This window comes from Pogona vitticeps, chromosome 1 (genome assembly GCF_051106095.1).
Source record: "Pogona vitticeps strain Pit_001003342236 chromosome 1, PviZW2.1, whole genome shotgun sequence".
NCBI classification, from domain to species: Eukaryota; Metazoa; Chordata; class Lepidosauria; order Squamata; family Agamidae; genus Pogona; species Pogona vitticeps.
This window is the reverse complement of record NC_135783.1, coordinates 147376292-147434174: the sequence shown is the minus strand read 5'-3', so window position 1 is coordinate 147434174 and position 57883 is coordinate 147376292. Positions and strand designations below refer to the sequence as shown.

Here is a 57883-nt window from a genome sequence, read left to right as displayed (position 1 = left end):
AGGGGACGCGCGCGCCCTTTTTTGGGAAACGTGCGGAGCCGGGAGTCGAAAGGGTTCGGCGGGGGCGGGGGTGGCGGCCGACAAACGGGAAAGGGCGTCGTCGGTCGGGCGGGCGCCTTGGCGCTGGGTGCGCCTTCCTAGGGACGTAGGGAGTTGGCTTTAACCTTTCGGGTAACTCCATGCGGAGGAATTTGGGGGCGTTCCAGAGTTCCTCTTACCAGGAACGACTACCGGCCGTTCCCGCTGCTGGTCATATATAGTTGGCCGGCCGCGTTCTAGCTCAGAGAGTCGCCCTCCGTTATCATAGCAACACGGGGCACGGGGGGGGGGAACGCGTGGCCTCCCGCTGCTGCTGAGGTGTAGATCCCGACCAGCATCCTTCTTAGCACTGACAGTCCCATGGCAGCTGGGCGCCCTCCTGTTTGCCACGATTAGCATTGTATTCTCACTGTGATTAGCATAAATAGTGTCTTAATGGTTATAAGCAGCCTTGGGTCCTTTCACAGGAGAAAGGCAGGTTAAAAATAGTTTGTTTATTTATTTATTGAATTTATATGCCACCCACTCTACCCAGAGGTCTAAGTAACATGAATAAATAAATAATAAATGAATAAATAATGAATGAATAAATGAATGAATAGTTTAAATAACATGAATCCCGGAAAGAAAGAAAAAAACAAGACACGGGGCCTTCTCAGCTGTGGCTCCCAGTCTCTGGAATGAACTCCGCCCCCCCCCCGAGATTTGTCTGGCCCCCTCCCTGGGCATTTTCAAAAACCAACTCGAGACCTGGTTATATAGACAGGTCTTCCCTCCGGACACTACGTAATGCTCTCTTTATTCAGTTTTGTGTTAATGTTGGAAATTGTTATTTTATATTATTACATGTTTTGTGAGCCACCCAGAGTAGACTATGTCTAAATGGGCGGCATATCAGCTTAATAAATAAATTTTAAATGCTAAAGCTTATAGAGTCCTTTGAAATGAAAGGGAGCCGTGAGGTCATTCCAAAATACACATGCAAGCGTAGGCCATACCTTTGTAGGCCACTTAAAAAAAAATCATACCATCTGCTAGCTTTCCTGGATCAGAATCACTTTGTCAGACATATACCAGTGGTCCTGCTCCATGAAAGCTAGCAGACTGATGATATTTTTAGTGATCTATAAAGGTATTGCCTTCATTGACTACACAAAAGCCTTTGATTGTGTGGACCACAGCAAACTATGGGAAGTTCTTAAAGAATTGGGAGGGCCTGACCACTTTATCAACTGAGAAACCTATATGTGGGACACGAAGCAACAGTTAGAACTGGATATGGAACAACTGATTGGTTCAAAATTGGGAAAGGAGTATGACAAGGCTGTATACTGTCCCCCTGCTTATTTAACTTATATGCAGAATACATCATGTGAAAGGCTGGAATGGATGAATCCCAAGATTAAGATTGCCGGAAGAAATATCACTAACCTCAGATATGCAGACGATACCACTCTGATGGCAGAAAGTGAGGAGACAGCATCTTAAAAAGCAGAGACATCACCTTGCCGACAAAAGTCTGCATAGTCAACGCTATGGTTTTTCCAGTAGCGATGTATGGAAGTGAGAGCTGGACCATAAAGAAGGCTGACAGCCAAAGAATTGATGCCTTTGAATTGTGGTGCTGGAGGAGACTCATAAGAGTCCCCCGGACTGCAAGGAGAATGAACCTATCAATTCTGAAGGAAATCAACCCTGAGTGCCCACTGGAAGGACAGATCCTGAAGCTGAGGCGCCAATACTTTGGCCATCTCATGGGAAGACTCCCTGGAAAATACCCTGATGTTGGGAAAGTGTGAGAGCAAGAGGAGAAGGGGATGACAGAGGATGAGATGTTTGGACAGTGTCATCGAAGCTTCCAACATGAATTTGACCAAACTCTGGGAGGCAGTGGAAGACAGGAGGGCCTGGCATGCTCTGGTCCATGGGGTCATAAAGAGTCGGACACGACTTAACTAAACAACAAAAGGCATGGCCTATGCTTGCGTTAGTATCTTATAGGATCCCGTTTCCCACCTGGCTGCTCCCATGAAGCCTGTATCCAAAAGAAACATCTGTGGTTTGCCAGCATCTTCTGGTACTATTCACAGAGGCTCCCTTCATACTTAGTAAAGGAATTATGGCATTTTGACGAAGTGTCTTTGTAGTCCAAGATCCTGCTCCTTGCTGCATCTATCCAGTTGCATCTGGGAGCTCCACAAGTAAAATCACAGGGAGATAATCTTTTTGAAAGCCTGTTTTGTGTCTTCTGAACATTTTTTCTTCTGCCCGAGGGGCTTCGAGCCAGAATAATTACAATGGACTTTTCCCTATGTGGTTAGTTCTGTTCTCCAAAAGGATGGAGGGGGCAGGGCTGTGAATGGTATTCTGGTGAAGTAATAAACTGGGTGTGATGTTTTAACATTCTCCCCAGCAATCATTCTCCCTACTCCCCTCAAAGTATTTTTTTTTTTAAACAAACTGCTGAGTTTAGCACTGGATTGCCTTATCTCTGCAGTGATAAATCCAAAGCTAGATCATCTCTGCACTGACAAAAAAAAAGGAGAGAAATATCAATATGAAATAAAACAACTCTGATAAAATTACAGCAGACTGTTTCCATGATATGTATGTGTTTGTATGTTATGAAGAACTTTGAAAAAAATGTCCCTTGTCCCCAAAACACATTAAACAGCTCACAGACTTCGTAATGGCCTATAAATGGAGAGTGGAATCAAAGGAAGGGGAAATGTGGCATGTATCAAACCACACCAGATTGATGAGCCACCATGAACAGTGGCACCAAAACGATCCAGTCTCTGTGTAATCTCCTAATCCAAGCAGAAGCAAAACTGAATTGCTCCAATTTAGCTTGCCGATGTAGTTGCAGCCTAAGATGACATTAAAGTTTTCAAAGTCATCCAGGTAACGAACAGTTTCAAAAGGAAGGTGGCCATCTCAAGGCACATGAAAAGTGCACACACTTCTAAACAATTTCATCCAAGTTTGATGCAAAGATGACATGAGGGAAGAAACCCGAGCCTTGCCTCCTTCAGCTGGACCAAAGCTTCCCTGTGCCACCCTGGCCTTCTGCTCATCAGATGACACTGAGCATCCCACCCGTTTCTACTTTGAATACAATGATTTCTGTGTAATTTCAGAAGCTAAGGTAAGCAGGGTCAGGCCTGGATAATACTTGGTTGGGAAACCACTAGGAAATACCAAGGTGCTCCAGGCAGAGCTGGAAAAAGAATCCTGGTGGAAAACTAATGTCTCTTGGGCTAGTTGGCCTTGGTGTAAGACAACTTCTTATGTTCCTGTTGTTAATAAGCAGTCCAGAAATTTGGCGCGACAGCTGATACTAAAAGCTGCTCAATGCTCTGAGAGAAGCAACAGGATTGCTTTTGCACTATGTTTTGTCTCCTGCAGGTCATCACAACAAGCAGCAGTATTTCCGTTTTAAAGTCAGCCAGAAGCCAGACTGAAATCGATCCAGATTAAAACATGCCCACCAGGAAACATCTGGAGCTTGATTCGGCATCATCCTATATTCCATGCCCATTTAGCGATCAGCATTGTTCATAGATGTGTACACCCTGAATTTATAAACTTGTTTTAAGAAAATCAGGAGAGCACTGTTGGATGACTTGCCAAAGGTCATACTTGACTACCATTTTGTTTCCAGAGCATGCATCAGCCAGATACTTTCAGCAAGTATACGGAGCATGAAGACAAATTTCCCCCTATTACATGGAACCCCAATTCACTCAAAATTCAGAGGTATTATTCACACTCTCTTTGAACATGGAGACTCACTTGGCACCCAAGTAGGGACTGAGTTATCCCTGAATTTGTTTAATCTCTTTGGTTTTGAATAACCAAACTATCCAACTGTGATCTTGAGCACTGCAGGTTCCTCTCACAAGGGCACACTTCTGTGAGTTCATCTCCCAGGGCTTCTGTGATAATTTAAAAAGCCAACTAATATACAAATGAGACTGACTCCATGGTTCTTTCTCAGAGACTTGGCGTTCGGTGCCGATGATTTCATGGGAAAGACCACATTTGGCATTGCCTTTTCTCTTACCATCTCCTTAAACTGATACAGGGTAAAATCTGGTAACATGTTGCAACTAGAGTAGGCGCATTGAATCAGTGGGCATTTGGTGAATCAATGCCTATGTACGTTTAGCCAAATCCAATGTACATGTTCTAGTTGCAACTTGCTATTGCATTTCAGCAACTAGGCAAGATATAGGTAAAACACTTCCTCATGTAAATAAGCCATGTAACCCACCCCCACCCCATTCTGTTTGAGTCTTGTGTTCATGTACAGAATTCTTAAAGTGTCCTAGAAGACAACCCTACAGATTGGCTGGATGGTGTTGGGGAAGGCATGGGGGGGGGGAAACGCTCCTTCTCAGCAGATGTGCAAGCTATATTCACTCTTATGCTCTCCCCTTCTCTTATTTTGATGGCTAGAAAAACAAGACAGCAAGGCTTCCATTTTCCATCACCTAATTTTTCCTTAGAACATCTTTTGACCAGCAAGGGGCATAGAATATTGTGGAAAAGCAATGATACTAACAGTTAACTGTTCAACATCATGGCAGGGAAGGGCGTTTGAAAGAAATTTTAAACATTGGGAAGTTGCATACCTAGGCCACAGGGTATGTGAAGGATATAGTGGTGCCTCTATATGCAGCATTACCCACACATAAATTATTGCATCCAGCTAGATGTCACATCTGGACATTGTCTGGGTCTTAAATGATGCAGGGGGACAATGGAAAAACAACTGCCAAGAGTGCCTTAATTAGGCTGATTTTTCAGTGTTGGATCTCTACTTCCTGAAGCAAGTGTTGAAAACTTGCTTAACAGACTTAAATCCAGTGTTGACTTCACATAAAAACAAGTTCAGAGAAAGCAGCACTTTGAACTAATATGGTAAACGTGATTGGGTTGGGTTTCAGGAAACTCAGGTTGGACTTCCTGTTCTGCAACAACGTATTACTTATTGGCTTCAGGCAAATCTCTGGTTGTACCTTCTTTGCAGTAACTCCACGGGAGATACCCATTGTTTGCACTGTGATGAGTATGGTTGGGGGGGGGGGGGGCAGATGGAAAGATTAGGATGCAGGTCCTGGATTCTAATTCATGAAATTCTCTAGAGGTTGGCACTGACAAAAGTGCTCCTTAAATATCTCACAAACCTTGAAAACCCTATTTGGGACATTGCATTGGATATGACTTGACAGCTCATTATTATATGCTTCCTGATATTCTGGGTCATGCAACTGCTTTCCTTGGCAACTAAAAACAGGATGAGTGAGTCCCCATCCCAATTATGTATGTTCCTAGGTAGCTAGACAGTAAAATGCTTCTGAAAAGTTTAAATAGTCATGGCATGTATAGTCTGTTCCTCTGAGCATTTTTAGCATTACAGGGTAGGCAAAACAGCAATGCATTATCTATAGCACAGAGAGGTATAATTAAATGGGGGTATACACATCAATTAACTTGGAATACATTCCACTGACTTTAGCAAGTATTCGTAACAGCAGGTCACCCGGTAGCAACAGAAACTTGTATTGTATCAGGACTACAGCATGTAAGCCACCAACCTCCTTGGCAAATAGCTTCTTTTTCCTCCATGCTGTTACTTTCACGCCAGGTGCAAAAATTGTTTGACATCCAATACAATGTTTGTATTTTTTTTAAAAGTGTATGCCCAGGAGCACCAGCTAAAAACCCTGGGTAAATTATTTTTATGCAGGATAAGTAATCATCTGCATCTAACATTTTTTTATTCTAATCTTAGCCCATCATTTATGCATTTCTTAGTGGATCAAAACTTTGTGAAATACTTCAACTATAAACACTTTTAAAAGCCATGGTGACACAGCAGCACTTTTAAAAAGATCACAATGTCACAACTATGACCTGGCTAGAATTTATTCAATTGTGTATATCCTTTATTAGAAATAGGATAGAGAAGGCACCAGTATGTTTTAAGTGTGCTGAGTTACTTCCAACTGTGTATGATCTTTTTTTAAATACCACATTTATTGTTAAGAGAGCCATATCTATCATTTATTTATTACCAGGAACAGGAAGGCTGCAATAGAGACTAGAGATGGAGTACTCGTATACAATTATCCACCCACAGGTGGCAATAACAAGGGTCCAGCCCCATGACTGTCCACTCACCATTCCACTGCTGACAGCGGCTCGATGCAGCCTTCCTATCACACCATTGTCCGCAATGGATTAGCCACTCTGCAACCTGACAGAGAGGCTTGTCATCCTGCCTCCTGCCAGGAGTGGCTAATCCATTGCAGACAATGGGACAATAGGAAGGCTCTGTCGAGCGCACATCAGCGGTGGAATGGTGAGTGGACAGTCCGGCCCCATGGGGCTGGACCCTCTTTATTTTCACCTGTGGGGGGATATTCATATTTCTATACAAATACTCCCAGCTCTAGTAGAGACCTCAAAGCAAGCAGCACCAAAATCCTTATGATAAACCATTTGTCAAGTACACAGGAGAAAGCCCTTATACAGTACACTTGAATGTCTAAATTCATGGAGGGTATCTGCCTGAAGGGAAACAAACTCTGCTTTTAAGTGATGCATAGTGTATGAGAAAGGGACATGTCTGAGCTATACTACCGTGACAGGATCTTCCCAATACATGACCTCAGCCTGAGCTCCATACAGAATACCTCCCATCATCAACAGCAAATAACACAACTCGGTGGTGATGGGGGAAAGAATATGACTATGTTTTATTTTTAAATGATATAGACTATATTGAGTAAGAACAATTTTGTTAACAGGGCAGCAGTTTTTTTCTGCAAAGAGAAGAGACACTGGGCAGAGCAGAGAAGCTAGACAAGCAGTGCATGGCATTTCAGAGTAGCCCTATTTATAATTATAGCTATATTTAAAAAAATCCACCTCCTTTGAGATAAGGGAACTAAACTAAGGTGCAGAATGATATATTCTCCTGCATGTCCAGAAGCATTGCCTCTGCAGAACCCAGGCCCCATTACAATGAAAGAGAAATCTGTTCCTGAAATGAGAATCCATTATTAGGGTGGAACTTCAAATGCAGGCATCAGGAATCCAAGCCCAATCCTGAAGTTGTAAAGTTCATGCATACTCCTTCTACTCAAAAATTAAAGAGCTCCACGGTTCCTCAGGTTCCACTTGAAAATGTTACTGACCTTAGGGACTGTTCTTATCAGGTGACAATTTCACAGACAGACACCATCACTACATTTATACATTCAGGAAATTATGTATAGAATACTGCAAAAACACAGTAAGACTTAAATCTGCCCACAGATGCTCAGGAAGTCCCTTTGGCTCCCAAGCTTCAGAATATTGTCCTCTTCTTGCTCTGGATTATACAAGATTATCAATTATTGTTTTTCTTCCTTCTGATCCCCAGAACTTCCTGAACTTCCTGAACTGTCTCGTTCTGACGCCATCTGTCAGGAAAGAGGGGAGGAAAATACACCGTTACTTCAGCAAATCACAGCCCCCCCAAAATCTCTTTTAGTTAGCTGGTCATTTGGATATCAAGATTTTACTTTTCAATCTTATCAATCCCTTACCCTCCTGATGGCTCTCTTCTGAAAATGTCTTCATTTATTTCAATTGCAATCATTCGAAACAACTACTGAAGACCAGTATCCTGTTGGACTGTCCATATGTATAACAGAAGTCAAAGAAGGATCCACAACTGTTTGGTCAGGTGCCAGTCATGTGGCATTTAATACAAACCCGGCTCATGACCAGCACCTTGCCAAGCGGCTGCAACTACTTCCATACTGACAATCCAACAGGATTATTGGCCAAAGAAAGATCTTACTGATGTAATCATAAAAAGAGTACGACATTCTTTGGAAAGAAACTCGGGCCTTCCAAGATGATATACTAGGCAGGAACACTTCTTAAAAAGAAAGCCTAGGCTACCGATTTGAAACTTAGTTCTCGTTAAGAGCAAAGAAAAACTCCTGTTCTTTTAAAAGCCACCAGCCATGCTGGGACATCTTTTTCAGAATCAATTAATCTATAAATCTACTGGTTAATTTTTTTATATATGAATATAATCTGAAAGTTAACTTTTAAAATAACTCAAATTTTCTACACAGATTTAATTTTTTTAATAATGGACACTGGAACAGCCTAATTTAAGTGAAGAAAAACCTATTTGTGCAAGAATATTTCAGAAGCCAACTAGAAGCAATTCCCCACACCCTCGGTCTCTAGTGATGATACAGAAATTGGCTGGAATTGAGCAGATGAAAACGAGTCTGAAAACAATCCCATTTCTTCATCCTGTCTTATTTCTGGCTGGCAAGCAGAGCCACAAAAAAAACAAGCACAGACACAACCTACCCCCAATCCCAAAAAAAGCCAAGGGCATGTGTGTCAGAGAAAGCGGGAGTATATGGATAAAAGGGACAGTCAGAGACTGGATTCTGATCAGCTTTCATAAATCAAATAAATTAATAAGCTAAAAAAAAACCCCGCAGCCTCCATCACTTTGATGCAGGGGCAAAATGGGTGCTTTTCAATATTAATGGGAAGGAACTCTTCCAGAGAGAAGCATTAATCCTACCTATCCATAGGAGCAGTTGCCTAATTCTGAATTGTTTTAAAAGCAGCACTTGACCTAGAACAAGTTTGTATAATTTAATGCACAAGAGCATCTAGCTACGGCTCTCTGTAATCCTCTGTGCGCCAGAGGCAATAGCCTGTAGAAGCCTAACTTTACCACTGGGTGGCATGAAGCACAATCACACTGTATGTACTGTAGAATAGAGCTCTCTTTTGCTCATCTTTGCAACGGCACCTACATTCTCCAACGCCCTGCATTTAAAATCTACGATAGCTTATGCAAGAGAAGGCAAATGAGGTTGAAGTTTAAACACACTAATGATTTCTCCAGCTGTGTGAAAATCAGTAAAAGCAAATGAACATTCAGAAAAGCATTTTGAACGAGGACACATCCTCCCGGAACTTCAAGGCCCCTTCCTTCGTCCCTGCCCATCCAGGCCTCCCCTACACCGACACCTTACCTTTTTGTAGGCCATTTCAAAGAGCTTCAGAGATGCCTGCTGCAGTGTGGTTGCTGCTTGTCTAATATTCTCACCCGTTTCGCTATCTTTACGAGCCAGCAGCTCTCGCATTTTTGCAATTTCTTCTCTCAGTTTATTGCACTAGAGAGTAAAGAAGAAAAAACGCATCTATCACCATTCTGGTTTTCTGAAGAGCATCTCAACCTCAATAAAGCCATGCAACCTAAATCCTGCTGGCTGACACGTGTATTAGCCGGCTGCAGTGCTGGCTTTATTTAGGTCTTACCAGCATCTCCTGGTAGGATGGGGATAACTATCAAATCCAGCAAGCACAGGACATAGGCCTCTTTTACACTAAGGTAATCTAACTGTCTGTTTTAACACTTCAAATAGGCTGGGCTTACTGGATTAAATGCCCCCCTCCAACAGTCTCTGCACAGAGGAAACTAACATCTAGGGAGAAGGCTAGGTTAAGCATGCAAGTGAAATGGTATGGAGAGCCCTTGATGAAATGAGTCCCACCCCAGCCCGAAGTAACACAGCATAGTCGATCTTAGTGCTAGATGAGAAATGGTCATACCTGCTGAACACAAGCGGGAAAACACTTGACCTTTGTAGGCTAAAATAAGTGACTGGAAATCATGTGATCCCATTTTAAATTTTTTTTAAAAGGAACATGAAGTTTGGGGAGCAGTGATACAAAATTATAATTTGGGAGCTGAAACAGGATGTTGTAGAAAGCAGCCATGTTTCAGACCAACAGTGGCTTAAAATTTCCAAATGGAAATTTGCAGATTTTAATACGAACATTTTCCAGATTTTTCTGGACTACAAATACCATAATCCTCCCTTCTGGGAATCTTACATGCATTGTAGTCTATTTTCAAGCATCCCAATGTGATGCACCTGGAAGAAAGGCCCATATTAGATGGCTTTGAGGCTCAGTTAAGCCAAAGCTCCACTAAAGCTTCCTTGTTGCAAAGAACTCTCCCAGCTAAGAACTGGGCGGGACTGGGAAGACAAGAGTGAAGTTCAGGCTAATTGCATCTCAAAGTCTTCTAATTTAGGCCTTTCTCTCAGGACCATCATCTTGAAGTGTTCGAAAGGTGCCTACAAAGCAGGTAGAACTCCAGGAAGAGAGAACTACCGTATTTTTCTGTGTATACGACCCCCCCAATGTATAAAACCCCCTAATTTTGACCCTTGATGGAGGTGGAGGAGAAGTTAATGGGCAACTATTCCTCCATCTCCGTCTCTCCTGCTGCTGCTGCCTGCCTGATCACCTCTTTCAGCGCGACTGCCGGGGCTCATCTGCAGCTTACGCCTTGGCCCCTGCGATTGCTGGAGGTGATCCGGCGGCGGCGGCAGGAGGAAGAGGTGCCCGAGCGCATAAGAGTGCCTCTGCCTCCTGCTGAGCCCCGTCAGTCCCACTGGAGGAGGTGATCCGGCAGGAGGGGAAGGCAGCAGCAGGAGGCGCCCAAGCATGTGTGACTGTTCCTTCGCCTCCACTTCCTGCTGCCTTGGCCACTGGAAGGAACAAGCCATGAGCTCTGGAAGAGGCAAATGGACAGCGGCAGCAGCAGCAAGAGGCGCCCGAGCACACACATGCAACTGCCTCCTCCCATGTATAAAAGAACCCTCAATTTTTCCTATAATTATTTTAGAAAAAAGTGTCATTTTGTCCACTGAAAAATATGGTATATTTGTAGATCAGAAAATCTGAAAGTCCCCTTCCTCGATTTTCATACTAAGTCTATGAAGTAATCAGAACGCAGTGAAGACATTTACATTATGAGAAATGGTCAAACTCCACACTGACATTTTCCAGAGTGTCTGCCAAGATGTGAAAGCTGCATCAACAATTGTGGATTGTGCGTGTGTACTACTCCTCCCCTCCAGAGACAAGATACAAAGCGCTTTCCAGGTAGGGGAATGGAGGGGCTGTCAATGTTTGCTTTATTTCACTGTACAAGGTTTATCATTTCAAGTCAGAAGTTGTAGAATTAAGTGAAATTAGGAAATACTGACAGAACAGCATCAGCTGCTCTGAAACTCCCACTGCCCATTTCCATCTCATCCATGCCTTTTCCAGCACCTGTTCTGCACATGGAGCATACTGGGCCCATGCTTTTGCTTAGGGGAGTGTCACATAAAAATGGTTATAAAGAGGAATTGTTTAAAATCTCATTATGATAGGCTATTTGATCTCTTTATTGATAAATAAGTTCAAATAAGAATCTACTAGGAAGGACGATCTAGTTGAGAAGAAATTAACTTTAGGTATTTTCTTAAGACGCCAAAGAAAGTAGTGAGAAATTTTAATACACATCCGGAATGTGTACCAAACCTATATGCATTGATTTTAGATGAAGAAAAAAGCCATTCCTTTATCGCAAAGTAGCAAAGGATACCTCATCAGCTGGCAGCTGATCTTTAAACTCTTCCATCTTGGATTCTGTGTCATGGACAATTCCTTCTGCCATGTTTACAGCTTCGACACGCTCCTGAATTAGGGTAGAAAAATTATATGGGAATATGTGAGATCCATTTGGTTTTCATAGAACCTCCAGGCAAATAGGGATCACAAAACTCCACACCTAGAGAAAGAAATTCCACACAGCCAGCTTCTGCCAAATGTCACTCACACAGCAGTTTGGATACAAAGAAAACACTCCAATACCATGAACTCATACATCTAAACTCTACGCTACCACTAATCAGGCAGCCAACATTGTGCTCAAAGGTCCAGTGCAGGGACTGTTGAAACAGAGACGTATACTTGGCTCAACAGAGTGGCATGCCCCCAAGAAAAAGTAAAGTTTATTTAGAAGCAGTACATCTAAACTTTATTGCACAGAAGTGGATACAATGTCCCCCCTCAAGGGCCCAAATACAATACTCCACCCCTCGCCCACAATCACTGTTAGAATCTTTTTTTTTCCCCAGAGGGACAGGAGTCCCCTTGTTCTATCCATCGGTAATGGATGGCAAAGAGGCCTATCCCCAATCCAAAGGTTTTTTTAAATATTATTATTATTTTAGCCACTAGAATGCGTAAGAGATCTTTCCCGGGGGGGGGGGGAGAAGGATGGTCTGGGTCACAAGTGCAGGCACAGCCTTCCACAGGTCCAGGGATGCCCCCCCCCCCAGACTTCTGAAGATAATCCAATGAAGATACACCTCAGAACCTAAAGCGGGGGGGGGGGGGGGAAGTGATTTCAAATTAATGTAAGTTACATATTTCTATTGCAGTCTGGGTTACACTGCCACAAAGTAACAGAACAGGATTTTGCCCATTATATGCATTAATTTAAAAAAAATTCTATATAACTAACAGTTCTTGGTAGAGACTTAACGAGGGTCCACTCACTCCCGGAGTGCTGCTTGGCCAGGGACTTAGTAGCCTTGCAGAGAGACACATCCTCATTCCTGTGGCCAGGAGAGGCTAGCCGAAGCGGGGCTCTGGGAGTGATTGGAAGGAAGAACGAGGCTGCCACCGGACACGTGAGTGGACAGTCCGGCCCCTCATTAAATTCAGACGTGTGGAGGTATTTGTATACGAATACCACCATGTCTAGTTCTTGGACTTGGGCCTCAATTTTACAAGATTTGTTAAGTCTTCTGTACAGATTAGCCTGGTTGATCTTTTCTCTCTTCTATTATTTAGTTCGGTAGAAGTAGTTATTATGTGCTGTTAAGTTGCCGTGGACTTATTGGCTACCCTATGAATGAGAGATCTCCAAATTCTCCTGTCATTAACAGTCCTGCTCAGCTCTTGCAAACTCAAGGGTGTGATTTACTTCATGGAGTCAATCAAACTCATATTTGCTTGTGCCTTAACTTTTCCTGGCTAACATTCTGAGATTCAGCCTTCTTTTAATTTTTTAGCTGTGATCTCCATTCAATGACTGAATCAATGTATACAAAATGTTCAATAATTTCATTTTTTTTCATTGTCAGTGCTAAAGTTATAATTCATCTCTAGTCATGACTTTTGTCTGAATGGTCAATTGCAGCCCTCCTTTTGCACTTTCATCAGGAATCACTTCAAGTCATTGCTGCTTTCTGCCTGGAAGACAGTGTCATCTGCGTATCTTAGATCACTGGGTGCTTTCTGCCAATTTTCACTACACGTTCATCTGCATCTAATCATGGATGTTCTGCATACATATTAGACAGGGAGATAAAATACACCCTTGCCTGAAATCTTTGCTTATGAGAAACCATTTGATTTCTCCACAGCCTGTCCTAACAGTAGATTCTTGTTCAGTTTGCAGGTTAGACACTATGACAAGTAAATGCCGCAGCACACCCATTTCTCTTAGAACAATCCACAGATTCATGTGGTCAAAGGCTTTGCTGCAATCTATGAAGCACAAATGGATACTCTGAAATTATTAGCAACGCTCCAATAGTCAACATATAATTTGTGAAAAAACTCAAGAGCCTCTTCCTTTTTGGAATCCAGCCTGAATATCAAGAACCTCTCACTCCATATAGGGTAAAAGTCTTTGATGCAATACATTCAGCATCACTTCCCCTGCATAGGAAATTAATGCAATGGTCCTACAGATATTGCACTCCTTGGCATTTCTTTCCTTAGGGATTGGAATGTATATTGAAAGTTTCCACTTTGAGGGCCATTGTTTTGTTTTTCATATCTTTGGTGTGTTATTTCGTTAGAATTCTGACAGATTAAATCTCTGTAGCTTGAAACAGTTCTACCACTATCCCATCTACTTACTTCTAATTTATTTCTTCCAAGTACTTTGAAAGCATATTTCACTTCACTTTCTAAAATGCAAGGTAAGGTAAAAAAGGTAAGGTAAGGTTAAAAAAAAATCAATTGAGTTTATCATCCTTGTAACTACAGTGGGCCCTCGACTTACGAACGGCCCTAGTTACGAACATTTCGGGTTACGAACCTGATCTCATCGCAAGTAGTACACCCTACTTGTGAACGCAGACTGGGTTACGAACCCAAAAGGCTTCCTCTGACATCGGAGGAAGCCTTCTGAAACCTCAAAAGCCAAAAATGCAGGGAGAAAGGCTCTTCCCGCTCTTTCTCCCAGCCTTTTTTGCTTCAGAAGCAAGCCGGGTGGCCGGGGAGAAATTGGCTCCCTCTTTTCACCTGATGCCGAGTCCCCTTCGCACCGGGCTGTGCTCAGCCAGCAAAAAGGGGACTCAGCATCGGGTGAAAGGAGGGAGCTGATTTCTCCCAGGCAGTCTGGCTTGCTTCTGAAGCAAAAAAGGCTGGGAGAAAGAGCGGAGGTTCGAACGTCCCACTCTTTCTCCCAGCCTTTTTAAAGCAAAGCAAAGCAAAGTGTGCTGCTTATATACTGCCCCATAGCGCTACAAGCACTCTCCGGGCGGTTTACAATTTAATTATGCAGGCTATACATTGCCCCCCCCCCCCCCCCCAGCAAGCTGGGTACTCATTTTACCCACCTCGGAAGGATAGAAGGCTGAGTCAACCTTGAGCCGGCTACCTGGGATTTGAACCCCAGGTCCTGAGCACAGTTTTAGCTGCAGTACAGCGATTTAACCACTGCGCCACGAGGCTCCTTCTATCTTCAGAGAGCCCCAAAGCTGCCCATTGCGGCAGCGGGGACCCCCAGGGAGGTCTCTCAGGGCTTACACGCCACCATGGGAGACCTCCCTGGGGGTCCCCGCCGCCGCGATGGCCGGGCGCCTGGCCGCTCGCCCCCAACCACGTGGAGGCAACGGAGCGCCAGGAGGCTAGAACTGGCCGGGCGCCTGGCCACTCACCCCCAGCCATGCGGAGGCAGCAGAGCACTGGCAGGTAAGTCCTTTAAAAAAAAAAAAAAAAAAACTTTTCTGTGTGGGTTTTGGAGGGTGGGTTTGGACTGGGGGGTTATGTTTCTGTGGGGTTTTGTGTGTTTTTTTTAACAGTCCCAACGTGGGACTTGCTCTTTTTATTTTTGTATTTTTTTTTTTTTGAAATGCTGGAACGGATTAATTCCGTTCCCATGCATTTCAATGGGAAATGGTAGGTCAACTTACGAACTTTCCGAGGTACGAACGTCCTTCCAGAATGGATTAAGTTCGTAAGTCGAGGGCCCACTGTACTCTACAGATTCTTTCAGGATACTGTTCCCACTTTATTTTATCCAGGTCAAATAGTATATACCCCTGATGGCCTTTCAGCACTCCTTGTGTATGTTTAAATTTCTCTTCATGTTCTTGGATCTTAGGGAGACGATGTGTTTTTCCACTTCTGCTGTCCTCTTCTATTTCTCTGCACTGATCAATGTAATAATTCTATTTTTATGTCAAAGTCACTGAAAAGCATTCAGGATTCTGACCCTATTTCTGTCAACTTTCACTTTTTCTTGCTGGTTTTTAATATTTTTAAAGTGTTTTTTTCCAAGTACTCATCTAAGCATTTATCTTCTTCTGACTACATGAATAGTCTTTCGGCATTCTTCCCTGGAAATCTCTTTGGTTTCAATTTGCAGTGCTTCTGATTCATAGTCAATCGAGTTTAGTAATGTAAGAGGCCTTTCTTGGCAACCCTGCCTAACATGTTTTTCCTGTTGGCTTTCTTCTGTTTGTATGCCTTGCATGCTACATTTTATCTTTAAACGTATGCCTCTTAGATTTTTTTTGTGTTTTGTTTATCTGCTTTATTTAATGTGTGTTATTTTGTTTTTAACTTTTTTGTTATTGTGTATTACACTAGTGGGACAGGGCATATAAATCTTAATTAATCTAAATTAAATTAATTAATAAATTAATGTGTACTTCAAGTTCATCAGAAGTGTTATGTAAATTATGTTTTGGCAGTATGGTTCTAGTGCTCTTTTTCAGCTTTACACTAATTTTTCAGTATTAACAAACAACTCTCGGACAATACCACAATTTGCTCCTAGTCTAGTTTAGGAACACAAAATACCGCTTCTCCGTTTAGTACCCCCACGTAAAGTATTTGTGCTTTATAGATTATAACATAAATACAAGTATGTATATTTTTATCATGATATAAAACAGAAATAAAGATACTAGAATAAGCAGAACACATGAAACACATTTCATTTTTACTTCCAAGTTGCAAAAATTTTTCCATTTACAAAGCTACAGATTTTTGCACAGTACATACGTTTGGACATTGTTTTCAAAGACTACTGCAACATGCAACTGTACTTGTCAGCACAACCCCACCCACCTCCAAATGTGATCAGAGACATAGGTTACTGACTTTCACAGACATTGTCACCACAGTTCTAAGAGATTTCTGTACCAGAAAGATTTCATATGGGCGAGCTAGAAGCCAGTGCTACAATCTTACCTTTCTTCGCCTATCTTCTTCTGCATATTTCTCTGCATTTTTCACCATGTTCTCAATATCATCTTTGCTAAGGCCACCAGAAGACTGGATCACAACTACAGAAACATGGGGAAATGATTTAGTTAGAGAATATCTGAAACAAACCTAGACAAGCACAGACACATCACACATCCAAATCCAAACTGTAGCAAGAGCATGTCTGTGCAAAACTGTATAACTCTTAATGACATACAAAGGCTCTTCTTCCAAGATTTACTCTAAGATATTTGGAAGGCATCAGGGTAGAGAAGGCTATGTTGGATTGCATCTTGTGGCAGCAGCTGATGGAGCTAATAATGGCATAAAGACCTCTTCCCCAAGCTAGCAAGTCAGCATTGGTTAGCTACAGTTTCTGCTCTAATTCAAGACCAGCTAACCAGATGACGTTCATTCTTCCATACACTTCCATCAGGATGTTCTACTAGCTGGTAGGACCAGCTCCCCATAATTCCTCTTCCTCATTCAATGTGCTTAAAGATAACCATATATTGGCAAGAGAGCAGCCATGATCCCTTCAAGGCCAGTTTAACGTAATTTAACTAATTTTCTTTAGTAAAAAGGTAACTTTGGGTCTTCATTTCTAAAGTGTGTTTGTGTTTTATGAGCTAGATTCCTCTAGTGCAGCTTAGCTTTTCAATAACTCTGATGTTTTGTTCTCATATTTGAGTATTCCTAACAAACCCCAAAGTTCAGCAAGGCCAGCTTTCCAGCTATGTTGTGCTCAGTCAAAAAATCTTCCACACAAGTTTTCAGAATGATGTGTTGATAATTGCATCACAGCACACACTGCCTAGATTTCTGGCCAGCAGCCAAAACTCAGATCATAGAAAACTCTTCCAGAAATGTTTAAACCTCAAGTAGTAAACAGAATCCTAAATGACCACCTATAGCCTTAATGTTAAAAGAAGTGTTCCTTTCCTTCTACATTGGCTCTGCTGCCTAGGCTTTTATGAAGGTATATTCTCCCTTTACTACCTCTGGATGCTAGACCAAAACAACATCTTTTCCCTCCCCTGAAAGAAAGAACTGTTCGTGTACTCACTTTGTTGTTCCCGTCCTGTGCCTTTATCTTTTGCAGACACGTGAACAATTCCGTTGGCATCAATGTCAAACGTTACCTCGATCTGAGGGACTCCCCGCGGAGCTGGTGGAATTCCCACCTGAAATCACAAAGTGCTTTGCTAGTAAAAAAATCAGCATTACTAGAGCAGCCAGAAACAAAAAGTTTATTTAGAAAGCTTATACAAGGGCCTCCCCAAGATAGTGATTCAGGCTTGATCTTCATGATTTTGGTTCTCAAATCCCTTATTAACCCTACTGGCTAGTAAGTAGCCAAATTCAGAAATTCCCATTTTTAGTACTACCCACTAATTTTAATCCAGTCCCTACAAATTCAATATGGTAGATGCTGCCCAAACACTATGTTTAAAATCTAAAAATTTACATTACCTGAATTCTTTAGCAGCTGTAGCACTCCAAACACTACTAAGCATGCTAAGATTTTTAAAAGACTACTATCTAAACTTTTTTCTGCTCCTGAAATGTTTGTGTTCCTGCATTATTAACCGAGACGACTTCCCATAGCTTTTGTCACTATAAGAAAGAAAAATGTGCTTTTATATCACACCCAACATACCAAAGTAAACTGGCCAAGTAGTTTATTATCACCAGCCATTTCTCTCTCTCCCTGGTGAACTTTGATCTCCACCTGAGTCTGTCCATCAGCAGCTGTAGAAAATACCTGTAGAAGAGAAGCGTATTTTATATCAGCGGTATTACATGATATAGGACAAAGAAAGAAATGTAAGAAGAAAAAAGTACTCGTTGAAATGAATCACATGCAACTCATCATCTGTCATGCACTCCAGAAGTCTGTTTTTTGGCTGGAGAACAAACTAAATGTATAGTATTTTAAATTCAAAAGCAGCAGTTAAAGCTATAGCTGAAGATGAACAGAGTTATGAGAATAAATGTTGGGGAATCAACCCAGAAATGACTGTGGAAGGGCACAAAAATGGCAAAGGAGCATTTCAAATAAAACAACTTCCAGGTGGCGCGCATGTTCTCTACCTCACCTGGCTCTTTTTGGTTGGAATAGTTGTATTCCTGTTGATGAGTTTAGTGAACACCCCCCCTAGTGTCTCAATTCCCAGGGAAAGAGGAGTCACATCCAAGAGCAGCACATCAGTAACGTCACCCGCCAACACGCCTCCTTGGATAGCAGCTCCAATAGCAACAGCCTCATCGGGGTTCACTGCTTTACTAGGAGCGCGGCCAAACAAATCCTGCACAGTCTGTTGCACCTGAATAGGGAAACGTGTTTGTCAGTAAAGAGGAGAAAAGGGAGGGTCTCATTACATTCCATACTGCAGCTGCAATTCATGCTACAGTTGATGTATCAGCAGAGCATTCTGATTCTATTAACTCTAGAAATAACACTGCTGTCCAGGACCAATTATGAGCATATATATTATGGTGAAAGTTTCAAGGACCATCACGTTATAGGAAACAAATACAACCACCCCTAAGAATCAGAAAAAGAAATATTACAGAGTGTATGTCCCTTTCTCTTACAGTACTATTTAAATTATTGCTCCTTGAACACTGGAGTCTTCCCCATCATATCAATGTTTTTTTCCCAACCCCACTAGTACTGCAGCAGACCTGACCCTTTAAGCTGAAGAACCCTCCCAGTGCCTCAGTGATGAAGGAAGTTATGTTATTTCCTTCGGCAATTACGTACACAGTAGCTTCTAGGGCCCCCTCCCACTCAGCATAGCGAGGGGTACCTGGGAGCAGCTGACATGAAGATTCACCAAAATTTAACAGGCACATGAGCCACTAGGTCAGCAGATGATTAACTGCTCCAAGGCTAATGTTTAGTTACCAACACCAACCTTCTCCACTTACTACCTTACTCAAGTCACTTGTGCAGCTTTAAAACAAAGGGCTGATCAAGGTCCAAAGAGCACTTCACAGGCTCCAAGATAAGCAGATCCAAGTACATCAAGTCATCCTACCTTTGGCATTCTGGTCATGCCGCCAACCAAAATGACTTCTCCAATGTCCCTCTTGCTGACTTCAGCATCCTGCATGGCCTTCTGGCAAGGTGCTATTGTCCTCTTGATGAGATCAGCCACTATTCCCTCAAACTGAGAGCGAGTCAGCTTCATGTTCAAATGCTTTGGTCCTGAAGCATCCATTGTCAGGTATGGCAAATTAATGTCTGTCTGCAATGGAACGAAATAATATCAAACATTACAAACAAGGGGGGGAAGGGATTATCTGAATAGCCTTGAACTCTTTCCCAAATTTTTGGCACCAACTCATCTGCCATTTGTATCTATTTTGTACAGATAACCTTAAAGGTGGATTGAGTATCAATACTGCATGTATTTTAAATGGTTTAATGGTTTAAAAATGCTAAAGTCGCTGTTCCTCAGAAGAGGCTGCCATTTTGGGTGGGAGCTAAATCTGTTTTTCTTGGCCCGGTAAGCTGAACAATCCACTGACAAGTAAGCATCTTCAAAACAAAACATGTGATCATTTCTTAATCAACAGCAGCACTTGTTACAATCATTATAAGTTCAATATAACAGCTCCAGGTTATGGTTGTTACCAGAAAGAAATTAAACTGAGTTGGAAAGCTCTAGTAAAGTTGGGCCCCAGTTTTTTTTTTTTTTACACACACACAGGCAAAATCAGACTACAACTGGGACATCCATTTCCCCCCCCACCACTTTAAAAACAAGAAACTTAGCAATACCCTGATACATTAAACTTGAAGCAAAGAAAATGCCTGCTTTAAATAGAGGAAGTGGATGGGGGCCAATTCCAAGCTTCTTCCAAAATATAGCAATATATACACAGGCAATGAGAACTGCCTGCGGTCTACAACCCACATGGCCCTAATCCTGATCTGAACCATCAAGACTCTTGCCAAAGGAACGGCCCTCTCAGGAGATTCACTCGGCATACCTGAGTTTTCTCAGATTGGGCAACAGCTCTGCATTAGCATTCTCCAACTCCAATTAACTGACAATACCTGCAACCACCAAAATGACACACAAAATGATTTCCAATTCCTTACCTGGACAGAAGAAGAGAGTTCACATTTTGCTTTCTCTGAGGCTTCCCTCACTCTCTGTAAGGCCATGTTATCTTTAGTTAAATCAACTCCCGTCTGAAAGAAACAGGCAAGTGTTAAGTATTCACACTACAACTGGGATAAAGACTTAACACAAACATTTCACAACAGGTACATTCAGTATTAAAACTGGCTCTTCAGAAGTGAATTTATGCTTACTGCAGCAGTTTACTATATCAGAGAACACAGCTATATCAGCTCTCAGCACCGCAGTAGCTCCAAATGAAGAGGCAGCACGGCCAATTTAACACACAAGCTGCCTTGGGTCGTTTTTAAGGAGAACAGCAGGGGAAAATATTTTGAATGAATGAATGAATAGTACATTTGAGAGAGCTTTCTGATTTGCAGAAAATGTCACAAGACCTTTGATGAAGCTCAAACACAATCCCACTTCAGGTACAGGACATGCACCATTCCTGACCTCTTTCCATTTTTTGTTTTAGTTGCAAAGAAATCAGATAGAGCTCCAAATCCTGTTGCGTAGTTAGGCCTGCAGAAGGCAAACAAGCTTAATATCTAGGGGCTTCTTGCCGGAAATTAACAAAAAAAAACCAAACCCACATCCATACCCACTGGGGTTTGGTAATACCTGAAAATCCAAATGAGGACTCTTGAGCTGCCAGCATGAATCTGCTGGAAGTTAACACTGTTTACCTTTCACGGGTATAACTAAGCAACAGGAATTGGGCCAAAGAGAGCAAAAATTACTGCTGCTGCCACAAACATCAAAAAGAATATATTGGACACTAAGTAATTCTAGTGCTTATCTGCACTGACTAAGCTGCAGGCAGCCATATGCAATGTTTCATTATGCATCCAATTAACTTCCACCTTTTATATTTATAGCCCCATTAAATTACTTCTTTAAACCTCACACAACTGGACAAAGCTGAAAAGCCTGTTTAACACCATCCAGTCTCAAAAGCCATGGCTCTGAGTGTGTATAGCTGAAACACCATGACTAGCAAAGACAATTTTTCAATCACATGCTTATAATGCATCTCCCTGTATTTAGAGGCTGGTAATATGAATCCCTCCCCTTCAGTGAAGGAAATGCAACAGAACACATTCTGTCCTTCCAAGAACTGACCTTTACAGGACAATCAGTGTAGTCTTTGTATAAATGATATTTCTATCTCTGTGCTATATTCATGAGATGGAAGATGTCATTTCCAGAAGATTTATAACAATCTCAGTAATGACAGTGGCAAAAGTATAGGGAGAGTATGCCTTTATTATCCTGAAAACCAGCAATGAGTTTTGCTGCTTAATTTAACTGTAATTCTAACGGACTGATGCAGAAGTGTTACTCCCTTCATATTAAATGAAACCTAAACTTTAAAAGACTTCATTGGAGATTTATTTTTTGAGTACAGATTATGAAAAACAACATACTTACCTCTCTTTTGAATTCTTTTACAATATATTGTAACAAAGCCTGATCAAAATCTTCACCACCCAAGAATGTGTCGCCATTAGTGGACTTGACTTCAAAGACTCCCTTCTGGATCTCCAAAATGGAAATATCAAAGGTGCCACCTCCTAAGTCATAGACTGCGATACTGGAACCAAAGAAACACAAGCATCAGTCCATGCCCAAATCTCAGGAACTTTAGTTTCCTCAAATTAATCGTACAATACCAATGAAAAGGAGTAAGGTTTTAATTAACTTGAAATTTTTGCAATATACCCATCTTTGCTGCATTACTTGTTTAATCTAACAACAAGCATTTCATTAGAACTGCCAAAGTCTCTTCTAAGGAAGGAACAGAAAATCACAGGTACATTACAAAGACATGTCATTGAGACGCCTGCATTTTAAGCATTTGCATGGAAAAATGCATGATACTAAAGGGTTTCTCTTTACAGCTATGAATAACAAATATATCTTTGCTATGTTAATCGCCAAGGACATAAGGTTTATCTGAAATCCTCCTATTTTTGCTGCCTGCCTCAAAACTGCACGTCATTTTCTGTCCTTTTCAACCTCAGTATGAAAAAACGCTCAGAAGCTGTCAGCTAGAGGAAAATTTATATGATCTATTAGGAAATGCAATAAAGTAGCTTAAATTTTCTAAAGGTATGAAGTACTACTATCACATTATACAAGACTGCCTTATGCTTACACTTTGTCTTCAGCCTTGTCTAAGCCATAGGCCAGTGCTGCAGCTGTGGGCTCATTTATCACTCTCAAAACATTTAAGCCAGCAATCTGCCCAGCATCTTTAGTAGCCTTGAAAGAAGAAAGCAGCATAGTAAATCTCATTTGTTCATGCAAAGGGAGAGATTTAAAACATTTCTCCTCAACAGAACTTCTTCTGGGATTATTTTACAAAGTACCATTAAACTGCAATACATTCCACTGAAGACCACATGAGGAATTTCCCCCCAAACTTTCTCCCTACTCAAGAACACAAAGCAATGGAGTTACAAAGGAAATATGGATTCTGGCCACCTCACCTGTCTTTGAGAATCATTGAAGTAAGCTGGGACTGTGATGACAGCATTTTTTGCTGGATGTCCCAGGTAGTTTTCTATGAGGGAAAGAAATACATCTATTAAAACAGATCACACAAGACATGAACTGACGTGTGGATCCAGACCTGCATTGGTTTCTGCTATGGACATATGAAAAGGAGTACAAGGCTAGTCAATTTGCTTTTTGGTTTATTTTTATTTTAATAGTATTTACTCAATGCATTCTTAGCTATTTTTTCATGTTACACCCCAACATAGCAAAGTAAAAAAAAAAGAAGAAAGAAAAGCAAGTTTCAAAAACAACTGCTTCAGTATACCTACAAGTTACTTTGAAAAACAATGCTGAAACACGAATTATTTGCAACCCCAGTTAATGGCACCTCTGCTGTCTTCAAGGCTCACCTGAGCTCACTTGAAGCAACGAGATGAAATTTAACAGGACGGGGTTCCTGTTTAGAGGTCCACTACCAAAGATTCCCTATTTCTTAGGCATGACAGTCTAACCAATCTTGATAATAAGCACCCAAAGGATCCAAGGTAGATGTTAATTCACATGTAGGACTGCCTAACTGATGGCAACCCTTCATTTTTTTTCCTGCTGCAGGTTCTGAACTATTTTCAAAGCCCCGGGTGATGTGTAGTGCAGACGTACACTCGGGAGATAATCATGGCATGAACAGGTGAGGCAGCTATTCACCACTACAAATAAAAGTCACAGTTGACACTCGGTCTACTGCCTATAACCGGCACTCCTGGTGACTGCCACTACTTGGAGCTCGCCAGACAAGCCCAGGGTACCTAGAAACTGCACAGAGGCTCTTTCAAGGGGAGGACAGCTCCATTCGGGACCAGTTTCACTACCCAATCTGACTCAACTGCCCACAGAAACATCAGTCGCCAAATGAAGCTTCAGCTTGTTTTCCTCCAGCCACTTCTTTCAGAACATCCACTGTCTACTTTTATAGTCTAAGCTGACAAAAAAAGAAACAAAGCTGTGTCAACTGGACACCAGCTGTGATACCACCGAATCTCTACATAATTTCACTATGGCTTCAAGTAGAGATAAAACAGCATGTTAACTAAAACCTTCGGGCACCCCAAAAGCCAAAGAGCAGAACAAAACCAACTCAGCATTGGCCTCTAGTTCCAGGCCTCAACAACTTAATCCCTGCAATAGTGTGTCTCCTAATCCCAGACCAGATAGTTGGACAGAGAAACAGTATGACCGACTGCATTAAATATCAATAAAATACGTTTAAAAAACCCCTTCACTATACGATTACTGGCACAATTAATCCAGAGAGCAAGCTCTGTCCCAAACCAGTACAGAAATCTAAAAAACAATCCGATGTGTTTTGCCCCTTCTCCAGGAAGATCTGGGTGGCCTACAGAGAATGGTATTATTTTTCCCATCTCATTTACCCTGTGCTAGTTTAGCCTGATTAAGGACATTTGGTTGGAGTTTTGACAGTTTACACATCACCATGTCGCTCCACAATACTGTATTTTCACCACTGTTATCCCCCCAAAATCTGCTGCAGGCAGCATTATTTCTTGTAATGCATTGCTTCCGGCATGGCCCACAGTCACTCACACATTTTACTGTACAAACCTGCAGTTTCTTTCATCTTCATTAATATAAAGGCACCAATCTGGCTTGGGGAATACAGTTTTCCATGAGCTTCTAGCCAGGCATCACCATTAGAAGAACGGACAATTTTAAAGGGAACATTTTTGCTGAAAGCACAAGGATTTTCAAAATGTTAAAAAAACAAACAAACACAGCAAGACATTAATCATAAGCATCCAACCAAGTACTCCACTTCTAAACTTCTGCATAACTTAAAAATGCAAACATTCTTCCTCTAAAAAGTCATTACCAGAACCTTGCATTAAAATTTTATAACGAGCAGCTGACATTATAGCACTGCACAGTTTCTGTGTGGCAAAGTATTATTAGCACTTATTCTATCCTCTACTTTCAGTCTTTCAAGATCTTAGTTCTGAAGCTACAAAACAGAGATCATTCATGCAAGACTAGAAATGCAAGACCTATTTCGTGTGCAATTTCTGAAGCAGAAAGGTCTGCTCCAAAGACTGCACACAATGCTTTACTCAGAAAAGAGAACTTGAGAACCTTCACAGCTACTGAGCCTCTAAAATTATGGAGGTGACACAACACAATTGCACTTGACCTCTTATTGTACAAACCATTTAATCAAATAATAACCATTTACACCCACCCAGAAAAACAACTACAAGCAAAAATTACATATAAAATCAGTACACAAAGAACACTTCATATATTTCCATGAACGTTTAGGCCAGAGGAGTGGAATCCCTGCCTCTTTTGTGTCCCACAGAGGTTCCCAATCCAGACCCTCCCTAGGCGCTGACCACATCCAACTCCAGTCAGAAGGACAACAGTCCCAACTAATTACCTGAAATTCTTCCCCAGCTCTGCTCTGCCCCCACTTCCCAGTGGGAAAGATAGCGCAAAAGCAAAGTGGGCTTCTGACTGAACCAGGAAGATTAAGGAACCTTCTCTCTGAGCTTCATCTATACCAGTGGTTCTTAACCTTTGTTACTCAGGTGTTTTTGAACTGCAACTCCCAGAAACCCCAGCCAGCAGAGCTGATGCTGAAGGCGTCTGGGAGCTGCAGTCCAAAAACATCTGAGTAACAAAGGTTAAGAACCAGTGATCTATACCACGCTGGCCAAAACAGACACAAAGTTACCTGGCCAAGTTTAACATGGAGCTAATTATGGCAAGAATGATGCCCCCTCAAACTCTTCTCCATCTCCACAGATCTCCATCTCCACTGTAGGCCACATCTCTAGTTACAAATGAACTTGGAGGTAACAATGCACGTATGTTTACTTTTGCAACTTCCTTAAAACAAAAAAAGATTCCTTACATATCTTTCTGCACTTCTGGATCATCATATCGCCGTCCAATGAGACGCTTGGTGGCATAGAAGGTGTTGTGAGGATTAGTTACAGCCTGTCGTTTGGCTGGCATGCCAACCAATCGCTCGCCATCATTTGTAAATGCTACAACAGAAGGGGTGGTTCTGGCACCTTCTGCGTTTTCCAATACCTGAAGCATAAAAAAAAATGTAATGGTAAGAGCAGAAGCAGTTGGGACAGTATGTGCTCAAATTGGAAATAACGGTTACTTCTCACTCACTTTTGCCTGTTTTCCTTCCATGACTGCCACACAAGAGTTGGTTGTGCCAAGATCAATACCAATGACAGCCCCTTTGATTGCTTCTGAACTAGAATGTAAATTTAAGATGTATGGCTAAGCTTGAAAAACATAAATGTAGAGAATAGAAGACATAAACAGGCAATGGCAAAAAATTTAACACTCCCAATAAAGAACAAACAATATACAGTTGTCAAATATGATCTTCCAATTCGGTACGACAATGCAGTGAGACTGTCTATGTAATTATATTTAATCCCAATGTCAGTTAGAAAACACACTAGCAACAGACTCAATTCACTTTGCTTATTCAATGTGGCACCATTTAACCACACAAAAAAAAGAATTTTATTAGAGCTACGGAACCCTAAAGTGGACAGAAATATAAAAAACTTTAGGAAAATGTTTTTTAAATTAGCCCAGAATGGAGTGAGCCTGCTCCATGAACACAAAATGCAGACTTTGACAGTGGAGGGATGAGAAACAGTGAACCAACGATGAGCCTGAGACAGTTCAAGATTGACCTATTCTTCAGAGGTCAGTAAAATGAGTACTCATCTCATTGGGGGGGGAGACACACAAAGTATTCCCTGCCTAATTATATTGGAAGCCCCCCCAGAGTGTATTCTAGCACCATGGGGTGGTACACAAGTCAAAACAATAGAGTATCCTGAAAAAGATGTGGTTGGCTGACACTCGGAAAGGGGCGCTCCACACTGCAAGCCTCCAAATCTAAATCTTCATAAGGACATTCCTGGATTTTAGAAAATTGAAGACCCGCACAAACTGAAAATTTGAGACTTCTCAATTCTTTACTTCCTTCATTGGCTGGGTCTGTCAGCATATGTGTATTTCCCAAAACTGATGTGTTTCTTTTCAAAGAAGAAAAAAGGATGCCGCATTACAGTTATTGATTAAACATATTTAATAAATAACTTATCTACCAGGGTTCCCAATGCAGTGAACAATAAAATAAAAACATTTGTTCAAATTCAACATTTTATTCCTATGCTATCTAAGTATTTTAGGTTTCTCCAAACTTTCCAATTTCCAAACTGACTGCTTTTATTTATTGTTTTATATTTTTGTTTATTGTTTCCCACTTCAGTTGAAATTATTACTCTGCATTTCTTACAGACTATGTTACACTTCAGAAACTTATATGATGCTCTGGACTTAAAAATGTTTCTTTACCCACCTCAACAAGCTAGAAATCTTTTAAGAATTGCCATGTTATGTTTAATGGGGCCACAAGGAGTAGATCATAAAGCTTAACAGCTTAACCCTTTTTCTTAACAGAAAAATAGCAGTGCGCACTGAATTTTTTATAATTCATTTTTATAATCTAGAAGCAATGTCTGGCATTCTGTTTACCGATATTACTTACGCATACTTCCTGCTCCCAATACATCTTAGGATATCTTGACTCAAGCCATTCCAGATAACCTATAAAACAAATAACACAAAATGCCCTTCTAAACAAATCACTGTGAACTTCAATAAGTATACAATATCTTGTAAACATCAAACCAGGTATCCCACAAAGACAATTTTATTAATAAAATATTCCAGTAAGCAAAAAATGTTTTTTCTTGGCAAGCATGCTGACTGAGAAGTAAACTGCACAAAGCTCACTATGACTTATTCCAAATTCAGAATTGCAGTTTTATTCTCAAGTGGCAGCAGGAAAATGTCCCTAAGAAATTCTGCATTGAAAGACAATTTTCTCTGGAAACACAACATCCTTCTTTAAAAAATCCAGTGTTTTTTAACTCCAGAGATGCTTATTCCAAAAGAACTTATATTAAGTTATATCACCATGGCACTAGATGCAAAACACAGCATTCCAATCATTCTAGGGTAGTTCTAACTACCTTTGCTCCCTCCATCCCTTGCACTTTCTGAAAAACACTGAACTTGAATTTTAACACAGATTTTCTGCTCTTGAGACAAATAAGATCTGTATTTATTGCCTCAAGCACAAACATCCCAACGGGTTAGAGTAGCAAAAATTAAAAGGAAATGTGCAACAGAAGCCCAAATATTTAAGAATGAAAAACAGCAGATAGAAAAGGATCACATGCTCTCTAGGACAAGGCTCAGTGGTTCAGGAGCCTGAACTCTTAAGTCAAAGGGTCCCTTCAAATCAGACAGTGATGTAAGCAAGGATGCTCCCCATCGAATCACATCCAAGACGTCCTTCCAACGGTTTTGTCTTCTTCCAAAGGCCTCCCTGCTCCCGTTACAGGATTTAAGGAAAATCTGACAAATTATCAGGACGCTGTACATCCACCCACCCACCCCGTTCAAAGGCAAAAGCCAGCAGGAAAGACAAACGACAGGGGGAAAGTATTTTGCTTAAGAGTACTCCTTAAAAAAAAAAAACCCCACCTTGTATGGCTGGATTCAGACACCGAAAGAAAAGCCTTTAGAATTTTAGACAGACACATATATTGACATTCATATCTATAGCTCTAGTGATCTATCTCTATATGGACACGTGTATATATTGAAATATATGTATATATACATAGTGTATATATTAAAATATATATACACACACACACACCCCTATATTTTTATTGGTCACTAAGAAACGATGCTCATTCCTCCTCCTCCTCCTCCTCCCCCCGCCCCCCCCCACCGATCATCAGCGTCTGATCAGGAGAAGGAGGCAAAACCTCCATCTTCAGGGGCAGCCCACCTCCTCAGAGCCGGACCCTGAAGGGCACATAACGGGCTCTTTTTACCGCGGGGGCTCCCAGCGTCCTTGAATCCTGCCCGGGAAAGAAGGCTCCGTCCTTCCCGCGTACTTTACCTGGGCGGGCCCGGGGAAGCCCACGCCGGGGCGAAGAACGAGCAGGCGTGAGGCGTTCAACATGGTAGCAGGAGCTGCAAAGGCCGTTCCAGCAGGCAGGCGAGAAGGAGAGAGACGCGCGGCGGCGGCGACGGCGGCTGCTTTCTGGAAGTCTCGACCCCACGTGGGTGCGACGGGGAGGGTGTGCGCAAGAGGCCTCCCCTGTGCTATAGCTGCCCGGGCTGCGCCTGAACCGAATGACGGGGTTTCAAAACGTTTCCGCCAAAAAGCGCCCTACTATCTGTTCCAGGGCTTGGCTTCCCAAATTCCATGTGGTTCGTCTGCTTTTCTTCGATACTTGCTGTTGAAAAAAAGCCCACGGAAACTGACCTTCAGGAGAGGCAGCTTTCCGCACCACCTTTAGAGGTCCTTAGACGGCAGCCGCGCGCTCCAAGGTCAAAGAGTGGAGGTTGATCGACGCATGGCGTAGGAGGAGGCGGGATCGACGGGGGTGCGGGTAAGCCTGCGGCGCAGGCGCAGTAGAGCTTACTTTCTGCAAAAACGTAGCGAAGAATGATGGGAAGGTTTCGGGCGCGCGCATTTTGCGAGCGTCTTATGAAACAGGCGTGCAAGACCGTCGTCCCTGGGAACCACGTGCGTCATTAAACGTACTAGTACTTAGCAAGCATGCGTAGGCTACGCTAGCCTGTAACCTCACTGATGTGAGGTTAGGAGTGTAAGAAGTGATCAGATCTTTGGCCAGTCCCAATCTGTCGTTGTCTGAGGTGTAATCGTACAGCAAATGACAGTGAAACAGTGAGACTAAACATCATCATCATCATCATCATCATCATCATAATTTATTGTCATTGTAAGTATATACACATACAACGAAATTCACAGACACCCAGAGACCAGACACATGCACACACGTAAAATTCCCCAAACACTCCCCACCCACTAAAAGTCCCCCATTAAAAATACAAACATCTACACCGCAGGCCAAGTAACACAGTCCAACTAATTATTCACTACTGGTGGTCTTTAAGCTCATTATTAATTGCAATTATAGCTCTGGGATAAAAACTACTGAGAAAACGTGTGGTCCGAGTCTTAATTGTTCTATATCTTCTGCCAGACGGTAACAGTTCAAAAAAGTTATAAGCAGGATGGGAAGAGTCTCTCAGGATGCTATGTGATTTCCTTAGACAGCGGGATGTGAAGATGTCATCCAGGGTTGGTAGCTGGAGCCCAATGATATTCTGGGCAATTTTAATGGTTCTCTGTAGAGCTTTTTGTCCGCATGCAATCCAAACTACAAGATAGACTGCCTGTTGTGGATTAAGAATTGGGGGGGGGGGGGTTTGCAAGTCCCTTGCGCGCCAGCCTAACCCCCAGTGATGTTGACAAGCGTTCAGGTCCGAGTCTTTGGTACCAAGTCCTAAGCCTCAAGTTTGAGTCCCTATTAAACACAAGCTTTTTGTCTCCGCAAAGAAAAGGCAGTGATGTTGGTAAGACTGGGCCAGAGTCCTGAGTCTGGTCCCAAGTCCATATGAAAAACAAACTCCCCCCACCTCCTCAAGAAAAAGGGGAGATGTGAGTGGGTTGGTTCTGAGTCGTGAGTCTGAGTCGTTGAAGAAAACTTGAGTCGAGTCACTGGAGTGACTTATATTCCACTTGGCAAAGAGTCCCACAACTCGAGTCCCCATCAGGTAAGTGGGGCAAGAAACAGTGGCTGCCTTCGAGATAAAGTAGTAGATGGAGGGAGCCAATAGACTCCCACTGGGTAGAGTGGCTTTACCTCCCCTGGGAGAATACTAGAATGCTTCTCACTCTTTATTCTCAGGAGTCACAAAGAAGGCTTGAGGTTCGCTTCCCTCTCTTCACTGTCCTTGACTCATGAGTGGGATTCAAACAGTTGTGCTGGGAAGCAAACACCCTTCCCTAACTGTATCTTCCAGGATCGGAATGAAGTTGCTGGCCAAGCCAGTCAAGGAAAATATTTTTGATTTCTCACATTCAAAAGGCTACTTGAACTTTTCAATTCTGCAGGCAACTACTGGTGCTTTTGCCGAGATCTTGGGTGCACAAACTGTAGCATTTGGTGGTTGTTATTAAGTGCTCACATTGTCGGTTATATAACTGAGTAAGAGAGTTGTTTCCCTGCAGTTGTGTTTGCAAGTTCAGTAGATATCTAAATAAACAAACAGCCCCACAAAACTTTAAAATGTTACAGCTGCCCTGAGGCTCGTCCATCCCTTCTTCCTCATGATTGTGCAGCCAGATTGGGTCACTGAGTGGTTTAGCAACTGCACCTGTAGCACAGCTGCCTGTGGAAGGGAGATAAAGGGTTACAACCAGCAAAGCACTAGCACAGCATGGAAGAGAGAAGGTGGTCTCTGCGTCTTTTGAAATGGAAGTGCACTGCAAATGGTGCTGTTGTGGAGCTGGAGGGGATGCCAGGGGGATGTGAACTGAACTGGCCCATGGGCTTTGCCATCTCCTTGAAGTCTCTTGTGGGCAGAAGAACTAGAGACCAAATTGCTAACATGCGCCGGATTATGGAGAAAGCCAGAGAGTTCCAGAAAAACATCTTCTTCTGCTTCATTGATTATGCAAAAGCCTTTGACTGTGTGGACCACAGCAAACTATGGCAAGTTCTTAAAGAAATGGGAGTGCCTGACCACCTTCTCTATCTCCTGAGAAACCTATATGTGGGACAGGAAGCAAGAGTTAGAACAAGATATGGAAACACTGATTGGTTCAAAATTGGGAAAGGAGTACGACAAGGCTGTATATTGTCTCCCTCCTTATTTAACCTATGTGCAGAATCCATCATGTAAAAGGCCAGACTGGAGGAATTGCAAGCCGGAATTAAGATTGCCGGAAGAAATATCAACAGCCTTCAATATGCAGATGATACCACTCTGATGGCAGAAAGTTAGGATGAATTAAAGAACCTCTTAATGAGGGTGAAAGAGGAGAGCGCAAAAAAATGATCTGAAGCTCAACATCAAAAAAATTAAGATCATGGCCACTGGTCCCATCACCTCCTGGGAAATAGAAAGGGAAGATATGGAGCCAGTGACAGAGTTTACTTTCTTGGGCTCCATGATAACTGCAGATGGTGACAACAGCCATGAAATTAAAAGACTCCTGCTTCTTGGGAGGAAAGCGATGACAAACCTCGACAGCATCTTAAAAAGCAGAGGCATCACCTTGCCAACAAAAGTCCGAATAGTCAAACTATGGTTTTCCAGTAGCGATGTATGGAAGTGAGAGCTGGACCATAAAGAAAGCTGACCACCGAAGAACTGATGCTTTTGAATTGTGGTGCTGGAGGAGGCTCTTGAGAGTCCCCTGGACTGCAAGGAGGACAAGCCTATCCATTCTAAAGGAAATCAAGCCTGAGTGCTCCCTGGAAGGACAGATCCTGGAGCTGAGGCTGCAATACTTTGGCCATCTCATGAGAAGAGAAGACTCCCTGGAAAAGACTCTGATGTTGGGAAAGTGTGAAGGCAAGAGGAGAAGGGGACGACATAGGATGAGATGGTTGGACAGTGTCATCGAAGCTACCAGAATGAATTGACCCAACTCTGGGAGGCGGTGGAAGATAGGAGGGCCTGGTGTGTTCTGGTCCATGGGGGTCATGAAGAGTCGGACACGACTAAACAACAACAACAATATTTCATAGGGGTTTCATAACCTCTTAACATTCTCCAATCAGGAAAGAGGGCACAAAGAGGGACAGTATAAAGGCAAGACCTTGAGTCCTTCAGAGTTGTGTCAGATGAACTAGAGCCCCTGTGATCCCTCAGATGCACAGCCTAGAATTGTTGCTCAAAATACAACTGTGCACAGCTCTAGTCTTCTTCTTCTTCTTCTTCTTCTTCTTCTTCTTCTTCTTCTTCTTCTTCTACTACTACTACTACTACTACTACTACTACTACTACTACTACTACTTATTATTATTATTATTATTATTATTATTATTATTATTATTATTATTATTATTATTATATAGATTAGGTGTAGGAATAGGGGACAGGGAACATGGAATTGAACAGGGGTTGTAAATCAACATGAACATGTTCTAGTCTTTATCCTTGCTACTGGCCATGAGCTAGAAGGGAGGGGGGAGGGAGCAAAGTGGGGCCATCCCACAGAGGGAGTGTGGGTAATCTTATATATAAATCAGAGAGCTCTGAAATTCAGAGGGAGCTCCACCTCTCTACTGAGTATCCTGTCCCTCTCTTTTGTTTGTGACACTTGCTTTGTTGCTGTTGATCTGTTCAGTTAATGCAGTATACACAGGACTCTAATTTCAAGCAAAGAAGGTTTGTAAAGAAACATGTTTCTTCTTTCTCCTACAAATGTCTCAGATCAAGTTTATTGAGACTTTAAATGCCAGTTAATGTGAAAGGGGTAGACTCTGAGAAACTTGTAGTTATTCTTCTCTATGTATCTTTGTACTTCTACTGTGTAGCAGAAAGGAACTTTATCAGAAAACTGAAACTCTACGACTTCCAACAACCATAGTGGCAAGAGCTATTGCAGAATAATTCACTCCATCCACTCAAAACAGACCTTAGCATTCTTTGAGTATGGAGCCTGCTGTGTCCTGAGTGAGCCATTTGTGTGGCCCTATAAGAACAGAATTTTGGTTTTTATTTGGAATGGTATTGCAAACCTTTCTTTGAGTTTCCTCCTAATACCTCTTTCTTGTAAACAGACATTGTTAGTTTGGCTGACTAAAGATCCACAGTCAGAGAATGAATATGAGGTTAGAGCTGAACATGTGGCTTTCCAGATGTTGTAGAATGGCATTTCCCATCATTCTTCAACATTGGAGACGGGTGAGGTGAAGAGAGTTGAAGTCAAATAATACACCATATGTTCCCCTCCCATGATACATACATATATAAAAAAGATTACCGTAAGGAACAACAGCTGGTCAACTTATATATTCATTACAAGTAAGTAATATGCTTTGTTCATTTGCCTGTGCACATAATGTGTTACTTACCTGTGGCCTAAAAATATGTACGGTTATTCTAAAGTTCCCTTTCCTATAATTCTGGAGGCTGTTTTCCTTGCCACCAGTTGGGTTATTTAGAAATTTTACATCGGTGCTATTTCATAACCATTCATTGTCTATCATGGAAAAACATCATTAACAAACAGCATAAATCATTTGTTGGGCATTAGTTTAACAGAATGTTGAGAATTCGGTGGCTTGGTCCTTTTTATGGAATGGTTTTGTTGGTGTGTGTTTTTTAGTGTGCATAGGGGACAAAAGAGGGTTGAGCTAAGTGACCCCAATTTTTATTATAAGGGGAATAAATTTGCAATCATTATCCATTTCTCTCTGATTCCAAGGATGATTCCCATCCATTCCTCACAGAGATGATTTGAAAAATGTTCAGAAATTGCATCTAGTTCAAAATGGGGGAGGTACAAAATCTAATTCATTTTCAGCCAGAATAATTATTCCTTTAATACTTTTCTAGTGTGCGTGACTATTAGTTGACTTCAGAGTACAGTTGAAGATGCCAGTACTTGAACCTTAATGCACTTGTAAAGAATGTGTGGTTGCCACAGTGATAGGGTTGACATTTTGCCAGGTTTTATCTGGAATCAAGCAGTGTCACTCACTACTCATATGGACCTTTAGTTGGACTGGATTCCCAACTTTCCCATATTCAAAAATCTCTTGGCTTTGTTATAACTCAGGCATGAAGCAAAAGATGCAGTTATTATTTTGCCTTGTTGTCAATTCCTTGAGTGTGTTTACCCAATTAGTAACTAAGCACGGCTGTGGTTGACATTTTTCTATCCTTCCAGCTCCATAGCTAAAATATATAGTCTAGGAGGGGGGAAACGTAGCTTGTTTTCGCAAATAAGGCACAAAAAGCAGCAGGAAAAAAAGGTGTGAGGATGCAACAAAACCAATTTCCATGCACAGCAGGGTAAAACCAATATCAATATAAAATCAGTAGTATTTAAGATACCATGGATTCTGTGGTTGTTGTCACAGCAGATTTGATGTGGCAACATTGTGAACATTTACAGGGATTTTGGGGAAAATTCAAGTGCCATTTCTGTCTTCTATGGGCTTCTATGAGGAGCTGTCTTCTAGGAGCTAAACTATGAGGAAAATCAGAACTGGGAAGTTGGAAGAGGAGAAAATGGATGGAAGATTATTGATGTCAATGCTTGTTTTCAATATTTGATTTCTGAAAAGTAACATCAGACAATAATCAAGAAATTAGGCCTTTAAAAAACCTGTCTCTGCATTTATTTCTTTTGGGACAATGCTATGGTGTTTGAACTTCTTGCCTTGATGTCTTTACCTCCCATGCTTTAAACTACTTTTACACTTAAATAAATGTGCAAATCGAAAAGGTCTATATTGGCATTTATTGGGAATCTGTTTCCCTACTGGAACGTTAATAGTGGGAGGCGGATCAGTAATATAAAGGTTAGAGTGTAGAAAGGAATTAACATTTTTTTAACCAAGGATGTGGAATTAAAAACACAGTGGTGTCTTGTTAACGGATGGGAAAACAGACCTTCCCCAGTAGTTTGCCATTTCTTTTAAGCATATAGATTTTCCTAACAGAGGAATGCACTTCAGACTTTTCTGAGATTAGTCTGTTGCAGCAAATTAAAAAGAAGCTGTCACTTCTTAAAAACTAACAAATTTTTATGAGGCATGAATTGCATCTCACTTTATCAGAGGCATAGAGTATTACCTCGTTTACCAGATTATTATAAACAGACTTGAGTGGGAGAGGATAATCAGTGGATTAAAAAGAAACTGAAATGGAGAAAATGTTAATTTGGATCGTTACCTTAACTGTGATAATTAGCTGGCTGGAAACCTCAGTGGTTTAGATATATCTGGCTGTGGAGCCAGAGGTTGGGAGTTCAATTCCGTACTGTACCTCTTATAAGTAGAGCCAGCTTATGTAGTCATAGGCAAGTGGGACAGTCCCAGGATGTCACCCCCCAGAAGAAGAGAATAGTAAACTACTTCTGAGTATTCTCTACCTGGAAAACTCTGAAAAAGGGTCACCATAAGTGAGAATTGAATTGATGGCACATGATGATTATGATGATTAGTTAGGCTGTAGCACAGATGTACAGCTTGGATGCATCACTTGTTTTCTGATTAAAAGCGAACTATGACGTGGTGGCGCTGTGGGCTAAACCGCAGAAGCCTTTGTGTGCTGCAGGGTCAGAAGACCAGCAGTCGTAAGATCGAATCCACCCGACGGAATGAGCTCCCGTTGCATTGTCCCAGCTCCTCACCAACCTAGCAGTTAGAAAGCATGTAAATGCGAGTAGATAAATAGGTACCACCTCGGTGGGAAGGTAAAACGGCGTTCCCTAGTCACGCTGGCCACGTGACAATGGAAAACTGTCTTTGGACAGGCGCTGGCTCTATGGCTTGAAAAGCGTGATGAGCACCGCCCCCTAAAGTCGGACACAACAGGACTGAAAATGTCAAGGGGAACCTTTACCTTATGACAAATATAAACATGAATATATTCTACTTAAAATACTGAGTCTTAATTTCTTAGTTCCTATTGTTTGCCCTCAATTCCATATTTTTTTTCCTCTAGATCAGATGACAGTGACTGGAATCCTGTTGTTTAGTGTAGTAAGTTACTAACCAAAGTAGGCTCATTCAATCAGTGGGCAATGGGTGAGGAAACTCCTCCATAAATTTCATTGGTTCAGTGGGCCTAGTGGCAACCTATACTGAGCAACAGGATTTCAGCCAATCAGCTGTTCTGACACTTGAAGATTTCCTATAGGTTTCTCATAGATCTGCAGTCTTTCTGCCATCATGGAAAAATGATACCAAAAATGGCAGTGATCCAGCATGACCACCACCAGAAGTCCTATACAAGAAGTGATATAATTCAAACTAAATACTGTACAAGAAAGGTATATGGCTGGTTTACATGAGACCCTCCTCCCTGTTTATGAACAATAAACTTGCAAGGTAGGCTGAGAGGTAGTGACAGGCCCAAGGTCACCCAATAAGTTTTGTAATTGAGCAGGGGTTTGAACTCAGACCTCCTTATTCCAAGTTGTCTTCTAACCATTGTATTATACTGTTATATCAGTGAGAGTCAGAGACTGGTCCCCTTGTATCAGTGTGCTAACTGTAGAAATGGTGGGTAAAAAACCAATACAATCAATTAATGTGCTTAATGGCATAATGTCTACATTTTGCATATTGTACTTAATTTCTATAGTATACAAATTAGGATTTGGGGAATTGAAATATAGAAAATCTGCCCAAAAAAGACCTGCAGCTGGACTGCAGCTTATTATATGTAGCTAGTTACTTCAAGCCGTGGGCAGCAAACTACTTTAAGTAGCTGTTATCACTCATGATGGGGAAATAAGTGGAGAAATCGTGCAGTCTGCCGCTGTTCACCAACATCTGTTGCCTAAGGCAGTTGCCTGGGTCTACCGATGACAGTAGACTGGTGCTTCCTGTAGGGCAGCGGTTCCCAACCTTGGGTCCCCAAATGTTCTTGGACTGAAACTCCCAGAAACCTTCACCACTAGCTGTGCTGGCTAGGATTTCTGGGAGTTGCAGTCCAAGAACATCTGGGGACCCAAGGCTGAGAGCCACTGCTATAGAGAGAAGGTCCATGGTATGAACGGCGGTGCGCATAAATACCGTTGATTCTACACAATGCAGTTTGTGCAGTGCAGGATTCAGTTCTGAGATATGGAGAATGTGGAACGAAATCCTCTTGTACCAGAAAGGGGCAGCAACGAGCTATTTAGTGTTTTCTTCTCATCATCTCCCCGCTCTTGGGAATAATGAGCAAGACAAGAAAGACAGCTCAATTCAAACTGCTGACAAATGGCATGCACACATCGGCAGAGTGTGATTAAAGCAAAAGCATGCTCAGGGGGAAAGCTACCCCAAAGCTTTGTTTATAACAAGTCCCCTTTGTTGTCATCCCATTTGCAGAGTCAATGCAAGGAAGAATGGATGTCAAGTCTTTCAGAGAAGGAGGTTTTAATTCTTGGCTCATTCCCAGTAGCAAGAAAGATTGCAATCAAGGGGCAGCAGGAGGATTTCCATTTGCTCACAGGAGAGGCTTCAAACAACAGTTAATAACAACAACAAAAGCTCAAGGGAAATTGGTTGGTGGTTTTTCTCCCCTTTCCTCCCATCATTGTGCTAAAGTGGGGCTGATCCCCAAATGCCCTCATAATTGCTTCGCTTCACATTCCGGTTCAATTCCGTGCAGGATAAAATCGACAGAAGTGCATAATGTAGATGAAGCCTGAGCTATACCAGGCCTAGCTAAAGCTGTAACTCGGAGGGAGCAACTGCCCCAGGGCATCAGCATTTAGAGGCCAATGAAATCTGGAGATGATAAGTGTTAGGAAAATAAAGAGGAACACCTCCTGGCCTTTCTTACTTTTCATTTTGTGAAAATATAATTTTGGGGTGTGTGTGTGTGTGCCTTCCTATTCTCCCTCTCCTTTTTTTGTGGTGGGTTGTCACAGGAGAGTGGATGGGAGATGGTGTCACTTGTCCTGGGTGCCCAAATGGCCACTTATGGCTCTTGACTAGGTCCCTTAAATCAGTTCAGATACTTGCTAAATTGAAGGCGTTTTCTCTCACAGGGCCAGAACGGGGCCTTGCCAAACCTTTGTGGAAGTTTTAGGCAGAGGGAGCTTTTTAAAACGGTAGCATATTGGCATATCTAAACTCCTCTGTCTCTGCAAATGGTGTCTTTAGGTAACCAGCAGAGGTGGTGAGGGAGGCAACAGCAACAAGAGCCATCGGGACTGGGAGAGGAGTGGGGAGGAAGGAGGTGGGGGGGAGGGAGGGACAGGCGCAGGGATTCTGAGAGGAAGGGGAGGGCCGGTGGTCCAGTGCTTAGAGGAGCAAAGAGCTTTCTTTGGGCAAAAAAAAAAAAAAAAAAAAGGATCAGAGGCACAGATCCTCATGGATCCACATGATTTTTATGTAGGATCATCTCCCAAACAGTCATAGGAACCATCTCTGCTCACAGATTGGACAGTGGTTTGGGGATGATCCTATGTTAAAACCATGTGGATCCAGGAGGATCCATGTGTGGATCAGTGTTTTGCTGGAATATTTTTAAAGGGACGAGCAGGTTTTCTTTATCTCTCCCTCCCTCACCCCACTACAGCATCTGGGGTGAGTGCTCAGCATGAGGGCAAGGTGGGCAAACCTCAAATGGAATACCTGTAACTTTAAAAGCCAGAGTAGCCCCCTCAACTGAGATACTGTACAACACAGCTTTAAAACATATTAAAAGTTTTCCCACACCGACCCAAATACCATGTGATTTCTAAATTGATTCCATGTAGAACTGAGCTTATTGCAAGACAAATGTTAATGTAGATTAGGCCGTATGTTAAGTTTTGTTCCTCCGCAGGAGAGGGCAAAGGGGCCAGGCAAGGAATTCAGTTGAATGACTGACAGGTTTCCCATCTAATCCTAGCACAAGTTTTCCAAGGGCTCTGTTTTGCTTAGGGTTATGACACAAATGCAATGGTAAGGCAACCTTTATTTAAGCACTAGCATATCTTATTATTTTTTTAAAAGGTTGAATTTGTTTTGAGGCATCATAAATCCATAGTCTCCACATGTATCCTTCTGAAACTTTGCAGGTTTTTAGCCAGGGGATGTATCTTCAATGTCTGCCATTTTCACACAAAGTGTTCCAGCAACGCAGCAGGACAAGGAAGGGAAGCGAATCAACTGCACTGTATCCAGGCAGAGCAGGTAAATTAACCTAAAATTCTCCCTATAAACTATAGCCTGGACTAGAGTGTACTGTCAGTTTGTATTCTCCACAAATTTCTCTTGTCATGTGCTGTGAGCATCCATCCTCTGGGGCAAAGCAGGAACTTCTTCTTTCTTTATCCACAGGGTAAGACCAGTTGTCTCCTAGCATTACAATTTGAACAACAGCCTTATATACACAGCTAAGTGTTTGATTCACTGCAACCCATATATAATCTTAGCTCTGTGCTTTAGGTGGCCTCTCATCTGGGTCTGGAGCGCTGATTTTGGGTGGCGGGAACAAAATTATTTTATTTTGGCTTACAATGCTGAGAATCGGCAGCCAGCAAGGTTTGGTCAACCCCCCAAACCTTTAATGTTGGAGATGGTTACTTAAAAAAAAAATCATCACAATTGCTATTGAGATAAAATAGGGATGAAGATATTTTTGAAAGCACTATTAGGCCATTTGTCCATTTTCCTATTCATTCTGAAACAAATTTCACAGAATTTTAGAACAAATAACAGAACAATTGCAACAGATGTTGGTAGCAGTGGCAAATTTATGAGAGTGTGGCAACAGCTAACAACAAGCAGATTTTTCCTGTTCTAATCAGACCTCCAATACTGTTTTGCTTAGCATTTCCACTAGAAGAAAACATGAGATTTATTATAGTACATTTATTTTAGAACATTTATAGTACCAGTGATTAAGTTGTTTACAGGGCGATGAAGCTGTTCTCAGAAATGGTGTACTTGTAGACCTCCTTAGAAACCGGCCTGAGAAATGCACCTAATTTCCAAACCTAATTTACTTACATTTTCCTACAGAACAAGACGTACCATATTTTCCCGTTTATAAGATGACCCAATGCAAAAGACGACACCCCCCTTTTCTAACCCCCAAATTTGAAAATTTGCACAATCGCACCCGTTTGATCCTGAAGCCCTTTCACAGCTGCTTTACCCCGTGGCTTTGCAAAAGGCAGGGAAAGTGGCTGCCTTCCATGTATAAAATGAGCCTCAATTTTTAAAGTAAATTATTTAAGTAAAAAAGTGTCATTTTTTATACATGTAAAATACTGAATTTGGCAATGTATCTAGTGAGGTCTCATCTTAAATGTTCCGGGTCCTGGTATTCTTTTTCTCTTTATTTGATTTATTTTGTATTTTTCCCATCTTGCAGAATCATTTAATTAATTAATCCTTATAAATATTCTTGAACTTGTTATCCTTTATGTTGTAAGCCGCCTAGAGTGGTCGAAATGACTAGATAGGCGAGGTATAAATAAATAAATAAATAAATAAATAAATAAATAAATAAATAAATAAATAAATAAATAAATAAATAAATATCTGCTTGTTGTTTGTTTATTTATTTATTTATTTATTTATAGATACTACCATCGTAACGGTGACTTTCTTTGCACCCTATACTTCGTTCACTTTCTTCCTGCCTGTGTTGGCCCCCTCTCGCTGGGCACTGTGAAGCAATGCACCACATATGGGGTTGGGGTGGGGTTCGTGGCCAAGATGTTTCTTTAGCACAGGGATAGCTAAGTTAGTCTGCTATCCCTCGTTGACAAATATTTTAGGATTTGCTCCACAACTGGCATGGGTGAATATGAAGTATTTCTCAGTGGTCACCCGATGCAAGGGTCAATGCGAATCAGTCCAGCCCTTTTTGCTCCCAATTTGGATTCCCACAATGCCTCACCCAATGGCTGCTGCTGGGGTCTTCTATTTCTTAAAAGTCGACATGATTTCAATCATGTTTTCTATGTGAGATCATAGCACCTCAGGGGGCTTCACTCTGGGTGGTGTTAGGGTGATGTATTAAGCTGAGGCATAAATATTTTAGGACAGTGCAAATACCCATCCCTGCAGCCTTTCTCCCTAGTCATCCTGGAATATTCTTTTTCTAAAAATTAAGCAATCTACCACGTTTACTGTTGGATTATCTTATCATTGTATTGATATACCCATTTAGTGACAATTTGAGGGAGGTAAAAGGATTGGAATACAGTGTAAATAGGACATGTAGATATTGACCCAAATCGTTGATAGCTTTTTTAAAAACAAATATATATTATTCTATGAGCTAAATTCAAGTGTAGTCCCAACTGGAGTAGACTCATGGCAATGAATACGATTTGTTATTCAACCATTACTGAGCTGGAAATAAAAATTGGATTTTGAATGAGAAGTTCTCAAATTGTAATGTGTCTCTCCACCACCTCCTCATCAACGAGCCTTTTGAAAAAATGTCTTGTATGTTTGAGCAGTGAAGAGAAAAACATGGTTGTTGTATGTTTTTCGGGCTGTTTGGCCGTGTTCTAAACATGGCCAAACAGCCTGAAAAACCTACAACAACCATCGGATCCCAGCTGTGAAAGCCTTTGAGAATACAAAAGAAAAACTACTTTTCAAATCTCATCCAAGTTTAGTTTTTGTGTTTGGATTATCCATGTGTCTGTCACAGAGTGCTTTCCTTCTGTAAAGAGCTATAATTATTTTCATAAATTGTTTGCTCTCTAGACTCCATATGTCATTTTCAGCTGATGTAATATATCAAATGAATTATTTCCAGGCAGTGGTCAGCAAAGTATCATTCACTGCAAACAACCATTCCTACATCTAGTTTGTGGAGGGCACGCACTCCCATTTTTGTTGGCTTAGATGACAGATTTTATCAAAAGCAATAACGGTCACAGTCTGTGAGGTGAAATATAGCTTTCTTACAGGGACTCAGAATAGAAAATAGAAAAAGCAGGGAGCTGATATTGGGAAACAACATGCTGGTGTCCATACTCAGAAATATAAAGCAACTCACTTTCCGCAGGGCTGCGAGCAAATGTGTGACACAGCCCCTTGCTAAGTATAAGTGAAATTCATTAATGTCTTAATTGTTGTTTGTTTTTGGATCTTTATTTGTGTTATTTATACTCTTATTGTAAACCGCCCAGAATAGTGGCCTGGCAACTAGATGGGCAGAGTAAAGAACCAATCAGCCAGCCCAGAAAGTCCCAAGAAGTGAATAGTAAGCTGCCTCTTAGTACTCTATGTACCTTAAAAAAACACCAAAACCTGAAAAGGGTAATCATAAATGAGAATTGACTTGATGGCACATAAAAAGGTAAAGGTAAAGGTTCCCCTTGACAATCTTTGTCCAGTCGTGTCCGACTCTAGGGGGCGGTGCTCATCCCCGTTTCCAAGCCATAGAGCCAGCATTTTTGTCCGAAGACAATCTTCCGTGGTCACATGGCCAGTGCGACTTAGACACGGAACGCTGTTACCTTCCCACCGAGGTGGTCCCTATTTATCTACTTGCATTTGCATGCTTTCGAACCGCTAGGTTGGTGGGAGCTGGGATAAGCGACGGGCGCTCACTCCGTTGCATGGATTCGATCTTACGACTGCTAGTCTTCTGACCCTGCAGCACAGGCTTCTGCGGTTTAGCCCACAGCGCCACCACGTCCCTGTGGCACATAATTTGGTTTATATTAACTCATGTTCCTTGCCAGTGTTGGGGAGGGCTTATTCTTTCTTCTTAAACCAGACAGTGCTACAGAAGATCAACATTGATTCCCCACAGGTCTTCCTGGGGGAAGAACGCAGCCTCTTTAGACTTGTGGGAACTGTACTCTTCCAGGATGTCCCCAGAATGAGGGACTGGTAAATCACTTCTTAATGCTCTCTATACCTAGAAGACCCTGGAGAGGCTCACCGTAAATTGGAATTGGCTTAACAAAAATTAATTAATTAATTATGTTAGTTAGCTTATATTTGTCAAATTTGAATATTTGAAAAAAAATGATAACATTTCTGGATTGCAAAAGTCCCATCTGTGGGCATATTGTTCCTTTCATGAGATATAACATGCCATTTAAACTCAGAGAAACAACAGTGAGTCTGATGGAAAAGAGGATGGGCAGATTCATCCTCCTCTGAGATCGACGGGGGGGGGGGCGATCATGTGGACAGATGGGCAAGTGTGCTGGTGAAGAGGAGGGCAGGCAGGCAGGCAACAGGGGTGATGGAGCTGGCAGGGGGTGATGGGGGAGTGAGCCAGTCGGGCTGGCGAAGGGGGGCAGGCAATTGGGCTGGTGAAGTGGGTGATCAGGAGAGGGTGCAAACAGTTCCACTGGTGGGGGCAATCAGGTGGGGGGCAAGGAATCTTTTTAAAGATTCACCTTGGAGTGGAAGTGTGATGTGTGCCACGACGTCACCTGCCTGTCTTGGCTAAGGCTGGAGTTTCCTGGCCTATGGCAGGGCAGGAGGTGGGTCTTAGAGGGGTGGAGCTTGTGTATATAAGGGGGGTGTACAAAGAGGGAAAAGGTTGTTGTTGGGGAATGAGTGGGAGAGTGAGAGGGTTAGATATAGGTTAGGTGACTGTGTGTTAAGTAACCAAGAACTGTGCAGGATTAAGGTCTGAGAAATATAGTTTGACAAGTGATTCTTTCATTCATTGATTTACATTTTATTTTATGTATTCAATAAAACATCATTTTTATTTTAAAATCCATACATAGTCTGAAGTGTCAGGTTTATGTGTGGTTGGTGGCAGCGAAGTACTGTGTGTGTGTGTGTGAGGGATCGTGGCCTGTCATCTCTTGTGGTGACGTAGGAGGAGGTGGCAGTCGCGACAGGAAGCATCCCACACTTCTCCACTCCATCTCCACTTTCTGCTCTGGCAGCCAGCATTGTCTCTCTCCTGTATTTCCCCCCCCCCATATGAGGGCTTCTTTGAGGGTTAAGAACGGCATCTCCTCTTGGCTTCCTCTGTGGGCTCCATCATTCTTTCCCATTCCCCAGTCCCAGGGTTATCTAAAAGTTATCAATTTCCACCCTTTGGGTAGCAGTTTTGATTTGTCCTTCTTATTGTCCATACATCCTGTCTCCTTTGACTCCTTCTCTTTCATTCTTCCTATATAGATATTTATCTTTATCTTTTCTTTTCCCTTCCTTGGCCCCTTCCCCTTTCTCTTTCTCCCCTTTTTTTCCAAAATGGGGCCTCCATCAGATCCTCTTCTCCTGGCCTTTTTCCCACTTCCTAGTTTTGAGGCATGGATCTCTATTGATGTTTCCCTTTTTCAGGGAAGAGGGGAAGGCATGCGGGCTGGAGGATTCTTTTTTATGTCCCTTTCTCACAAGTTGCAAAAGGCAACTTTTGTTCTGACCTCAAATAAACAGAAGGGTTGATTTTCATTCTGTGTCTCCTCAAAAGAGAAACACTTTCTATTATGTAAGGCAAAGTACGTTAAACATAAGCAAACTTCCTCCTAGTAGGTAGGTAGGTATACTTTATTACGGTCAAAGACCAGTAAAACCAGAACAGTATAAAATAGATACATACAATTATTGTTTAGGAAAGTCGAGCAGGGTAATAAAATTCCATTAAAACATGATAAAACAAACCCTTATTCCCAATTAATAACATAATATATCCTTGATATAGATAAAACCACAGATAGTGTTGTATTAAAAATATTATATTGTCGATCTAGAATCACCTACCCAAACATCTGTTTACGAATAACCATTGCTGCAGCACAGAATTTGGCCACTTGTCTAGTAATATAAGGGGTACTGTCAGAGAGTAGCCACTGCACATAATCCTCCTCTGATCTCCCAGGAGATTTACAGATAATAGATGATAAAAGCTCCATGCGAAGATCCCGATAACAGGTACAAAAAAGAAGAACATGACCAACTGTTTCAACTTTATCACTATTACAGGGGCAGAGACAATCTGATGCAGGCAAACCTCGAAATCTTCCCTCCAGAAGCTTAGAAGGTAGTACGTTAAGCCTAGCTAGCGTAAAAGCCCTTATGGCTTTAGATGACATAGTGCTGGCTAAGTACGAGGAGGTGATAAAGGCAGATTTCTTAAGGAAGTTATATTTCCCTAACTGGCCAACATGGTCCTGTAATTCAATGTCCCATACCCTTAACTTCACCGCTTTAATGGCATCTGTAAGACCCATTGCTATAAGTATACCGGGGGAAAAACCAATTTTCAATATCTCTTCTGTTATGTGCTTCTTCCACTCCGACTGAAAAGAATCTAGTAGGATCAGTGGGGCCAAGCCTTCTAATGAAAAAATCAGTTTAATCCAGTATATCAGCATAAGGACTTTAGCCTGTGCTTTAATGGATTTTAACCCGACCTCTAAGCGGAGAGCCACATTGGAAGTACAAGGTGGGACTCCAAGGATGGCTCTCACAAACTTGGTCTGAACAATCTCCAGAGGTCGTAAATTAGCATAGGCGAACAGTTGAGAACCATAAAGCATTTGTGATATAGTCCTGGCCTTGAAAACTTGTAATACCGAAGGTACATGTTTACCCCCAACAGTATGAAAAAATCTTGTTATTGCCACAGTATTTTTCTGGGCATTCATTGCAGCGTGGTTTACATGAGTAACCCAGGATCCTGAAGAGTGAAAAACTATGCCAGTATGGATCCTAGTATGGATCAGCTGGTCTGGAATAGTACTAGGTTATGTAACTGTCATTAACATGATACTGCAAATTGGTAGTATTTGACACTATCAAAACACACGTTCCCTTCATCTCTTTTATACCACTGGTGATATACTTTATAGAAAATGGAATGAGTAGTTAGACTGTACTGTAGTGTTTACATAGGGTGGAAGAGAAGGTACAGGGAATAATTCCTCCATGTAGCTTGACTACATTGGCTAATTGTTGCCATTATAATTCCCCCATGTATCTCTTAAAGATATGGTTTGGGAGAGATGGGAGAGATGGTTTCTTGAATTAATTTTAATTTGGAGGAATCCATTAATTTCACATATTCTCAGGCAGTTTTAAATTACATGCAAGTATATTGAAAATTAACTTCTAGTTAGTGGAAATGGATTCTCTATACCCTTTTGGTGGCTAAAAGATCTACACTACAGCTTTGGAAAGAGAAATGCTTGCCACCCACCCCATATTATTCAGTTGATTGAGGACCCTGTAGTTTTTTTATTTAAACATGTGACAATCTAGATGGTGACTTTGCATGAGTATTTATTTAGGTAGTCTTTCATTTTTCCTTGATATCTATGTATAAATTATTCTCCACTCTTGCACTTTCAGCTTGCTCTGTTTTTGTATGTTTTCTGGAATTAAAAATTTCTCCACTTTTTTTCCCTTTAATATTGAATTGTAGAATAATGGAGTTGGGAGGAGCCTGTAGGGGTATCAAGTCCAATCCATTGCTCAATGCAGGAATCCAGATCAAAGCAGATCTGACAGATATATTCTGTACAACAGGTAAATAACACTCCCCCCCCCCAAAAAAAACATGCCATACTGTCTGTGCTGTTGAATAGGCATAAGAGAACAGATGATAACTGGCATAATGGGGCTCAGTTCCTTAAGGGAACTGGGCTCAAGGGGAACAATCCCTGAAAGTCCTATTTTTGGGGATCATGGGACAGAAAATAATCCCATAAATCACTAATAATTTGAGCTGAAAGCATGCTAATGTTGCAGAGAGGTGACTGTGGCTGTGTTTTCCAGTACTGTATGTGAAATCAGACTTCAAAAGAATCCTATGCTTCAGTCCTGAAGACTAATTGTTAAACAAAGCAGGCTAATTTGCATATTCCCAGAGGCAAGACAGACTCCTGCTGTGACACTTAAAGGTTTGCATTAGTTAAGGATTGTTTTCCTCTATTCATGGGCTATCTCTTCAGTTTGATTCTGGCCTTGGGCTCCAGAGAAGAATCTGCAGGTAACCCCATAGTAGGCATCCTTCAGTCTCGAAAGACTATGGTATCGTGCTCTGTATGGAGGACTTGGAACAGCGTCTAGTGTGGCTGAGGAGGCCAATTTGAGAGTGACAATCCCTTCCACACTGGAGACAAATCCAATCTGTCCCCTGTCCAGCTCCCTGGTTTTGCTTCCTTTGTGACTTCCTCTTTGCCTCAGCCTGCTGGACAAGGGTCTCTTCAAATTGGGAGAGGCCGTGATGTACTGCCTGCCTCCAGGCTGAACGATCGGATGTCAGAGTTTCCCATCTGTTGAGGTCTATTCCTAAGGCCTTCCGATCTGGCTTGCAGATATCCTTGTATCGCAGCTGTGGTCTTCCTCTGGGGCGATTTCCCTGCACTAATTCTCCATATAGGAGATCCTTTGGAATCCGACCATCAGCCATTCTCACAACGTGCCCAAGCCAGCGTAGACGTCGCTGTTTCAGTAATGTATGCATGCTGAAAATTCCAGCTCGTTCTAGGACTACTCTATTTGGAACTCTGTCCTGCCAGGTGATACCAAAAATCCGTGGTAGGCAACGCATATGGAAGGTGTTCAGTTTCCTCTCCTGCCGTGCACAAAGGGTCCAGGACTTGCTGCAGTACAGGAGTGTGCTCAGGACACAGGCTCTGCAGACCTGGATCTTGGTATGTGTTGTCAGTTTCTTATTGAGCCATACTCTCTTTGTGAATCTTGAGAACATGGTGGCTGCTTTCCCAATGTGTTTATCCAGCTCGACATCTAGAGAGAGGGTGTCAGAGATCGTTGAGCCAAGGTACACAAAGTCATGAACAACCTCCAATTCTTGTGTGGAGATGGTAATAGAGGGAGATGAGTCCACACCCTGGCCCATGACTTGTGTTTTCTTCAGGCTGATTGTTAGTCCAAAGTCTTGGCAGGCCTTGCTGAAACGATTCATGAGTTGTTGGAGGTCTTCAGCAGAGTGGGCAACAATGGCTGCATCGTCTGCAAAGAGGAAGTCCCGCATGCATTTCAGTTGGACTTTGGTCTTCGCTCTCAATCTAGAGAGATTAAAGAGCTTTCCATCTGATCTAGTCCGGAGATAGACACCTTCTGTTGCAGTTCCAAAGGCATGCTTCAGCATGACAGCAAAAAAGATCCCAAAAAGTGTTGGTGCGAGGACACAGCCCTGTTTCACTCCGCTTCGGATGTCAAAGGGATCTGATGCTGAGCCGTCAAAAACTACAGTGCCTTTCATTCCTTCGTGGAAGGACCTGATGATGTTAAGGAGACGAGGTGGATATCCAATCTTGGGAAGTATTTTGAAAAGGCCATCCCTGCTAACCAAGTCAAATGCTTTTGTAAGGTCTATGAAGGCCACTAAGAGTGGCTGTTGTTGTTCCCTGCATTTCTCCTGCAACTGTCGGAGGGAGAATACCATGTCAGTGGTGGATCTATTTGCTCGAAATCCACACTGTGATTCCGGATAGACTCTGTCTGCAAGCACCTGGAGCCTCTTCAGCACAACATGGGCCAGCAGCTTCCCTACAACGCTAAGAAGAGAGATACCATGGTAGTTATTGCAGTCACCCCTGTCACCTTTGTTCTTGTACAACGTGACAATGTTTGCATCCTTCATGTCCTGTGGTACTCCACCTTCCCTCCAGCAGAGACAAAAGATTTCATACAGTTCGGTGATGATGATCTCCTTACCGCATTTCAGCACTTCAACAGGGATGTTGTCCCTTCCAGGTGCCTTGCCAGAGGTGAGGGAATCCAAGGCCGCATTTATTTCTGCTAGGGTTGGTTCGCTGTCCAGCTCTTCCAAGACAGGCAGGCACTCAATGTTATTTAATGCTTCTTCGGTTACTACATTCTTTCTGGAATATAGCTCGGAGTACTGCTGCACCCAGCGTTCCATCTGCTGTGCTCGGTCCTGGATGATCACACCTGTAGTAGACTTCAAGGGAGCAGATTTCTTCTGTAATGGACCTAAGGCCTGCTTGATACCATCATACATTCCTTTGATGTTACCTGTGTCCGCTGCTATCTGTATCTGAGAGCAAAGCAGAAGCCAATAGTCATTGGAGCATCTCCTGGCAGCCTGTTGGACTTGGCTACGAGCGGCTCGAAGAGCTTGCAGGTTGTACTCGCTAGGACAGGCTTTGTATGCTGTTAGAGCTCTTCTCTTATCCTCAATGGCTGGCATTAACTCCTCCGAATGGGCTTCGAACCAGTCAGCCATCTTTCTGGTCTTCTTGCCGAAGGTGGACAAGGCGGTGTTGTAGACAGTGTTCTTGAAGTGTTCCCATCGTTCAGGTGCATTTACATTAGCTGGACCTGGAAGGGTTTCCTCGAGTGCTTGGGCAAATTCCTTCACTTTTCTTTGATCACGAGTCTTGTTGATGTCAATACGTGGTCTTCCTTCCTTTTTCATGTGATACAATTTCTTTGTTTGCAGTTTTACTCTACTACACACCAGGGAGTGATCAGTATCGCAATCAGCACTCTGGTAGCTGCGTGTGATCGTAACACTAGGAAGGCTAGAACGTCTAGTGAGGATCAAATCGAGCTGATGCCAATGCTTGGATCTTGGATGTCTCCAGGAAACTCTGTGTTGCAGCTTCGTATTAAAGAATGTGTTGCTGACACAGAGACCATAGTAACAGCAAAACTCCAGTAAGCATTGGCCATTTTCGTTCATCTTTCCAATGCCAAAACGGCCTAGACAAGTGGGCCAAGAATTGTGATCAGCACCAACTCTATCATTAAAGTCTCCAAGAATGAATAGTGACTCTCTTTCAGGGACTTTTTTGATAGTAGCTGCCAGATCGTCGTAGAATTTGTCTTTCGCTTCTGTAGTGGATGACAGTGTTGGTGCATATGCACTAATGAGGGTTACTGGTCCTGCTGATGAGTGGAGCTGCAGAGACAGGATTCTTTTACTCCCCACAGTGGGTGGAACAATGCATCTCAGGAGAGTGTTTCTGACTGCAAAGCCAACACCATATTCCCTGGTCTCATTCGATGGTTTTCCCTGCCAGAAGAATGAGAAGTTTTTTTCTTTGACAGATCCCGAGTCTGGCAGTCTTGTCTCTTGCAGGGCAACAATGTCCATCTGCAGTCTACTCAGGTAACCAGTTACTCTTATTTAATCTTTCCCCCCAATTACAAATGGACTCTACAACATAATAAGGAATAACTTCATTTCTTTTGCAGTGTAACTATAACTTCCTAGTTACATTTATGTTATGAGGCATGGCCACAATAAAAAGTAGAGGAAGAATATCCGCAGATTCAAATGCTGGCTGGATGCTGTCCCTCATGCTGTTGCCTCCTTCCCTATCGTGAGCCCTGATTTTTTTTGATTTAGGCATCCTTCAGTCTCGAGAGACTATGGTATCGTGCTTTGTATGGAGGACTTGAAACAGCGTCTAGTGTGGCTGAGAAGGCCAATTCGAGAGTGACAATTCCTTCCACACTGAAGACAAATACAATCTGTACCCTGTCCAGCTCCCTGGTTTTGCTGCTTTCGTGGCTGCCTCTTTGCCTCAGTCTGCTGTACAAGGGTCTCTTCAAATTGGGAGAGGCCATGATGCATCGCCTGCCTCCAGGCTGAACGCTCAGATGTCAGGGTTTCCCATCTGTTGAGATCCATTTCCAAGGCCTTCCGATCTGGCTTGCAGATATCCTTGTATCGCAGCTGTGGTCTCCCTCTGGGGCGATTTCCCTGCACTAATTCTCCATACAGGAGATCTTTTGGAATCCGACCATCAGCCATTCTTACAACATGCCCAAGCCAACATAGACATTGCTGTTTCAGTAATGTATACATGCTGAAAATTCCAGCTCGATTTAGGACTACTCTATTTGGGACCTTGTCCTGCCAGGTGATACCAAAAATACATCGGAGACAGCACATATGGAAGGTGTTCAGTTTCCTCTCCTGCCGTGCACAAAGGGTCCAGGACTTGCTGCAGTACAGGAGTGTGCTCAGGACACAGGCTCTGCAGACCTGGATTTTGGTATATGCCATCAGCTTCTTATTGAGCCATACTCTCTTTGTGAATCTTGAGAACATGGTAGCTGCTTTCCCAATGCGTTTATCCAGCTCGACATCTAAGGAGAGAGTGTCAGAGATCGTTGAGCCAAGGTACACAAAGTCATGAACAACCTCCAATTCTTGTGTGGAGATGGTAATAGAGGGAGGTGAGTCCACACCCTGGCCCATGACTTGTGTTTTCTTCAGGCTGATTGTTAGTCTAAAGTCTTGGCAGGCCTTGCTGAAACGATTCATGAGTTGTTGGAGGTCTTCAGCAGAGTGGGCAACAATGGCTGCATCATCAAGAGACAACACAGAGATCTACAGGAGGCAAATGTGTTTTGCACCACAGGCCGGCTGTTTGTAGCATTCTAGTTTTTTAGAAGTCACTTAAAGTCACAGTTTTATTTACTTTTCATAAACATGAAACTCAAGGATTACTTTTTAGAAATTGTAACTAGTGGCAACTTGCCACTTGAGATGGGATATAACTATGACCAACTACTTCCTAAAAGTAACTGTCCAAGCCTTGCTTCAGATATTCATTCTATACCTCTGTGGTGATTCTGTTGACCTGGATTTGGCTGGCTCCTAGGACTTGAAACCGAGTTGAAGCACCTGGGGTTTTGCCCTAGGCCATTGAAATGTGGCCAACAGCAAAATCTCGAGGGGAAACTACTGGTGAGTGTTATGAAGTTCAGCAATACCTTGTGGCCTTATTTGCTTTCCATTTTTGAAAGCAAAGCATGACAAAACAAAACCCTCTTTTCTTTTGCCGGCAGACTGCATTTCCCCCTTCTTTTCCATGGGGCTCATGCCCTAGTTGTCGAATTGGCTAGTTAATAGTGCTGCTAATGCCTCCCCTTCAGTGTCTGAAGCCAGGGCCCTGCTTGAGTACATTGGTACATTGTTTTCCTTCAAGAAATTACAGTGGTGCCTCGCTAGACGATGATAATCCGTTCCACTGAAATAGCTGTTTAGCGAAATCATTGTCTAGCAAAAAGCATTTCCCCATTGGAATGCATTGAAACCTGTTTAATGCGTTCCAATGGGGAAGAATCTTCGTTGTCTAGCGAAGATCGACCATAGGAAAGCCGCTTTGCAAACCGCTGATCAGCTGTTTAAATAGCTGTCTTGAGAAGCTTAGGTCCCGAAAACACCCATTTTGCAAATATGGAGGGAGCTGTCAAAATCGTCTAGCGAAAATCGGTTTGCGGAGCAGGGACCAAACATTGTCCAGCGAAATTCCCCCATAGGAATCACTGTTTTGCGAATCGCTATAGCGATCACAAAAAGTCAATGTCTAGCGAAAAAACTGTCATGCGGGGTAACTGTCTAGCGAGGCACCACTGTAGTTTGTTTAAGATTTCTTCTGAAGAAAATAACATGCCTTGTTTTTATTCCAATCTCACTTTCCCCCATGCAATCAAAGAGAAACATTAATATATAAATCCTATGGCATTGCTCATTGTGTGTGTGTAAAATAAATCTTTATTTAATATGCAGGAGGTGTTGCATGGCACCTTCTAAAAAAAGCTGATGCACTTGCCAGGTTCATGAATGTCATAAATCATTCATGGTAAGGTAGACTGCAGTTGTTTGGACATTGAAGGCAGATCAATTTCAAGGTGGTTGCTTAACACACAAACACAATCTTTACTTATTGTTTTTACAGTATCAAAGGTTCTTTTCTCTCACATACGCCCACAACCTCCCTGTCTTGTTCACTTAAGCACTTCCTTTGTCTTGGGGAAGAATCGGTAATGAATGACCTTTTCCCCTTCTTTTCTAGTCTTCTAGTTTTCCATCAGAAAATAAATTCCTAAATATATTACTCAAAGCATAGCATCTGTATACTTGTAATAAAATGATCTTGTAATGCCAATTTAATGTGATGGGGATATCTCAATAAATCTTGAGACAGGCAATTATTAAAAAAAGCCCTTTTCTCTTTCCTTTTGCACACTGACATTTTTGTCATGTATATTAATTGAAGGTTTCATGCCTCCAGGAAGATTTTACTTGAATTGTCCTTGTTCTGAGAAAGAGCAGCAGGTAATAACAACCACCAAAGGAAAGGTGGGGCGTCTGGCCAGACATTTTCCTTGACCTTGTCATTCAGATGTTAGCAAGACCTCTCAGGTGTCTGCTTGGTTTGCATTTTGAGTCTGAAGTCTTTCTAGTAGGCTGGGAAAGTATGTGTGTTGTGGGTCCTCCAGTCCTTCCTGACTTAATGGCAAACCTGTGAATTCAAAGCAAAGCAAAGCGTGCTGATTAATGGCTGAAATCCAATAGTAAGTTATAACTAGAGTAGGCCTATTAAATCAGTGGGGATTTGGTGAGTCAACTCCTCCATAAATTCCATTGACGCAGTGGGCCTAACTCTAGTTTGGGCTTAATACTGGCTTTTAGCCAATGACTTCCAGAAAGCCCCGTGGTTAACAATCCCCAGCTGCCTCAGCTGCTCCACTTCCCTGGAGGAAAGGAGAAAGAGCAGGTAGGCCAGAAAGGGTTAAAAGTGATTTTGCCGGGTCCCTCTCCATGTTTTATATTTTTGTCTTTTTCTCCCCCAAAATGGAATATCACTAACACAGTATTGCAGATATATTAACAGATTGGACTGCAAGGTTACCATGTAGCCTGAAACCTCTAATCCTGGTATCCGATACTTGACAAATCCCACAGACACAATGTACGTACTCTGACACAGGCAAGCACATATGTGCTCAAAATAAATCGCCTTCACAATCAAGTTAAAATGAACAACCCCTCTTGGATGTTTAAAATAACTCACTTTCTGGCAAAACAAATGTTCACCCAGGCAGAAAGTTTTAGATCAATTTCAAGCGTGTTAAAGATGATGTAAAACCAAGGAGTATTACAACCTTTAACCAAGCCTTAAGTTAACTTGTAGATACAGCTGTTGAATATTGGAACGATTAGCAGAACATACTTCCTCCTTTAGTCCATAGACACTTGGAAAATACCCTTCATGTCCATTACAGGTAGGAGTATTTTGCTGCTGTTTACACCTACCCACCCACCTGAGTTCTTTATAGCATCCATATGGCTTTCCTCCATTATTTCATTTTGCACTAGACAGTTTTCCTGCAAATCCTGTGTGATTTTATTTGCCCTTTCCAAAAATCAAGGGGTCTGTCAGAGCCAGTATATTCTGAGCTGCTTCTGACTGAAACATTTTGAGGTTCTTTTGTTTGTTAGTTTGTTTATTTGTTTGATTTATATCCCGCCCATCTGGTCTATTGTTGGGTGGATACTTTCTTACATCAGGTTTGGATTATCCTGTTTTCTCTTTCTCCTCACCTGGTTACATTTTACACTCATTCTCATTTGCTATTGCCCTTTTCCTCCCCCTTTCCCTGCATCAACCATGACAATGTGGCAACCATGGGATAATTTCAGTTTTCACTTCCCAGATTTGTTTCCAAGATACGTGTGCATTGAACTTCCCTTCCTCCCCATATGCAGCCTAGCCACCATATACTTTCTGTTGTCCTTGGTGGGTGGGCATGTGTTTGTATTTTTTTTATGACTGAAAAGCACACGTTGGTGCTAAGACTTCACAGTTTCACTTATTTACTGTTGGCCAGGTCACCCATCCCCAAATATGGGTCACCATCACACACACCAGATTGTCCTGGGGTCACTGGAGGGCATGATCGTGTATATGTGAGTGTGTGCATGCATTTTTTTTCACTATCAGTTTAGCATGACTTAAACTAGGGGTGTATGGAAGCCCCCAATTGAGCCCATGCCTGAATGAAGCGCACACAGATTGGAGCTGACCCACCTGTGCCTTTTGGATGACTCAAATCCTTGCCTTTGCCCATGTCCTTTTCCAGTTCTTTGTGATGAATCCAGTCATACAAAGAGAGCAGTAAGGCCACCTCATCACCTAAATGGTGCGGGCAGCAGAGAAGAGCACCGGCAGTCATCTTCAGAGCTGGCACTCGGTTTTATTCATATTTACTCCCCTTCCCCCCCCCCCCCAGGTGAAATCCCCCATCAGTTACTGGAAACAGAGTGAGAACTTGGAAAGAGCAGTGCGGACAGTCATCTTTGACACCTTGAAAGGGCTGCACGCTTTCCACCTATTGTCTGTGCCCTCGCCCTTCTTGTTTCCTGGATCTGAAATGAGTTGGGCCAGGGCCACGAGGCTTTGATGATTCACTCCATGATTCTGTAACAGCAAAAGGAAGAAAGGATCATTTCTGAGGAAAGGAGCACACTTTCTTTTGTCTTCCTGATGTTTTCTTTCTCCTTGCCCACTTTTAATTATGGTGTGTGAATGCCAGACTTAAACACAAGGGATCCATGGGGGTGCTGCTCTACACCATCAAGGCCTCTGCACTCTTTGCTCCACACTGTGGTCCATGCGCAAAGGTGCAGATATCCCTGATTTGATTCCTTTTTATGCATTTGTCCAAAGGCGCTGTGTAGCCCTAGGTTGTGCCACGGCGACTTGCCTGTCAGCCATTCTGCCCAGGAGCACATACGTTATGTCACGACTTCTTCCATTTTCTGGAGCCCTTTCCTTTTTATGTTTATTGCATTCTATATTTGGATTCCTTTTATTCTTCTGCCCTTCACAGGAGGGCATGGATGTGTTTTTGCATCCAGAAACATGTCACCTTCCTTTATGGGAGTTACAAAAGAATTGGGTGAAAGGCTTGGGGCTTGTTTTGCGATGCAAAGTGGCAAACACCTCCATCAGCACTAAGGTTAGCGCTAGACGAGGAGGAAAGAGCTAATTTAATGCTAGAACATGAATCTGAAATATTAATAAAAAGCCTAGCAGGGTGCTTTGTACCAAAGCTGCATTGATTCCCAACAAAGCTCTAGTTTGGGGGGCCTTTAACACTGTGGCAGAAAGGGAGTGGTTGGAGAAGGATGGGAGACCGGAGGGAGATGGAATGAAAGGAGCAGCAAATTGGGCAGAGGAAGGAGTGAAGGTGGGAGAAGGGGAGGGAGAAGGAAGGGGAAGGGGGGAGTGGGTGTTATGTGAAAATATTACTGACTTAGAAGAGTTAGCCTGTGCTAGCGTGTCAAGGCAAAAATAAAATAAAAACAAGACAAAAAGGTTGTGGCACCTTCAAGACTAACTGCTATATTTTAATGTGAGCTTTCGTGAATGAAGTCCCCCTTCCTCAAACAGTTAGTCTTTAAGGTGCCACAACATTTCTGTCTTCTTTATTTATTTATTTATTTATTTATTTATTTTTCCTTTTGTTTTTGGCCTGATAACGTTATTGTCTGGGTCTTTTGTTTGGACAGGGGCACCCAAAAGTCCCAGTGTTACATACAGCTATGACATCACCTGCCCGTCACTGCTGAAGCTGTGTGTCATCTGCCAATGGCGTGACGGAGGGTGGGACATAAGGGGTGGAGCTGTTGTATATAAGGGGAGTGAATGGTGTGAGAGATTCAGATAGGGCTTGGAGATAGGGCCAGATAGGGCTTTGAGATAGGGACGGTTAGGGCTTGGAGATACTGTGTGATAAGAACTGTGTTATATAGTGAGGGTCTGTGAGAGAGAGTGTGTGATTGTTATATTATTATAGTGATTGCTTTATTATTTATATTCAGGTGATTTACCATTCCTTTTTGTTTGTACACAATAAACCTAAGTTTTTATTTTGAAATCATACTTTGGCCTGAAGCTTCATTTGAGGGAATGGTTGGTGGCAGTAGAAACAAAGAGTGATTGAGTGTGACGTAACGGCCCCTTTGTGAGGTATAAGGTGGCTGTTACAATAAAATTGGTGTCCAGCGGTGGGATACGAGTATTCCAGTAAAGCCTTGGCAAAATCGTGCCCAGAGCAAGGGTCTTCAGTTAGGGTCATCTGAAGTGGAGAGTGTGGGTCACCTTCTAGGGCTTGGCTCAAGGGGAGCAAAGCCTAGTAGAGGGGTGCTGAAGCTTCAGAGTGAAAAACTGAGACAAGGGAGCTCTGTGGAGTCCATTTTGTGTGTGGAGAGTGGCCCAAAGCAAAGGCTGTGGTGTTTTGGCCAGCGTGTCCTGAGTTTAGGGAAACTCTGAGGGGACATAGCGAAGGCCAAGGGCAGCAAAGCTGAGGGATCTCCATTTGTACAGCTAAACCTAGGTCAAGGTAGCTGTGTGAATTCAAGATTGGTGCCAGAAGCAGAATAATAAAGTAATCTTTGTTTGGCAAGAGGGCCAGCTTAAGGGGCAGAAGCATAGTTAC

At 42.3% G+C, this 57883-nt stretch overlaps 1 protein-coding gene, 1 long non-coding RNA gene and 1 other non-coding gene across 3 annotated transcripts; 1 reads left to right on the top strand and 2 right to left on the bottom strand.

Moving 5' to 3' along the window:
* Positions 1-6779: 6779 nt before the first annotated feature.
* HSPA9 (heat shock protein family A (Hsp70) member 9) lies at positions 6780-29287 on the bottom strand. The gene is made up of 17 exons (XM_020793654.3): positions 29110-29287; positions 27679-27737; positions 26274-26361; positions 26002-26183; positions 24696-24820; positions 23066-23139; positions 22732-22838; positions 22005-22167; positions 20549-20641; positions 19479-19688; positions 18534-18761; positions 18095-18199; positions 17501-17618; positions 16420-16514; positions 11522-11614; positions 9111-9251; positions 6780-7514 (listed from the first exon to the last, which is right to left on the bottom strand). The coding sequence occupies exons 1-17, from the start codon at positions 29170-29172 to the stop codon at positions 7446-7448; spliced, it is 2013 nt and encodes a 670-aa protein (XP_020649313.1). The 5' UTR covers positions 29173-29287; the 3' UTR covers positions 6780-7445.
* LOC140703617 (small nucleolar RNA SNORD63) lies at positions 17175-17241 on the bottom strand. The gene has a single exon (XR_012082919.1). It is a non-coding gene; the product is annotated as a small nucleolar RNA SNORD63 (small nucleolar RNA).
* Positions 29288-38116: 8829 nt separating the features above from the next.
* LOC144589158 (uncharacterized) lies at positions 38117-41244 on the top strand. Its single transcript, XR_013545088.1, has 2 exons — positions 38117-39889; positions 40721-41244. It is a non-coding gene; the product is annotated as an uncharacterized LOC144589158 (long non-coding RNA).
* Positions 41245-57883: the final 16639 nt, after the last annotated feature.

Excerpts from the sequence above, each read along its gene's own strand:
- HSPA9 (XM_020793654.3), bottom strand. The coding sequence starts at position 29,172 with ATGTTGAACGCCTCACGCCTGCTCGTTCTTCGCCCCGGCGTGGGCTTC. Across the intron at positions 19,689-20,548 it reads AACTCTCTTCTTCTGTCCAG|ACAGACATTAATTTGCCATA; the intron begins GTAAGGAATTGG and ends GTTCCATTGCAG. Across the intron at positions 16,515-17,500 it reads CACAGGACGGGAACAACAAA|TTGTGATCCAGTCTTCTGGT; the intron begins GTGAGTACACGA and ends ATGTTTCTGTAG.